Here is a 72089-nt window from a genome sequence, read left to right as displayed (position 1 = left end):
TCAAACTTGTCACTTAGATTATTCAAATCTTCAAAAGTATCCAAATCATTAAAAGTACCTTTTACACCATTATTCAAATCATCCAAATTATCGTCTTCTAAACTATTTAGATCCTCCAAACTGTCCTTATCTCTTACCACACATTCTTCATCCTTTTCATTAGGTCTTACATTTCTTTCTAGAGACAGTGTTGACTCTTCAATATAAATTGTATGCATGACATATAAATGAACATTCTCATTAATTAGTCTTATGCTCTTCATTCTATTTATTCCTACACCATCTTTCAACAAAACTAGCTCATTAATATCCATTGCACCATAATACCACAAACTCTCCATTTTTGAGTACCCTAAATCCTTTAAACCATCTAGAACCTCAAAACAACTCCAGAAATCAGGGTTTACTTCCCAAACCTCCTATAACCCCTTGTAACCTAATTTGTTAAACTCAACAAACACACGCACGTGATGGATAACACATTGAAACCTATTAGTCATGACCTAATCAGACAAAATAATGACGAAATCGGTCTTTGAAGAAGGAGAAAACAAAAAAAAGTTTTCTTTTTAATATAGTAAACAAATGATTGTAACATAGAAGAAAACTGGAAATGAACATGGTCTTCTTTGTTTCTTCGTTGCTCCAAGTATATTCTTCTTCCTCACTCTAAGTCTTCTCCTTCTTCACCGCTATAGTTTTCAGAGTATGAGAGAGTGGAAGAGTAAGTTAGGGTTCGAAATTGAAGAGTTTTAAAAAGACAAGTGTGCTTTTGTTGGTAGGTGAAGAGTTCATAAATTATATTTCTAAATTTGGAAATGATTTTCATAATTTAAACTAAAATAACTTAATTAATAATTGGAAAAACCAAACAATAAGCCATGTCATATTTTAGAAATATTGCACAATTACCATATAGGAGCCACTTAACATTTTTCCTATAAAACTTAACAAAAGGGACTTGTTAGGCTAATGGAAGGGCTTTAAGGGACTAGAGCGTAACTTTTTCTTTAAATAAGAGACTAAATCGAAACAATAAATTAAGTTAAGAAACCAAAAGATGAATTAAACCTTTTTCATTCTATTTGTTCCCACACCATCTTTCAACAAAACTAGCTCATTAATATACATTGCATCATAACACCATAAACTCTCCACTTCTGGGTACCCTAAATCCTTTAAACTATCCAGAACCTCAAAATAACTCCAGAAATTAGGGTTTACTTCTCAAACCTCATATAACCCCTTGTAACCTAATCTGTTAAACTCCACAAGTACCCCCCCCCCCCCCCCCCCCCCCATGATGGATAACACATTGAAACCTATCTGTCATGACCTAATCAGACAAAATAATAACGAAATTAGTCTTTGAAGAAGGAGAAAATGAAAAAAAATGCTTTTTAATATAGTAAATAGATGATCGTACCTTAGAAATAAACTGAAAATGAACAATGGTCTTCTTCATTTCTTTGTCGCTCCAAGGATCATCTTCTTCGTTGCTAAAGGTTTCAGAGTATGAGAGAGTAGAAGAGTGAGCTAGGGTTCAAAATTGAAGAGTTTCAGAGAGACATGTGTGCTTTTGTTGGTAGGTGAAGAGTTTAGAAATGATATTTCTAAAGTTGAAAAATATTTTCATACTTTAAATTAAAAAAACTTAATTAATAATTGGAAAAACCAAACAATAAGCCATATCACATTTTAGAAATACTGTACAATTGTTACGCATGAGCCATTTAACATGTTTCCTATGAAATTTAACAGAAGAGACTTGTTAGGCTAACAGAAGAGCTTGAAGGGACTAGAGCATAACGTTTTTTTAAATATGGGACTAAATCGAAATAATAAATTAAGTTATGGGACCAAAAGATGAGTTAAACCTTTTTCATTTTATTTGTTCCCGTATCATCTTTCAATAAAACTAGCTCATTAATATCCATTGCATTATAATACCATAAACTCTCCATTTTTGGGTATCATAAATCCTTTAAACTACCCAGAACCTCAAAATAACCTCAAAATTTTTTGAACTCATTTATTGATCATTTAACATCCATTATATTAAAAAAAACTCTTATCCAATAAATTTGTGTACGTTGATCCAGCCATATATATATATATATATATATATATATATAAATAAACAAAAAAATATATTATATTTTAATTTTTTTAAAATAAATTATTGCACTTGCGCGACCCGTGTGAACGCACGGGTCTTTTACTAGTTAATACTTGAAACAGAAGCATCGTTACCATTATTTAGAATATTTATAATATTGATAGAAAAATTAATTTAAATTAAAATGGACTGAGACTAGAATCGTGAACGAAATCACTTTTCTTACAAGTATTTCAAAAACTCTCAAATGTCTTAGAATTGGAACGGAATAATACCCAGAATAATTCAACCTATATTTGAATTTGCAGAAGATCGATGAAAACTCAAATGTATGAAAGAATATCTGGAATTTTAGTGAAGAAGATGTACGTTTTTGTTATATTTTCTAAATCTAAAATGAAATATTTATAGGTCATATTGGTGTTGTTTCACCAAGGGTCGCGACCCTTGCTGAAACAACTTCATTTTACCAAGATTAACAAGCTTTTATAAAAACTTATGTACTTTTTACTAAAAGTTGCATACTTTTGACTAGGACCGGCCCAAACATTTTGGAGATCCTGTTCTAATATTAAAAATATATTTTTTTATATAAAAATAATATATTTATTGCTTTTTAACATATTAAAAAAATTGAATAATATATAATTTATTAATAATATATTCTTCTATAAGAAAATAATATATTAATTTAGATGCACTACTATATTATATTCTATCATAAAAACATCATAACAATTGAGTTGATCAAAAAAATGTATTAAAAAAATGTTAGATTAAAATTAAAAATATATGGATGAAAGATAAACAAATATTTCTTGTCACTATCTTTATTAAAAATACACCAAAAATCATATGTAGAGTTTGACTAAGACTTTGTTTGTTATATATATATATATTAAATGATTTTATGAGATTTATTTTCAATATTAGAAGTTATACTCAATTATTTTTATAATTAAAAGAATGTTTATGACACTTAATTACTTAAATATTTATTATTAAATATTCTTTAAAATGATATATCTCAAAAATAATATTTTTATAAAATAATATTAAGTTTAAGTAATATTTTAAAGTCAAAAAACTATAACAGAATAATAAAATACTTAAAATAAAACAAAGTTAATATGTTGATGAAAACCCTTTATAAGCCACCTATGTTGATGAATAAAACAACTAAATTACAAAAATAAACAGCAAAAGGAATCAAACCAAGGACATATTTCTTCCTTCCTTTAGCAAAGCCACACACGTCCGCTGGGCTATTGGCCATATGTAAATATTGTGAAATATATATATTTAATATATAAATTATTATATTTTTACTTTAGTCTACCTAAAATTTTATATATTAATTATATTTATTTTATAAATATTTTTGTTTGGTTATAACTATTTTAGATGAGTGACATGAACAATGTGAATTTTGGGAAAACATTTTAGGATTATAAAAATTACAGAAATCATATGAATAAGGGTTATAACTTCTTCAATTGGTTAGATGGCGAAATTGTTGATGAAAGGGATTTGAAGATTCAAAGACAAAAGAAGAAAATTCACAAATTGAAGAATGAGGTTCTCCATACTAGAGGATGGTTGAAATGTCCATTGTGGTTGGTATTTTGAGCTTAGTGTTAAATGTAACAATTAGGCACAAAATCCTTTTTGTAACAATCAAGCATAAAATCATCCATTTCTAAGTGTTGATCTTTCATGCATGAAATTGCATGACAACATGGCAACCCTGTCAGCATCCACCTTCTACATGGACATTCATGTTTTGAAAGATTGACAACAAATTCTTCTCCTTTTAATGATATATGTCTAACCCCGTAGTCAAATTCACTTGCACACATGTTACATATGCACAAAACACAAAGCACAACCTATAATAAGTCATAAGTTATATATGCATAATACATAAAAAAATACAATCTACAATAAGTCATAAGTTACAGATGCAGAATACACAAAACACAAAATTATCTAACAATTCAATGGTTTGTTCTTTGTGATTCCTTTTCCATTATCTTTTTCATATTTGGTAGAATTTTACCATCAAATTTAGTAATCTTATGCCTGTTGGACTCCCACCCTTGCATAAGGTACACTCTAATTTCTTCAATCATAGTCACAATAGGTTTGGCTCTTGCAGCTATAAATACTGATAGTTATGCACTTTTAAAAAATATCTTTGCAAGCTTTGAAGCATATATAAATCCTCTAGAAATATGGATTCAAAGACCTATCAGGATTGTCATTACTTTCCTCTCCACCTTGAACTTGTTGACTTGTAATTTTCACAGTTAATCTAGGGTTTTCCCTTCATAGCTCATGACCATAATCATGGATTCTTGTATATTTCTCCCTAAATGAACCATCAACAATGTCAATAGCAAATGACTTTGCTCTGTATGCAAGTGTCCTATTGATCCCTACGTTCCACTTTTGTTTTGTTTTCTCCATTATATCAATTAACTTCAAATTAAGATTCTCTTACGTTACTCTGGATTTTTTGCCCAACCACTTGGAATTAAGTAATTAACCTTATAATCTCTACTGCATGTGTGCTTGTCCATTATTTTTCTCAACTGCCAAGTCTATTCATCTTGTAGTTTCGCACAATATGAATCTCATGGACAACCTTTCTTACATATCACTCTCATCCTCTTATTATCATTTTTCTTAAATTTAAGGTTTCTACCAAAAAGAACAATATATGTTTTAATTGCCTCTTTAAAGTCTTCCTTAGTAGCAAAAAAAGTCCCTAATTCCCACTTATAATCCTCCATTCGTTTGGAAGCTTGAATGTTTGAAAATCATCTTTTAAAACCTCTTCATGTTCACTATCATACTCTTGAGGTAACTCATCACTATCATATTCCTCAATGTCACTCAATCCTCTAAAAAAATTCTTGGAACCTCACCTTCATTCACATCATCAATTGAACCACTACTTTTAACTGATTCTTCCACCTCCATTTGTTTCCTTGGTCTCCCAACCTTGTCTTTCCCCTTACCTTTACATTTTCCTTTGCCCTTCCTCTTTCCTTTAACTTTTGCCTTTCCCTTACCTTTTCCTTTTCCTTTGCCCTTCCCATTTCTTTTTCCATCCTTATTATCAACTACAATCTCTTCACTAGTTCCTATATCATCCTCATCAGAATCTTCAAAGTTCTCATTCAAAGCATTGTCACCTTCACTACCATCACCATATTTTTGGTTACATTCTAGTCACTCATCTACTTCTTGGTTACAAATTAGTCCCTCAACTACTAAATCCTTTTGAACATGTATCGAATAAGATGTGTCATCCAATACATCAGCTTCTTAATCACATACCATATAATCAGTGGTCCCTTCCAAAGTAATATCCATTATTGCATCCTCACACTCAGTGACCCCCTCCAACGTAACACCCTCACATGAATCTTTTTTGTCAATGCCCTTAGTGGTCCCTTCTAAAGATTCTTGGTCAATTGCATATGTATCTTCTACACCAGTGGTCCCTCCTTCATCAAACTTGTCACTTAGATTATTCAAATCTTCAAAAGTATCCAAATCATTAAAAGTACCTTTTACACCATTATTCAAATCATCCAAATTATCGTCTTCTAAACTATTTAGATCCTCCAAACTGTCCTTATCTCTTACCACACATTCTTCATCCTTTTCATTAGGTCTTACATTTCTTTCTAGAGACAGTGTTGACTCTTCAATATAAATTGTATGCATGACATATAAATGAACATTCTCATTAATTAGTCTTATGCTCTTCATTCTATTTATTCCTACACCATCTTTCAACAAAACTAGCTCATTAATATCCATTGCACCATAATACCACAAACTCTCCATTTTTGAGTACCCTAAATCCTTTAAACCATCTAGAACCTCAAAACAACTCCAGAAATCAGGGTTTACTTCCCAAACCTCCTATAACCCCTTGTAACCTAATTTGTTAAACTCAACAAACACACGCACGTGATGGATAACACATTGAAACCTATTAGTCATGACCTAATCAGACAAAATAATGACGAAATCGGTCTTTGAAGAAGGAGAAAACAAAAAAAAGTTTTCTTTTTAATATAGTAAACAAATGATTGTAACATAGAAGAAAACTGGAAATGAACATGGTCTTCTTTGTTTCTTCGTTGCTCCAAGTATATTCTTCTTCCTCACTCTAAGTCTTCTCCTTCTTCACCGCTATAGTTTTCAGAGTATGAGAGAGTGGAAGAGTAAGTTAGGGTTCGAAATTGAAGAGTTTTAAAAAGACAAGTGTGCTTTTGTTGGTAGGTGAAGAGTTCATAAATTATATTTCTAAATTTGGAAATGATTTTCATAATTTAAACTAAAATAACTTAATTAATAATTGGAAAAACCAAACAATAAGCCATGTCATATTTTAGAAATATTGCACAATTACCATATAGGAGCCACTTAACATTTTTCCTATAAAACTTAACAAAAGGGACTTGTTAGGCTAATGGAAGGGCTTTAAGGGACTAGAGCGTAACTTTTTCTTTAAATAAGAGACTAAATCGAAACAATAAATTAAGTTAAGAAACCAAAAGATGAATTAAACCTTTTTCATTCTATTTGTTCCCACACCATCTTTCAACAAAACTAGCTCATTAATATACATTGCATCATAACACCATAAACTCTCCACTTCTGGGTACCCTAAATCCTTTAAACTATCCAGAACCTCAAAATAACTCCAGAAATTAGGGTTTACTTCTCAAACCTCATATAACCCCTTGTAACCTAATCTGTTAAACTCCACAAGTACCCCCCCCCCCCCCCCATGATGGATAACACATTGAAACCTATCTGTCATGACCTAATCAGACAAAATAATAACGAAATTAGTCTTTGAAGAAGGAGAAAATGAAAAAAAATGCTTTTTAATATAGTAAATAGATGATCGTACCTTAGAAATAAACTGAAAATGAACAATGGTCTTCTTCATTTCTTTGTCGCTCCAAGGATCATCTTCTTCGTTGCTAAAGGTTTCAGAGTATGAGAGAGTAGAAGAGTGAGCTAGGGTTCAAAATTGAAGAGTTTCAGAGAGACATGTGTGCTTTTGTTGGTAGGTGAAGAGTTTAGAAATGATATTTCTAAAGTTGAAAAATATTTTCATACTTTAAATTAAAAAAACTTAATTAATAATTGGAAAAACCAAACAATAAGCCATATCACATTTTAGAAATACTGTACAATTGTTACGCATGAGCCATTTAACATGTTTCCTATGAAATTTAACAGAAGAGACTTGTTAGGCTAACAGAAGAGCTTGAAGGGACTAGAGCATAACGTTTTTTTAAATATGGGACTAAATCGAAATAATAAATTAAGTTATGGGACCAAAAGATGAGTTAAACCTTTTTCATTTTATTTGTTCCCGTATCATCTTTCAATAAAACTAGCTCATTAATATCCATTGCATTATAATACCATAAACTCTCCATTTTTGGGTATCATAAATCCTTTAAACTACCCAGAACCTCAAAATAACTCCAAAAATTAGGGTCTACTTCTCAAACCTCATATAACCCATTGTAACTTAATATGTTAAACTCAACAAACACATCCCCATGATGGATAAAACACTGAAACCTATCAGTCATGACCTAATTGGAAAAAATAATGACGAAATTAGTCTTTCAAGAAAGAGAAAATAAAAAAGTTTGCTTTTTAATATAGTAAACAAATGATCGTACCTTAGAAGAAAAATGGAAATGAACAATGATCTTCTTTATTTCTTCGTTGCTCCAAGGATCGTCTTCTTCCTCGCTCCAAGTCTTCTTCTTCGCTGCTAAAGGTTTCAGAGTATGAGAGAGTAGAAGAGTGAGCTAAGGTTCGGAACTGAAGAGTTTCAGAGAGACAATTATGCTTTTGTTTGTAGGTGAAGAGTTTATAAATGATATTTTTAAAATTGAAAATGATTTTCATAATTTAAATTAAAATAACTTAATTAATAATTGGAAATACCAAACAATAAGCCATATCACATTTTAGAAATACTGCACAACTGCCACGTAGGAGTCATTTAACATTTTTCCACGAAAAAACTTGTTAGGCTAACATAAGGATTTTAAGGGACTAGAACGTAACGTTTTTTAAATAAGGGACTAAATCGATATAATAAATAAAATTAGGGGATCAAAAAATAAATTAAATCTAAAAGGTATTATTGAATTTTATATATTTTGAAAAAAAATCAAATGTCAATAAAAAGATATTGATTTTGTATAAAAATCGTTATTGATTTTAAGAGCGTTTTTATATAACACTATTGACTTGATGTTTGTGTCAATTGATTGGTTAGTTAGTTAAGTTTTTTTAATTATTTTTATATTTATAATTAATCTTTTGAGAAAATTTTTTATTTATATTTTTATTTGAATAATTTTAAATTAAATTTTATTTATTTTCTGATTAAATTTTAAATTATCATGAAGCTTTTTTCCTTGCCAGTGTGTTAAGACCAAAAGAAGTGTTGAACTAGAATATATCTAAAGGTTTATTTTTACAAATTTTATGATATTTTATAAGCATCAATTGTATTTAATATTGTAACGCTGAGTTTTATAACTACTAACGAAATTAGAGTTTAACTAGAAAAAACTAAAGAAGACAAAATTAAAGAAGAAGAAAATAAAGAAAATAAAATGTTATTCTGATTTTCCATATATTCTAAGAGGTTAAAGGTAGTATTTTATATTATCAAATCAAATAAAGAAATATTACACTGACATCAAATCAAAATATTTTATATTGCCAAATCATAACAGTATTTTAAAATTAAATGTGTGATATGACGGATTACGTGAGTCTCATTGGTTGACATCCTTTTTCTCATATTCTAAAATGACATGATACTCCTTAAAAATTAAGATTCTTTTTTACCTGTTACTTCTTAACAAATTTTATACAAACTAATACACTTAATAGATTTTGATGTTTCTAATACTATTTTTTTTTCTATAATATCTTTAACCTATCATTATTTCATTCAATATATTTATTTATTTATAATTAATAATTAAAGATAGTATAGATCAATTTATAATAAATATTGCATACTTAAAAATAACATGTATATATGATTTTTTTTTGTTAAATGTAACCTATAATAAAAAAGGACTTTTAAATAATTCTTTTAGATTTGTCTAATCTAATATTATTATATATCCTTGGACACAATGTCATATTAATCATGTTGTTAGAAAAATTAATTTTAAATAAAATGAATAGAGGTTAGAATTATGAACAAAATTATTTTTCTTATAAGTATTTCAAGCATTCTCAAATGTTTTAGAGTTAGAACGCATGAATAGCCTGGATAATTTAGCATATACTCGAGTTTGCACAAGATCGATGAAAATTCGAATGTAAGGAAGGGTATCTAAAATTTTAGTGAAGAGGATGTATGTTTTTGTTATATTTTCTGAATCCAAAATGAAGTATTTATAGGTCATATTAGTGTTGTTTCACAAGGTTGCGACCCTTGGTGAAACAACTTTCTTTTACCAATAGTTACAAATTTTTACCAAAAAGTTACTTACTTTTTACTAAAAGTTACATACTTTTGACAAAAAGTTACATTATTTTGCCCACAACAACATTCTTCAAGAGTTGCATACTTTCATTCTGCAACACTTCACGGATTGTTGCCTACTTTTGAAATCAAACTTTCTGCAACACTTCACGAGTGTTGCTTATTTTTGAATTCAAACCTACCGCAACGCTTCACAAGTGTTTCATATTTTTGAATTTAAAAATTAATCTTCACTTGAATATTTTCTGGTCATTTTGGAACACACTCAAGATTATTAATCTATATATTATTTTAAATCTGAAGCTTCGGATGATATGGCGACACATGTTAAGAATTCTATTCCATTTGTGCCACATCATCCTATAGTCTTATGTGGCACCTCCAAAATCCTATTTCCACTTTTCAAATAGACAAATACAATATTTAATCTTCATTGGAGGTCACGGGTTCGAACCTTGGAAAAGACGAAGAAAATTCTCATTTTTAACAAAAATGATCTAAGAAAAAAAATCATTATTCCAACTATATATATTCTCCTAATAAAATATACATGTAACCTTAGAGAGTATAATAACAATATTGAGAATAATGTCTAAAAAAGAACACTAATATTTGAATTGATATCACGATAAAATCAGATAAATTTTTACAATCGCATTAATAATAATTTACAATAATCTCCCACTTGTTCTAATAATGACAAGACTAATTCCAAAAAAAGAGAAACAAAGAATGTCAATACAATTAAGTATCTTTCGATTTGAGCTTAACCTTAGTAAGGATAATGCAAAGTCTAATCGAAATGTTAGGTAGCAATGCTTTGAATCGTTATCCCTTGTGATTATACCCGCGTTATCTTACACACACTTTTTAATGGTTCTTCCTCTACATCTCTCGCCTAGCACTATTTATGACCATGTGATTTTCCTGTTTTTGTGATTTTTTCATGAGAGAAACTCCAACTCTCACTTTGAGACGACACCATCTCAAAATTCATATAGGTGAAGTTCATTCTGTATCTATTTCTCAAGATACATTTCCTCAATTTAGAACTTCATTAAGAGTTTGAAAAACTCAACCCTTAATATGTAATAGTCACCATTGTCATGGAATATTGCAGAAACATCCAAATCAATGACTTGTTATTATCCATTGAATCTTAGGTTAAGGTTTGTTAACTTCAGATTGGATTGATACTGTTGTTGGAACCCTTATTCAAGGAGTTTCAATCTTATACCTCTAGAGGTAGTCTTTACTAAATCTATGGTCGGTGGTTTAGTAAATGAATCAAGAAAATTATAGCTTGATCGTATATGAATGAAATGATTACATCCTTAATCAATTTTCTCACGAAATATTATCTAAGTCCTACTTGCCTAGACTTTATGTTCTACACTGTTTTGTATGCTCTAGGTAAAGTGACTTGACTACCGCTATATATCAACACCTTTAAAACATTATTTTTAGCCAATGGAACTTCCAACAGAAGGTCCCCCAACCATTCAGCTTCTTCACCAACGGAAGCTAGAGCCTCAAACTATGATCCTATGATTAAGAGAGTAATCCACATTTGTTTCTTGCTCTACCAAGAAATCGCACCTCCGACTAGTTTAAAAATCCATCCAAATACAGATTTATGATATTCAACACTTGATATCCAACTCGCATTGGTATATACATCTAATATGGTAGGAAATATACCATAATGGAGACCAAGCTTTTTTATTTTCGTAAGATATCCAAAAATTCTAATGATGGTCTTCCAATGCTCACGATTTGGATTGCTAGTAAAATATACTCATTTTACTAATTACAAATGTTAATTTGGATATAGTACAACATGCATTTGCATATTTCAATTGAGCCACAACTCTTCCATCATTATTTTGAAGTTTGACACTAGGATCAAATGGAGTACTCACTTTCTTGAAATATAAGTGTTTGAAATTATCAAGTACTTTCTCAACATAATGTGTTTGACTAAGTTCATAACCCCTACTATTTCGCTTTACTTTAACCCCAAAATTATATCAACTAGTATAAGATCTTTCATCTTGATATGTGGAAGTTAGAAACCTCCTTGTTTCTAAAATTTTATTCATCTCATTGCTAATGATCAATCATATAATCAATATGGAGACAAATGAATATCACAATATTATCACACAACTTTGTGTACAAACACTTGTAACAAGAATTAGATGAAGAAGGTTTTTAGATAATCATGCATAATGATGCAAAAATGTTTTTAGATGAAGTGAAAGATAAAATTATGAATAATTTAAAGTAGTATTTTATAAATTACAATGAACACCTTAGTACTTGTCTCAAATCTTCGGTTGAATTTATATGCTAAATCTTCTTGATCAACTTCATCATTGATGTGTATGACACTTTTGAACATTTTTTTCTTTGATAATCTTTGTTTTCATCAAATATGAACTAGATATAAGATGTATTCCTCATAATCTATCATTTTTTATGATGACAAACTCTTTTAATTTATATTTTGATAATGATTGAAAAGTATCCCTTAAGTTGTGTGTCTCCCCTTAATTGGCGAATCTTACAATGACAGAGTCAAACTTTTGATGTCATTGTTTCAGTACTTGTTTTAATCCATACAATGATTGATCAACTTTGCACACCTTTTTCTCATTTCCACATAACCTTCTAGCCGGTCCATGTAAATCTCCTCATCAAGATCTCTATTTAGGAATGTTATTTTGACATCCATTTTAGAAACTATAAGGTTATGCAAAGAAGCTAATGCAAATGATGCTCTAATTTTCATTGTGCTTGTTACTAGTGCATATGTGTCAAATGACAAACATATTCTTTTTGTTTAAAACACCTTTGGTCATTAATCTAGACTTGTAGGTGTTTGGTGTACCATCACACTATGATACTTCCTTCTAAACAAGAGGAATCCTTTGAAGCTATTACTTCTTCTAAGTCTTAGGATCATCTTCCACTTGAAGAATAATAGGAATCTTACGAACAAAATTCTTACTATTTCCTTCCATTAGATAAAAGAAATAAATTGACTATCAATTTTGTTTGGTCCTAGATCATTAGTCTTTCGGACTCTCTTGCTTATTCTCAGTTCGAATTGTTTTTCAATAATTCATAAAGAATCTTCCTCACGAGATTCTTCATTAGTGATGAACTTTTAGTTTGTGTTTCAACAATCCATGGAGAACCTTACTCACGAGGTTCTTCGCTTGTGGGAATCTCAAATTTCTTATCCTTTGTGATAAGGATCTCAAAATTTCACATCTCGGTATTCAATAGTTACATTAGACTTCAAATCAAAGATCTATATAAGTTATAATTCATCTTTGGATGATCCTTATATGTCTTATAATAATAAATCTCTTTGAATACAAACATGCTAGTCACATAGAATATAAATCAAAATTCAATTGCATAATTTGAAATCATAAACTTTAATAAATTTGACTAGTTTAATAACCAACTAATTCATACTTTAAAATTTAAAATTTAATTTCAATTTTAATTCATCTTTGATACGAAAATGCAATTACAAATTATGACACATTGAAAATGCTACGAGCATTAAATATAACTATAATATACATATAAATGTATATTGTTATAAATTCAAAATAGGAACCATAATTAGAAAATACAAAATTAAATTGTGTTACTCTTACATAAATGTTAAAGTATATGTAGAACGATTTAATATCTTTTAACACAATACCGAATCACATTTCTTGCTTACTGCTATTACTGTATATATGCATGGATATACTCCAATATAGTGAATATATATTTTTCATATTTTAATATTACAAAGGTGCCACAACCGTATAAATAATGGACACATAATAGTACAATATCACTATTGAGCCAAATTTTATGTTCATGATACATTAAGCAGACTGGTTCATATATAAGAAGAAAAACTTCAAAAGCAAGGGCAAGAGTTTGTAATAAAAACTTTCGAAACCTTACGTAATTATCTTATATACACGTTATAGGGACGACATAGTAAATACATGTCATATTTACGCGGCTCCATTATGACAATCATGCAATTTTTTTACATTATTTCAATATTTTAATATATATTATATTTATTATTGCAATAACTTCACAAAATCATAATATTGGTAATTAATATCAACTGTTATTAAACTTCTATATTTTGATCTTGATACTATGATTTTAAAAGTTATGTGCATTTCTATTAGAAACAATAAAATATACCCGAATTCATAAAAGTGATTCTTCTTGTATTTAGAATGTATGAACTACAAATCAGGTCATTTTTAATACTTGAAATAGAAGTCTCGTTACCATTTTTTAGAATATTTATAATATTGATAGAAAAATTAATTTAAATTAAAATGGATTGAGACTAGAATCGTGAACGGAATCACGTTTCTTATAAATATTTCATAAATTCTCAAATATCTTAGAATTGGAACGGACTAATACCCAAAATAATTCCGCCTATATTTGAATTTGTAGAAGATCAATGAAAACTCAAATGTATGAAAGAATATCTGAATTTTAGTGAAGAAGATGTACATTTTTGTTATATTTTCTAAATCTAAAATGAAATATTTATAGGTCATATTGATGTAACATTTTGGAGATCCTGTTCTAATATTAAAAATATATTTTTTATATGAAAATAATATATTTATTACTTTTTAACATATTAAAAAAATTGAATAATATTTAATATATTCTTCTATGAGAAAATAATATGTTAATTTAGATGCACTACTATATTATATTTTATCATAAAAACATCATAACAATTGAGTTGATCATTTGGAATATCTTAAAATTATTTGTTAAAAGCTCATTGCTAAAAAAAATGTATTAGAAAAATGTTAGATTAAAATTAAAAATATATGGATGAAAGATAAACAAATATTTGTTGTCACTATCTTTATTAAAAATACACCAAAAATCATATGTGGAGTTTGACTAAGACTTTGTTTGTTATAAAATTAAAATATATATATATATATATATATATATATATATATATATATATATATATATATATATATATATATATATATATATATATATATATATATATATATATATATATAATGATTTTATGAGATTTATTTTTAATATTAGAAGTTATATTCAATTATTTTTTATAATTAAAAGAATGTTTATGACATTTAATTACTTAAATATTCTTTAAAATGATATATCTCAAAAATAATGTTTTTATAAAATAATATTAAGTTTAAGTGATATTTTAAAGTCTAAAAACTATAACAGAATAATAAAATACTTAAAATAAAACAAAGTTAATATGTTGATGAAAAACCCTTTATAAGCACCTATGTTGATGAAATAAAACAACTAAATTACCAAAATAAACAGCAAACGGAATCAAACCAAGGACATATTTCTTCCTTCCTTTAGCAAAGCCACACACGTCCGCTGGGCTATTGACCATATGTAAATATTGTGAAATATATATATTTAATATATAAATTATTATATTTTTACTTTAGTCTACCTAAAATTTTATATATTAATTATATTTATTTTATAAATATTTTTGTTTGGTTATAACTATTTTAGATGAGATGAATTTGAGAGTCATCAAAATCACAGCAGCATAAAATAAATTCGGGAAATAAATTTACAATCTTTTTAAAATGAGTTAGCTCTTTCCAACCCTCATTAATTTTTTATTTTATAATAATTAATAGGATATCTTATTAGGCGGGCATGACCAAAAAAATAAGATTTTAGTAAAGCACACCATATAAGAATGAATGTTTACCTAAAAAGAAAGAAAAGATAAAAGTACAGTCACTAATTCAATTATTGCGGTGAAGAAACGTAAATCAAATATTCAAGATAAAAACGTGAATCGTATAAGTGATGAGAATCAACAAAAGTGACGCTACTTCAATACTACTACAAACTCCTTCATTTCAGTCAATGATTTTTCAACTATTAAGGTTTTTGTTGTAAATATTCGTCTGCCTAGAGCCCCCAACATAAACAAGGTTCTTTGAACTCCTCCTAACGTCGGGTGGACAAAGTGTAACAGTGAAGGAGCATACAATACAACTTAGGTGCTCGTGAAATTTTTAGAAATCATAAGGGTGATTTCCTCTTTGGCATCAACCTCCCAATCTAACTTCAAAAAGGTTTAATTTTTAATAATCGAGATGTCTAATACGAGGAGGACAAGCATCAAAGAAACATAAATCTTCAGAAAGCTCAATTTCACTTTTTGCAACATTTATATATTGATTTTTTTCCCAAAAAAAGTACGATGAATATCAACCTCCAAATCTAATTTCAAAAGGCTTTAATCTTATTTATTAAAGCTATTATGATAGAATTACCAAGCTTGCTATTCTTAATACCATTTACTATGTCAACCAAATCAACATTGATCTCGATTACTCTCACACCAAGCCTTCACACAACCAATAAGCCTTCATACACCACCCAACTCTGCCAATAACACGCTACATAACCCCATTTTTTTTGGCAAAATCTCTTAACCAGTTACCATTACTTCCCTTATGATACCTCCAAACCCCGCACTTCCATCTTTCAAACAGAGTTCATACGTATTAAACTTAACCCACTCCAACGATGACAGTTTCCAACTAATCCACCTTATTTATTTGACCGGATTAACAACTATGTTAGCCATCATAATCACAATGTCATAATCCTGGATATACTTTGTAACAACCTCATACGGATCATTCGGTCGAAAATAGTTCTCATGATTCTCTTTATTTCGCCAATTCCAAAATACTATGGCACGCCACCGCCCAAAACGCTTCCCAATCCCCACCATCCTACCACCCTAAGTTATTGTTCATATTAGCATTAATCCATTGCTCTGGATCGTTAAAAAATGTATTTCTCTAGTTAATATGAACCTCATCCACAAGGTAATCACCATGGGAAAATCACGAAACTCATGAAGATAATCTTCCATAATATTCCCACATAATCCACACATCGGAGATCCAAGTCTCGTGTGTCGCGGCACAAAAAACACTCGAGCGTAAGGAACACTCAAAAATATAAATAAAATAGAGTTGTCACTGAACTTTATTTATTCCCAAAGGGGGAAAGGAAAAATATCGATAAAACCCACGAAAAACAAAAAAAAATGGTCGTCGCAACCAAATCATGTTCGAGAGTCAATTATGCAAGGGGAAGGTATTAACACCTCTCACATCCATTGTACTCAACGAGATCCATTTAGTTAGTTTTGTGTAAGAGTGTTAGCGTGATATTAGTTTGCTATCTTCTACTTATCGAACGAGAAAAGAGAAAGAAAGAGAGGAAAGATTTTTTTATTAAAGGGGTGTCTGGCAAGATTTCAAAATCCTGCTCCTACGTATCTCCAGGTGCTATGGAGAACTCAAGGCTACGTAGTTCTTGGTAACAAATAACTACTGGGTTGATTGATTTTAAGGAGTGATCCTTTATACATATTGAGTGACTAAACATTTACTTGTTGCTTGCTCTTAAAGGCAGAAGTCTTTGTTTGTTTCACGTCGATATGGATAAAGTATACTCGTTTCTGAAAATATTTTTGAAGTCGAACTAGGGCGGAAAAAAAGTTTGATTGATCGAATTACTTTTAGGTGGAGATAAACATCCAAACAGGAAGCTCTACAGTAGTACTCAAATACTCGGAAAGGAAGAGGCCTAAACCCAATCACTCATTTTTCATCCAAAATTTATTATGAAAATGTCTGGCGAATTGAGTCAAAGTTCATTAACGGAAGACAATTATTCACACAGGGAGCTCTACAGCAGTGTCCAAATAATCGGGAAGGAGAAGCTCGATACCCAATCAATCCTATTTCTTTTATAAGAGAAAAGACTTAATCCAGATAATTATCATATTTTAATATGAAAGATGAATGTTCGAACATAGAGCTTTACAATAGTATCCAAACATTCGAGAAAGAGAAAGTATAAACCTAATCAAATTCTTCCATTTTTATTGCAAAAATGTTTTTTTATACAAAAGAACGACTTGACATTGGATCAAGTGTTCTAAGTTGATTATGAGAAGATTTTGAATTAATCAGAAGAGACACTCAACATTGGATCAAGCACTAGCGTTGCATTCAATTTTGAATTTGACTTGAGAAAAGAGCTTGACGTTGGATCAAGCCTTATTTTTGTTCTTTTCTGAAAGTGATTAATTTTAATCTTGAGTTAACAATCAACTAACACAGTAAAAATAAAGGAAAGAGATAAAATTATTACACGTTACGGGGATAGGCGTACAATTTGTCGAATGGGGATATACAAAGCAATAAAAAATACAAACCCATTAAATAAGAAAATGTAAACAAAAAGGAGTTCATTGTAAGAAGACTCGAGAGAAAGCCAATGGATCAAAAATAAATTGGAGTCTAGAATAATTAATTTAGCTCTATGTTAAGATAACTTAAAGTGAATTCATGTAGGAATCACCCTATCAGAAGTCAGGCAACAAAATTTATGCGTCTAAGTGATTTCTGAAATCTAAATTGGATTTAAGCTTCAAAATCGCAACACAATGAACCGCACAACATCAATTCGATGAGTTGTGTATGACACTTACAAACGTAAAATAAATCGTATTTAAAATAGTGAATTTAGTGTTATGTTAAGCTAACTTAAAGTGAGTTCATGTAGGGATCATTCTATAAGAAGTCGGTCAACAAAATTTATGCGTCTAAGCGATTTCTGAAAGCTAAATTGGATTTAAGCTCCAAATTCGCATTGCAATGAACCGCACAGCAGCAATTCAATGAATTATGATATTTACAAAGGTAAGGAAAAAAAACAAAAATTAAAGTGATGAATTTATCATTATATTAAGATAGCTTAAAGTGAATTCATGTATGAATCACCCTATAAGAATCCTGTCAACAAAATCTATGCGTCTGAGCGATTTCAGAAAGTTAAATTGAATTTAAACTTCGAAATCACAGCGCAATAAAATCCAACAATCACTTAGTGATAAAAACAAATAATTAATTAAGATCTAATTAACTAATTAAAATTTATCAATTTAATTAAACACTAAATTAACTAATCAAGAAAAATAATAATAAATAGGAAAATAATATAACACAAGGGAGGTGTAAATGATTTGGAGTGTGCAAAAAGAAAACATGGCCCAACCAACCAAAACCCTATTTAGAATTAACCAAATATTAAATAAAAATTAAAAACAAAAAATAAATAAAACATGAGAGATTGGTGAGCAGCCGATTTCATTGGAGAAAGAGAGAGCATTTTTTTCAAAAAATTAAATCCTCTCACTCAGCTTGTGACACATGGCGAGGGATAAAAAAGAAGAAAAAAAAAGAAAATTTTATCTTCTTCTTCCTCATCAACGACTCAGCTATATCAACACCAAAAAATTTATTTAAAAAAAAATAAAATTCTCCCTCTCACGGTTTCTTCTCTCTCGTCCTCACCTTTATCTCTCTTGCATCACCATTCTTTTTACTTCAAGCCTCCGGAGACAACGACGTGTTGTTGTGTACGGTGAGGTTTCGTTGGCCATTTTCTAGTGATTCATTCGCAACTGTCGACGTCGCTGGTGGGGGTTAGCAAGGCATTTGGGTGTTTGCTGGTCGAAATTGTTATTGCGGAGGGATGTTGAAGTGGCGGAATCCGTTTGGATAGGATGGAAGGTTGTTGTCGTTTCAAGGGGGAGTGGCGATCAGAAGGATCTCATGGTGGTGAAGCTAATGAGTTGAAGGAGGTTGAAGTAAAAGTGGTTGTCCCGTGTTTGAAGGTGAATGACAGTTTGTTCGTGATGGTGATGATGGTATTTATGGGTGTTTATGAGGCTGGTTTGAAATGATGGTGAATTAGGTTTTTCTGTTGCTTCAAGTTGCGGCTTCAATGCCGATTTCGAACCAAGTAACAAATGGTTTTGTGTTATTTTGAAAGTGTTTTTATGGATGTGATAAGAGTGGTAAGTTGTTTGAATGAGATGGAGGAGGTGTTTACAAGATGGATGGTTATGTGATTTGAGTTGTGTTGAGAGAAAATAAGTTAAGGATGTTGATTATGGTTGAAGTGTTGATGTTATGGTTGATGAAGATGGTTCGGTTGTTGTTTGTTATTGATGTAGTGGGAAGGAAAGTTATATGAGAAAGAGATGAGAGGAATGAAATTTATGGTGTAGGTTATTGAATCAACAAATTTTTTACTCTTGTCTCTTTCACCCCCATGCCTGCTGAGAGTGAGGAGGTATATTTTTCTCCTCATAAACTTTGAAAATCCCCCAACCACACAAAGGATGCCAAGTGTCTTACATGGTTTGGTATCCCCATACTTTCCCCTCTTTCTTTGTCGTCTTTGGCATATGCAACCATCTTTCAGCAGTACATCTTCAGATAGATATTAGAACAATTGAGGCCCTTATATTTCTCAAATTATGGCGCTTTGAACTTAGGAGGAATCACCACATCTGACACTAGACATATTTCTAAAGCACTAAAGTTGGTGGCAATTAGGAGGATTCTTACAAACAACTTCCAAAATACTTGTTGGCTCTAAAACAATATGCTACCGGGACTATTGTCAAGTTGGAAACATTGCCCGCGTATACACCAGACGGGACGTCTGCTGTTGGAAATGGAATATTTCACCGTCTCTTCTGGGTGTATCAACTATGCATCATAGGTTTTTCTTTCTGTAAACCAATTATACAAATTGATGGTACATGGTTGTACGAAAAATACAAAGAAACATTACTGATGGTAGTGGCACAAGATGGGAACAACAACATTTTTCTAATCTCCTTTACCCTAGTTTAAGGGAGACTACTGGGGGATGGAGTTTTTTCCTAAGAAATCTCTGATTGCACGTTGCACCTCAACCTAACTTATGTTTGATCTCCGACAGACACCCTTCAATCATCAGTGCATATGATAACATTGATAATGGTTGGCATAATCCCCCTTCGACGCATGTCTTCTGCATTAGACATATTGCTCAGAATTTCATGCGGGAAATCAAAGATAAGATGTTGTGGAAGAAGATTGTTAATCCAGGTTACGCATTATCAGAACCTTCTTTCAAACACTACCACGAGGAAATAAGATTGTCAAATGAAGATGCAGTATGGTGGATCGATAGTATTCCATTGGAGAAGTGGACTAGGGACAACGATCAACAGTCAACATTGGGGCCACATGACAACAAATCTTGTGGAATCTATGAACTTTGTCTTCAAAGGCATCTGTAACCTACCTATAACCGCTTTGGTGCAGGCAACATATTTCAGGCTAGGGGCGTTGTTTGAAACCAAACGCTCAAAATGGAGTTCAGTGTTGCAATCTGGACAGTTGTTCAGTGATGCTTCAATGAAATTCATTAGACATGAAGGTGCCAAAGCAAACACACACGTGGTTACAGTCTTTAACCGTACTAAAGGTTGGTATAGTGTTGCCTGTAGCGGGGTATTCGTTACCATTAGAGATATTGACTAAATCCAAGGTAAATCATACAAGTCGAGTCGCCACCGCACTTCTATTTATCCAAAGGAATGGTTAGAAAGCGAACAAAAACCTAAAAGTTTTAACAAAAACTAGTAAAAGAAAAAGAGATCTGGGTAAGGGGGTTGGTTATGCAATGGGAAGGTGTTAGGCACCCAAAACATCCTAGGTACTCCTAGGGAGCCCTTTTCATACTTGTTGTAAAGGTTGTTGTCTTGTGAAAATTTTGTTTGTGCAAACATGATTGGAGAGATAAGGAAAGAATATACAAGTTTATTTACATTTTGTGTTTGGATGGATGAACCCATTGCCTACGTACCATCTTAAAAAAGATTAGGATCAAAACCTCGTAGTTCGGGGTAAAAATCTCAAAATGAGATGGTGAATTGATTGGTCCAAAAGCCTTAAGGTCTTTTGTTATCCAAGGGAGAAAACTCAACCTAACCACAAATCCACCATGTGAGGATAGCTTCAACATGCTAGTGAGGGGTTAACCCTATAATAAGCATGGAAGACTCATTGTCCATCACTAAGGATATAGGTGAGTATTACATCTACCACAAGGATAACTCAAACCTAATAGCTAAAGGTTATGAAAGATTTGATTAAGGAAGTGGCCATTGGAACCATAAAAGACATTTGAATGGGTTATATTTACCAATTAGAAGTATATACAAAATGGTCAAAGTTGACTTAGAGATTTAATTCAAATATAAGTGTTATGAAAAGAAAGTTTGAAAATCAAAAGCATAAGGCTTAGGTTTCTAAGGTTGAAAACAATATTTAAATGTTTGCACAAAAGTTTTGGCTTGGGTTGGAGTGGAGAGAAGAAGAAGAGGGCTAAGTCCTAAGTAAAGCAAAAAGATGAGGGAAAAAGAATCAAAACCACAATGGAGTCCCTCTCTTGAGATCATATGAATGATCCAAGTAGCTCTCATCTGTAGCGGTGTATTCGTTACCATTGGAGATATTAACTAAATCCAAGGTAAAGCATACAAAGTCGAGTCGCCACCGCACTTCTATTTATCCAAAGGAATGGTTAGAAAGCGAACAAAAACCTAAAAAGTTTTACAAACAAAACTAGTAAAAGAAACAGAGATCTGGGTAAGGGGGTTGGTTATGCAATGGGAAGGTGTTAGGCACCCAAAACATCCTAGGTACTCCTAGGGAGCCCTTTTCACACTTGTTGTAAAGGTTATTGTTTTTGTGAAATTTTATTTGTGCAAACATGATTGAAGAGATGAGAAAAGAATATACAAGTTTATTTACATTTTGTGTTTGGATGGATAAACCCATTGCCTACGTACCCTCTTATGAAAAGATTAGGATCAAAACCTCGTAGTTCGGGTAAAAAATTTCAAAACAAGTGAGTGGATTGATTGGTCCAAAAGCCTTAAGGTTTTTTGTTATCAAAGGGAGAAAACTCAACCTGAAAAACCACAAGTCCACCATGTGAGGATAGCTTCGACATGCTAGTGAGGGGTTAACCCTATAATAAGCATGGAAGACTCATTGTCCATCACTAAGGACAAAGGTGAGTATTATATCTACCACAAAGATAACTCAAACCTAATAGCTAAAGGTTATGAAAAAATTTGATTAAGAAGTGGACATTGGAACCACAAAAAGAAGTTTGAATGGGTTATATTAACCAATTAGAAGTATATACAAAATGGTCAAAGTTGACTTAAAGATTCAATTCAAAATGAGTGTTATGAAAAGAAAATTTGAAAATCAAAAGCATAAGGCTTAGGTTTCTAATGTTGAAAACAAGTCAAATGTTTGCACAAAAGTTTTTGGTTTGGGTTAAGATGGAGAGATGGAGGAAACAAAAAGGTGAGGGTTAAGCAAACGAAACCACACTAGGAGTTCCTCTCTTGAGATCATAGAGATGATCCAAGTAAGTTCCCATCCTTTGGAATAAGCACAAAGCAAAAGCAATCACACAAGCCTCAATAAGAGATCCACAAAAACAGGAAACAGAATGCCAATATATGGACTTATATCCAACTCCCAACAACAAACAAGAAACAAAATGCCAATATATGGACTTACACCCGACTCCTAACAACAAAAAAGAAACAGAATGCCAATACATGGACTTATATCCGACTCCAAACAAACAAACAAACATCAAAAGCAAACACATCAAAAGGTTCACAAGCAAACAATCATCATACACTATATACATACAAGAGGCTCAATCAAATGGGTGGGCTTTAGTCAAGAGGGGTCATATCAACCTCGACAAACAAGCCAAACTGTACAAGGGTAATTTGTAGCTCTTAACCACTAACATTGAGAGTTAGGGTGAAGCTGATTAAAATGGAAATGAGGATGAGACCCCATGCTCTTAACCCTGGCCTGGGTGAGCTCATGACAAAGAAAGCGTGGGGATCCAGAAAGTGAGATCCTATTCCACTTGACAGATACTGGACAAAGATCTTGGGTACATGTTCAGAAGCATCAGCACGTAGTGCGAGCATAAAGAACGACTCACTGAATAACGGGGGATTGATTGCTAATCCCTTTTATCCGTCAATTGCCTCTTCACTTAGGAGGACTTATCAAGTAACACATACCTCAACTTGGAGGTCTTTGGCACAATCTTTAAACAAACACAAACAGAGCCTCTTAAGGAGGACTTCCAGCAAAATGCCTGCCAAAAAGGTGACAGGACTTCCAGACTACATGAAGTAAGAGAAATAATTATCTAAGTGGTGTATAAACCACAATCCAAAGCTCAAGCAAGAGCTAAAAGCAAGCAACTAATGTACCTGTACAAAAGCTAACCAATTAATATTTCAGGCATAAAATCAGAAAACAAACAGTGAAACCATCCAACTGTACACAACTCAATGAACAATGCTCAAGCACTCAAATGAGCTCAAGCCTATCACTTAGAACCCTACAAAACAAACAAAAGTTAGAATTCAAATCATTTGCATCTCACAAAGTGAGACCAAACCAACCATCAATGCCAAATGTCCAAACCTGAAACACAAAGCACAATTAGTATATGCACAAGACACTAATATAAAGACTAAGTCCAAAACCAAACCAAATGATCAAAACAGAAGTCAATCTTTTGCATAATGCACATTCAAACATGTCACAAAATGTCTTCAAAAGGACCAGCATCAATTCAATAAGCAAATGCATCAAATGGCTCATGCTATGCAAAGACCAACAAGTAAGCACAAAGTGGACATCCAAATTAGAAAATCCAAACCAAATCAGAAATGTATGCAATGGCTATGAAATTTTTTATGCAAGTTTCTCATGTCATGAACAAACAATGTGCAAAAAAATCAAATCCAGAATGGTTCAAATGATAGGTGAACAAAAATGCACAAATGCAATGTCCAAAATGTGACACAAATTGTCACATGATATCCTCATGTGTCAAAAACAATAATAGCATATGAGAAAAATTCCAAACCAGTGCTCAAAAATCATATCATGAGTGAAGATCAAGCATACACAAAATCAGATCAATTGGATCAAAGATGAAGGTTTTACAAAGCATTGAATGCAACATATCAAAATAGCACAATGTTCCATCAAAAATTCCAAAATACAAATCCAGAAATAAACAATTCATGAAATTAACACTATAAAAAACTAGACATCAAAACAAAATTATGAAAAAAAATTGGTGTTAATTTGGAGCATTTTTCTATTTTTAATGATTTTTTAAAGATGAACAAAATAATTGACCTATTAAAAAGAAATGGAGGGAAAATACTATTTGAATTAAACTCAGAATAAATCTCATCCACATGATCTAGCGCGAAATGATGATCAAACAGATCACATTTAAACAAGCAAAACGCAGCGCATCACTAATACAGTCATCATACACATCAGATTCAACGCACACACATGGCACGGTCAATGGAATCATGGCCAATGGAACAGACATGCAAGCAACACAATCAGCAACACGCAAGCATCAATGAAACGCATCGTTTCATTAAATGATTTGGCAGCACAATCAGCAAGTCAATGGAACGCATGGCAAGTCAAAGCAGTTAGGACCAATGGAATGGACACGAAGCGCTCGCATGGCAGCCACATAAGCAAAGCCCTAAGGGATGAATAGCTCGAAATCTTGCTCAATTGCTCAAAGTAAGGGATGAATCTTGCTCAGAATTACACCAGGATCATGAATCTACAAGAATTATTGGTGTTTGTGTGAAGAAAATCAAGAATCGATTAGAGAGAAAAATGGAGGGAAACTTGAAAATTTGAGATCTGAAATCCTGTTATCTCCAATGAGATTAGGGTTTCAGCTTTTATATGGTGTGCTAATTGTCGCGGCGCGAAAAATACCTTCTCTTTCCCGATTATTTGGACACTGCTGTAGAGCTCTCTGTCTGACTAATCGTCTTCCGTTAATGAACTTTGACCTAATTTGCCACATTTTCATAAACAAACTTTTGGATGAAAAGAGAGTGATTGGGCTTAGGCCTCTTCCTTTTCGGGCATTCGAGTACTGCAGTAGAGCTCCCTGCTTGGATGCATGTCTCCGCTTAAAATCAACTTAAACTCATCAAACTTATTTTCCGCCCTTGTGCGACTCTGAAAACATTTTCAGAAAAGAGTATGCAACATCCGTTTTGATGCGAAACAAACAAAGACTTCAGCCTCCAAGAGCGAGCAGCAAGTAAAGGTTTAATCGCTCAAATATGATCCAAGCATCACTCTCTTTAAAAGCAATCCACCCAGTAGTTCTCTTTGGGTAGAACTACGTATGCCTTGAGTTCTTCATAGCACCTGGAGATACGTAGGAGCAGGATTGCGAAATCTTGTCAGGCACATTAATGTTAAAAAACCTTAAGTTTTTCCTTTCTTTCTCTCTTTTTTCTCGCTCGATAACTAGAAGTTCACAAACGATATCACGCTAACACTCTAACACGAAACTAACTAAATGGGTCCCATCGAGTACGATGGATGTGAGGGGTGCTAATACCTTCCCCTTGCATAACCGACTCCCGAACCCGATTTGGTTGTGACGACCATTTCTTTTTGTTTTTCGTGGGTTTTATCGATATTTCCCCTTTCCCTCTTTGGGAATAAATAAAGATTGGTGGCGACTCTGTTTTGTTTATATTTCGAGCGTTCCTTACGCTTGGGTATTTTTCGCGCCGCGACAGCTGGCGACTCTGCTGGGGAAATATATATTGTTCTCCTAAGCGAGTCAACCCTAATTTAGTTTGTTTTGTGTTTGAGTTCGCTTTTATCTGTTTGCTTGCTTCTTATTTATTTTATCTATATATGCCTTTATTACCTGTATTTGCAATTACTGTATTATTGATGTATGGTATCATTGGAACTTTCTGGACTATTGGCATTTGTGTGAGGAAAAGCTTTATACCCGAGCTATGAGAAAAACTTAAGTTAGGATGGTGGTTGTGTAGTATTGACCTGCGAGACATCGGACTCGTTAGGTTGATGCGAGAACCCCACTCAGATGAGATCCCTTGAAAGTATTACTGTCTTACGATTAGTCGTTTTGGCGGTGATACTTTCAACCTCGATCTATGATTCTGAGGGCCTTTTGTAGAACCCTGAACCTATGGCTTTTAGGGCCGATGGTTGTGTAGTGTTAACCTATGAGACTTAGGACTCGTTGGGTTAATACGAAGACCTCACTTAGAATAGATCATTTTTGAGGATATTGTTGTCTTACGAGTAGTCGTTCTGACGATAATATTGTCAGGTATGATCCATGACTCTGGGAACCGTGTCTAGAACCGTGGAGTCGATGGTTGTGTAGTATTGACCTACGAGACTTAGGACTCGTTGGGTTAATACAAAGACCTCACCTAGAATAGATCCTTTTTAAGATATTATTGTCTTACGATTAGTCGTTCTGACGATAATATTCTTGAATTGGGTCCATGACTCTAGGAACCTTTTAAACCCTAGAGCCTACCTGTGTTTGGTTTTCCTATTCCTGGAACCTTTTCTCCACGAAGTAATTAATCAGAATGTTCCAATGATCACCTACCCAACTTTACATACATAAACATAAAACATTTCATAATCATAACACATTTGACATGTGCATATTTTCAAGGGACCTAAAGACTCGTTTGATTGCAGGCATTCAGAAGACATGGGTAGCAATCAAAAAATTACTTATTCATTCAAGTTCAGGAATCCAAAGCTAGGATTGATTAAGGGGTTGATCTCAGATGTGAAAAAAATCAGAAGGAACAACTTTTGTGTTGAGTATGGTGACCTGTTGACTATCATGAACACCGAGGTGGATGCTTGGGCCATTTTCACTTTGGCACAATTCTATGATCCTCCCTTGCGGTGTTTCACATTCCAGGACTTCCAGTTGGCGCCAACATTGGAAGAGTTATCACATATAGAAAACATTGGTATCAAGGATGAAGTCCCTTACACCGGTCTAGGGGAATTTCCTACACATCAACAAATAGGTTCATCTATACATCTAGATAAAGCGGAAGTGAAGGCTAATCTTGGACCAAAAGGAGGCACTTCGGGATTCACTTTGAAGTTCTTAGTGGGAAAAGCTTCAGATTTCAAAAGTAAAGAAGATTGGGTCGCTTTCAATGCTGTGTTAGCCTTGATACTCTATGGGATTCTCTTGTTCCCGAACATTGATGACTTCGTGGACATGACTGCTATACGCATTTTCTTGCTCAAGAATCCCATTCCCACCTTGCTTGCAGATGTTTATCACTCTATCCATTGGAGAAATGAGAAGAAGGGGGGGATGATCCAGTGTTGCGCTCCTTTACTGTATAAATGGTTCTTATCTCACTTACCAAGCGAAGGGCCTTTTATTCAGAACAAGGATAACCTCAAGTGGTCTCAAAAAATCATGTCTCTCACTGCCAATGACATCACCTGGTACTCTCGTGTTTATGATGATGTGGACATAATCGTCAAATGTGGCAACTTCCATAATGTGCCACTCATAGGAACTCGAGGTTGCATCAATTACAATCCTGAGCTTGCTATGCGGCAACTTGGGTTTCCTATGAATGACAAACCAGAAGACAAGTTGTTAGAAGGTTTCTTGCTAGGAGAAGGAGTGAAGGACTTTGATCTGGTGAAGAGGATAGGTCGTGCCTGGACTAAAGTTCGTAGAGAAGGAAAAAGGGAGCGTGGAAAGAAGAATTGTATAGCTAGAGGGCCATATACAAGTTGGGTCCAAGCCAGAGCTTCTCAAGACAAACTACCGTACCCTTATGAGCCTCCAATGCATACAAATCCTCCAGAACCTACTCACGTCACTATGGAGGAAGCTAAAGAGCTCAAAGTTGTCATCCAAAGTTTGGAAAAAGAGAATGAAGAGCTACGGTTGAACCTTCTCCGGATTACTGAAGAAAGGGATAATCATAAGTGGGAGCTTGGGCGGAAGAAAACACAACTTCAAGCAAATGTGGAAAGGACTAATAAGGAGGAATATAAGAGAAAAAGAGTCAAACAGGGGTTAGATCAGGCTGAGAGCTGCTTGAATACCGTCAAAAGCCAACTGAAACAGGCTGAGAGGGATTGTCGTGAGAAAGAGAAATGGTGGAAGCTCGCCACAAAACAAAAAAAGGAGATAAGAGAGACGCTTGAGGCTGAGATAGCCAACCTCAATGCTTCACTCTTTGAATCAAAAGAAAGGGAAGAACGAGAACGCCGCAGTAAAGAGAGTGTTATGGCTGCTACTCAAGTTACACCTGAAATGTGGAATGGAAAGTGCCAGGAGGCTGAAAATGCTAATGAGTGGGAACGATACTGGAGAGGCCGACATGACTCTTTGCTACAAGAAGGTGAAGATTGGATGAACGCAAGGGAAAATGTGAATGCTAGCTTGGCAGCCTGCGAGGAAACCATCCAGTTTTTACATGAACAAAGAAATGAGTACCGAGACAAGTTTGCCAGTTTGATAGACTTCTGTAATGGCATGGCTACGAATGTGCCTTTGATGCTGAGATGTGCTTTGGAAGACATAGATAATGACAACATCCCTCGTTCAGTGACTGAATTTATTTATCTTTGTGAAGACATGATAAAAAGGTTCAAAGGAGAGTTGGAAGATCTCAACAAACAGAAGCCTGCAGTTTGACCTTTTCTTTTTATGTTGTACTTTCCTTTATGTTTGAAAGAATATTTTGTACTCAACCCTTGTACTCTGTTTTGAATTGAATGAATGAAGGATTTTGAGTTTCTTTTGTACAAAAAAGTTTGGTTCCATTCTTGTTTTATTCCCCGTGATCTCTTTGAATGCTTGCTAAGTTACAAGGAATCTAACACGGTTCCCTGAAAATAAAATTAAACATAAGCATAAAAAAAAACATTTTTTATAGCCACGTGCATCAAAGCATGCATCATGCATTTCATTTCTCAAAATAAAAATTCATTTCATTTTTTCCTCGTCTCCAGTAGTTCAAGCTGATTCCTCAACGTGCATACGCTACCCGCTCCAACACGAGAAGAATCATGGATGTAGTTCGAGAAGAACAAGCTGCCTTCAGAGAGGAGATGGACTCTGTCAAAAGCAAGATTGAGCAGATCTTTGAGGCTATACAAGCTCTGGCTAGAAGGGAAGAAGAGGCTCGTGTTGCCGCTGCTACAAGGAACGATGCTCTAGTTCAAGGGGCTGCTCTTCAGTCAGGACCTTCAGTTCCTATTCCAAATCCCGTTGTCTACGGTCTTCCTCCAGGTTTTGTTCCACCGTCTGAAAGAACTCATGTTCCTCCACCTGCACATACTTCTGGAATGGCTGACGGAGTCGCTGTGCAAGGACCTCCGATAGTCAATCAAGTAGTCATGCCCCGTACTGATGAAGAGCTCCAGGACGAGTTTGAAATGCAGAATTACAATGGAGCTACTCCAGTGGTCATCCCTACTGCTGCCCAAGATTCTGAGGCTATCTTGATGTGTCGTGCTCTGGCCGAAAAGCTAAGAATCTTGGAAGGACATAACTCAACCCGGTTGAGTGCCTTGGAGATGTGTCTGGTCCCAGACGTGGTGATTCCTCCAAAATTCAAAGCACCTGAATTTGAAAAATACAAAGGACTCACATGTCCTAACATACATTTGAAAATGTATTGCAGAAAAATGGCTGCCTATGTCAGAGATGATAAGCTCATGATCCATTGCTTTCAGGACAGTCTAACTGGGGCATCTTTGGACTGGTACATGCAGTTGGAATGTAGCAACATCCACACTTGGGATGAGTTGGCTGAAGCATTCGCAAAGCAATACAAATATAATACTGACATGGCACCAAACCGTACTCAGCTTCAGAGTATGGCCCAGAAAGACAATGAATCTTTTAAAGAATACGCACAACGCTGGAGAGAATTGGCTGCAAGGGTGCACCCGCCGCTGGTTGATCGTGAATTGATTGACATTTTTATGGGAACCTTGCAGGGCCAATATTATGAAAGATTGATCAGTAGTGTGTCCACAGGATTTTCTGACATGGTGATCGTGGGAGAAAGAGTAGAAGAAGGACTGAAGAGTGGTAAAATCCAGGGAGGTTCCAGCAGTCAACCAATCTTGAAGAAGCCTTTCAACGGATTCAAGAGGAAGGAGGGTGAGACTAGTGCCATTTCCTCTCAGAGGAGGGTACCACCCAGGGCTCCTGCTCCCCTGCCTTATTATCAGTACCCTTACGTAGCGGCTGCTCAATATCCAACCATGCCTTACCGTCCAATTTCTCCTGTTCCTATTCCAGCTCCGGTACCTCACTATCAAGCTCCACAACCTCAATTCCAGGCTCCTCCACCTCAACATCAACAGAATAATCAACCACGTCCAGTTCAGCAGCAACGACCAAATCAACAGAGGCCATATCAACAGTACAATAATGTGAATACCACTCCTATCCCAATGACTTACACTCAATTGCTACCGTATCTGATTCAGAATGGGACTGTCGTGCCAATGGCATTACCTCCAATGCCGAAGCCGCATAAGCCTTGGTATGATGAGAATGCTAGATGTGCCTTTCATGCTAATTCAGAGGGTCATACAACAGAGAATTGCAAGGTGTTCAAACTCCGGGTTCAAGAGTTGATAGATCAGAAAATATTGTCTTTTGCTGATGTTCCAAATGTGGGGAACAATCCTTTGCCTAAACATGATAGTTCAGGTGTCAATGCTATAGAAAGTTCAACTGAAGATGTATTGATAAAGGATGTTGTCGCATTACACGAAAAACCGGCGGGAAAAGAAAGAAACAACAGAGCCGCCACCGTGCGTTATTTATCCCAAAAGAGGGAAAGGAAACGCTCGAAGTAAACCTAGGAAAGAACATGGTCTCGCGACCAAAGAGGATGGGTTCGGGAGTCGGTTATGCGAAGGGAAGGTATTAGCACCCCTACGCATCCGTAGTACTCTACGGGATCCACGCACAAAAGGAAGGAAAATGGTTGCTAAAACACTGCTCAAACACACACACACTGGCTGAAAGAGACAAAAGAAACAGACTGAAACTGACTCGGCAGGATACCGCATCCTGGGCCTACTTAGTCTATCAGGCATAGACATCAGAGTCGAAGTAGTTCGGACTGGGGAAACGACACATGCTCGCTAGGATATCGCATCCTATGCATACGTATCTTCTCGGACGAGAGAAGAATCAGAGCATTCGTAGCTCGGCTGACACGCACACAAACAAACACAGGCAAAGGCAAACATGGAGCCTGAATGCCAATCGATGGACTTACATCAGCATCCGAACCAAAACACACACACACTGGAACCCAAATGCCACTCGATGGACTTACATCGGCTTCCAAGCACACAACAACACAACAGGTTAATAGGGAGTCAGGGACTCGAGCCTATAACTGTCAAACACTCACTCAAACAAACAGACAACAAATTGCTAAGGAGTCAGGCACTCAAGCCTAGCAACTGTCAAACAACACATACAAAAAGAAAAAAAAGGGCGCCCGGAGAGATCAGCTCAATCTCCTGCCTACATACTTCATCTGGTATGAAGATCAGGGCGATGTAGTTCCCCTACGCAGGGAAAAAGGACTAGCCTAACCAGATAACAGAGGGAGACACAACTCTAGGGAGACTACGACTCGAGCCTAGATGTTGTCATGCAAAGTCGTCCCTAAGTTAAGGTTTCTAGCTAACTTGCACAGGAAGCAAGCCTATCCTAAACGTGACTTGCACAGGAAGCAAGCCACACACACACCAAACTTGCACAGGAAGCAAGGGTCTCGATTTCAACTAGGGCAAGAGAAAGGGGAGGTCTCAATCGCAACGAGGGCGAGAGAAGAGAATTAGTGTTAGTGGTTAGTCAAAACTCGATAAGACATCGCATCTCGTGCCTACGTATCTCATCTGGACATGAGAATCAGAGTTGCCGTAGTTCGGCTACGGAGGGACAAAGGTCTCGATTGCAACGAGGGCAAGAGAAAGGGAAAGTCTCGATCGCAACGAGGGCGAGAGAAAGGAAAAGGCTCGATCGCAACGAGGGCGAGAGAAAGGATCGCAACGAGGGCGAAAGCAAACAAGGATTAGTCTAAACTAAACCTAACTTGCACAGGAAGCAAGTCAAACAAACATACAGGCACAGGTAGCACACACTATATACACACAAGGGGCTCACACAAGGGTTAGGTTTTAGTCGAGGGGTCATATCAACCTCAACAAACAAACCTCTGGAAATGGGTGATGGTGCTCTTAACCTTGCCATTGAGGGGCTAAGGTGAAGCAGATGAAAGGAGATGAGGGGTGTGCCTCATTGCTTCTATCCCTGGCCAGGGAGAGCATTTGACAAGAATGTGTGGGTTCAGAAAGTGGGAACCCTTCTACACATTTGATACTGACTCAACTGTACAATTGTACAAGATCTTGGGTTTGTATCTGTAATGCATCAACACAGTGGTGTGAGCAAAACAGAAGACACACTGAATAGCAGGGGATAGGTTGCTTATCCCTTGGTTCTGCCAATTGCCTCTTCACTTAGGAGGACTTTGCATATGTACAAGGACAAATTAAACATACACAAACATTGCCTCTTAAGGAGGACTTCAGACAGTTGCCTGGCCAAGTAACAGGCCAGGTCTTCCAGACTACATGAAGAAAAAGGAATTATACCTCAAGCAAGTTGCTAAATAGCAAAGCAAAGCAAGTTCAAAGAACTTAAGCAACTAATGGTACCTGAAATAGTCAAACCAATCAGTTCACAGTTCACAAACAAAACAAAAAGAAACAGACATCAATAGGTAATCAGAAGCAAAGGAATGTGCAAGGCACAAGACTTAGGCATGTGAGCCAAGTCACCTACAAAACAAACAAAGTTAAACAATGCTATTCAAGTAAGCTCAATCAAAAGAAATTGATCTCATTGGTCATTTGGTGTTCATCCTGAAAACATAAGCTCAACAGTGAGTAACAGGACCACTAGGACAAGCCTAGGGTCAAAAGAGAATGAAAAAGTCAAAACAGCAAATGAAAGTCAACCAAAATCAAGTTCAAACACTTAAGAAGCAAGCTCAATTGGTCACAAATCCAAATCATGCATCATCATCAATTCACAAGCAAAAGAAGTCAAAGCATGGCAAGAGATAGCTCAAAGAAGTCAACAGAATGACTTGCATCAAAAGTCAACTCAAACATTTTCAAAAATCACCAGATAAATCATGATCCATCCTAACACCTAGCATGGTAAGCATGTAAAATTTCATCACATTTGGACAAGTGGAAGGCAGTCAATGAAAATCATAAAGTCAAAGCAAATTTGAACATGCTCAATGAAGTCAACAGCAAGACTTAGCTCAAAACCGAACATAAGCATTTCCAAAAATCATCAAATAATTCATGCTCAATCATAATCCATAACATGACATGCATATAAAATTTCAGCTCAATTGGATCATGGGAAGATGGTCAATTAAAATAAGAAAGTCACAATCAATTCAAGCAAGCACAAAGAAGTCAAACAAACATGTATCAACTTCAAAAAATCATAACTAAATGAAAACAGATGAGAAATGAATGGGATTAACACCAATGCAAAGCTCAAGATGTCTAGTATGCACATGTAAAATTTCATGATCATCCAACAAAGTATGAGAATTTCCCAAATGGAATGGCAAGATGTGTCACACAAAGTCAACATTTGACTAGGCAGGGAAGAGAAATCTCAAACAAATAGGAAATGGCATAATTAATTCCAGGAAAATTCACACATCAACTAGTCATATAAGAGATGGCTCATGCAAAATTTCACATTAATTGAAGGTCAGGAAGCATGTCAACAAAAATCATGAAATTGCATATCATTGGTGTGACACAAATTGTCACACCCTACTTCAAAAATTCATATCTCACAAACCACATATGATAAATTCAAGAACTCTACATCAAAACAATCATGAATGAGTGTAGATTAACCACAAAAAATTTCAGATCAAATGGATGCATCCTCATCATTTCACAAAAGAATTGGCAAAAGGTACAAATTAAGCATACATGTTAAGAAACCTAAAGCCATTAAAAATCCAACCAATCAAAAAAATCATTAAAAATCATGACAAAATAATAGACATTCATGTGAGCATGATGCAAAAATTTTCAGGAATTTTGAAATTGAAACGAGTGAAATATGATTTTTATAAACTTGTGTCACAAAATGAAATAATATTACAAAAAATGAAATGATTTAAATAGCTAGTTAATCCGGCGATGGCAATATTGTAATTCTGCTGCTATTTAAATGAAACGGTGAGTTTCGATAGTGATGTGGCACGCAGCAATTCAGCATGGGCAATGCAACAGTAAATTTCTCATGTGAATATTATCCAGCAACGACCAACACGGTTTAAAGAAAAAACTGGAAACAGGGGTTTAGGGTTTTACTGCTACAGTGCTTAGGGCTTGCGCATACAGTGTTCATCATCAACAATCACTCATGACCAAACTTTCCAGAAAATAAAATCGAGCATATCAATATGATCAGCAAACAACAAGCATCAAGAACATGGCATTCATTTTCATGGAAACACATTAAATAACATGAATCAAACAAGAACAAGTTCATACATCAAACTTACAAACAGCATATCTTCCTAAATAGCCAACCATTTGACATGATTCAAAGCTTAAAACAACCAGCTAAGTAAGACCTACATGATGTATAGCAAGATTTGGAAAAATAAAGAAGTCGAAAAACTCACTTGATTTGAAGAACTCAATGAAACAGTGTTGTTTGGAGTGCTTTAGCTTGAAACAGATGAAGATTAGGGTCGGAAATGATGAATGCTCGATGAAGCTTGGTTCATTGATGCTTGGAAACACTCCAATCTCGATTTGCCATTGTTGTGCTTTGGAGAAAACAGAGCTCGAAATGAGCTTCCAGCTGGTGCTTTATGCTGCAAAAGGCTCTCAAATGTTGGCCAGATGATGGAACAAACAAGGTTACTCGTGGTTCTTTGGAGATTTTTTGCCAGAAAATGCAATATGTGAAAATGCAAAATGAGAGAGAATGAGAGTTTCTGATCGTGTAAAGGCTGCAGCTAGGGTTGAGTTTTGCAGAAAATGTGACTTTATACTCCTGTTTAACATTAGCTAATGGAGTCTTAAACATGATTATCACAAATGAAGTGAAATTGCCATTTTGCTAATTTTGAACATGTGCCCATGGAGGTGTGAAGTCTGGCCGAGTTTGGGCCTCAAACATGTTTCAAATAACCTCTTAAATGAATCCCAATTGGCCAAAGTGAGCAAAAATGCCTAATTCAAAAAGTCAACTTTGGTCCACACTTGAATTTAAATAAGACAAGTCCAAAAATGCCATTTTGATCCATAGATTTTTGGTACATGAAATTTATATTTTTGGAAAGAGGAGATGAAATGTGGTTTGTAGGAAAAAACCCCACCAAAATTGGCCAAATGGTTTGAGAGATATGGCCTTTTGAAGTTCAAGGTTTTGTGAAAATGATTTGATCATATCTTGACAACCATGCATGGGAATTGAGAGTTCTTGGACTTTTTGGAAATGGGAGAACAAGATCTTCAACTTTCATGTTGGGCAAAAATTCATTTGAAGCTTGTATCATGATGTAAGTTTGGGATCAAGAAGTTTCCATTTTTGGCAGTTAAAATTACAGGTCCAGTTTCTATTTTTGGAAATTTTCTGATTGGCTTCAATTTCTTCAATGATGTTGATTGCCATGATAAATGAGGCCTATTGGGACATGAATAAGCTCTCTCAAACCAAATCCATCCACCAAAACCATAAAAATCAACCACAGTTGACCAACTTTGACTTTCTAGGGTTTCTGACTGACTGTGCATGAACTGATGGCTTCTGAACATCCAATCCTTGACTTAAACACTTCAAATGGACCCCCAAGTCATGTGAACTTATTGGACAAACCCTAGGGCCTTGGCTCCTTGAGAAACACCCTTGCTTGCTTGGTTGACTGACCTCCTGATCAGTTTGACCTAATTCTCTTGATTGGCTTGCACTTGAGGCAAAAGGGACAATGCAATGCTATGCAATGGACCATGATATGCTATGACCTAATATGAGATGGTATGTATAATGATAGGTGCAAATTTGAGGTGCTACAGCTGCCCCTATTCAATCAGCTGGGAACCCGAACGGATGATAGCAATGGTTGTCAGACTTTCAGGGTAAACAGGGATTGAATACCAAAGAACCGTAGAAATTTGCACCGACTGGATATATAACACAAAAGAACCACGTCATTTACCGATGACAACTGCATGACAACCTCAGAGAAAACAGAACCATTTACCGATGGTTAAGAACTGGACCTTGATATTTACCGATATCAACTTCAGCAAGACCATTTACCGATAGCTGCTGGGAAAACAAACTTCTGAAAAACAAAACCATTTACCGATGGTTAGAAACTGGAAACTTGATATTTACCGATATCAACTTCAGCAAGACCATTTACCGATGGCTGCTGGAAAACAGATTGATGAAAAACAAAACCATTTACCGATGGTTAAAACTTGATATTTACCGATATCAACTTCAGCCAGACCATTTACCGATGGCTGCTGGGAAACAGATTGATGAAAAACAAAACCATTTACCGATGGTTAAAACTTGATATTTACCAATATCAACTTCAGCCAGACCATTTACCGATGGCTGCTGGGAAACAGATTGATGAAAAACAAAACCATTTACCGATGGTTAAAACATGATATTTACCGATATCAACTTCAGCCAGACCATTTACCGATGGCTGCTGGGAAACAGATTGATGAAAAACAAAACCATTTACCGATGGTTAAAACTTGATATTTACCGATATCAACTTCAGCCAGACCATTTACCGATGGCTGCTGGGAAACAGATTGATGAAAAACAAAACCATTTACCGATGGTTAAAACTGGAGACTTGATATTTACCGATATCAACTTCAGCAAAACCATTTACCGATGGCTGCTGCAACTGGGAATTCGATATTTACCGATATCGAAGAAAACTGGGCCATTTACCGATGGCATCTCCGCTTGGGGAAGAACAAAATCTTTGTTGTGATACCAGACAAGACGTTTACCGACGACTTCTGGGGATACTGATTTTATTAACAAGAGAAACAAAGAATGACCAGACATTTACCGATGACTGGGATGAGACTCGATGTTTACCGACATCGAAAGATGATGTTTACCGACATCAAAAAGAATGACCAGACATTTACCGATGACTGGGGGAGACTCGATGTTTACCGACACCGAAGCAATGGCGTTTACCGACACCAAAAAATGACCAGACATTTACCGATGACTGGGTGAGACTCGATGTTTACCGACACCGAAACAATGGTGTTTACCGACACCAAAAATGACCAGACATTTACCGATGACTGGGTGAGACTCGATGTTTACCGACACCGAAACAATGGTGTTTACCGACACCAAAATGACCAGACATTTACCGATGACTGGGTGAGACTCGATGTTTACCGACACCGAAGCAATGGTGTTTACCGACACCAAAAATGAAGAGACACACGCGGGTGTTGACATGACACTTACTGGTATCACAAGATCAAAACGGGGATATGTTGAGGCAAGGCTGATCACTTGCTAGGGGGTCTCACTGGGGAGAAACAATCTTTCACCATCGGGTGAGGAAATAAACCTCTGTGGGGATAATCAATTCTGAATGCTGTCGAAGCAACTGTAGCTGACGTGGTGCTGATGTTGAAGAAAATGATCCGCCTCTGCCGGGGATACGGTCTGATGTGGTTTCGAACACATGAATGCATATGTTTGAATTTTTCTATGGCGTAATGCTCCATATGGGATGGAAATGCTACGCAGTTTGAGGATGCAATGATTACTATATACAATGCAATATGATGAAAACTCTGCGGGGAAAATACACAGGACGACTGTGCTGAGGAAACTTCAAGACAAATCCACTGGGGGAAGCAATACAACTGCTGGGGAACCAATAATACGAATCCGCTAGGGGAAGACAAGGCAACTTGCTGGGGAGTAAGCACACCACTTGCTAAAGACAAGAGTAAATTGCTGAGGATATCCCAATCAATTCACAAGAACTCCGCTTGGGGAAATAACTGCTCCGCTGGGGAAGACAAAACCAGGCAACTCTCTGGGGATAAGGCTCAAACAAACCTCAAATACGATAAGCTCTGCTTTGGGATATAACTGTTACTCTGCTGAGGACGACCCGCATAATTCACAAGTAGAAACAACTCAGCTGGGGAAATAATTAACAACGCCTACCAGGATCGGCAAAGAAACAGTCTTGAAAAAAGAATCCGTCTGGAACGAAAAAAAAGAAATCGGCCTGAATATATCAGACTCCGGGTTCAAGAGTTGATAGATCAGAAAATATTGTCTTTTGCTGATGTTCCAAATGTGGGGAACAATCCTTTGCCTAAACATGATAGTTCAGGTGTCAATGCTATAGAAAGTTCAACTGAAGATGTATTGATAAAGGATGTGTTTAAGTTGAAGACTCTTTTAACAGTGGTCCGTGCTAGATTGATGGAAGCAGAATTGATGAATGGAGTACATGATAATTGTGTGGTATGTTCATCCAACCCTGATCAGTGTGTTGAATTCAAAATTTGTCTTCAACGTTTGATGGATCAGAGGGTTATTCAGTTCACCAGAGCAAAGATTGATGAGGATGTTGCTGTGATTGTGCCTATATTTGATCAAGAGAGGCTTCCCAAGCCTTTTGTGGTCCCTTATCAGAGAAATGTTGACCTAGAGCCAGTGAAGAAGATTGAGCCCATGGTTATCCATGTTCCCGCTCCATTCTCATTTGACAGTACCAAAGTCGTGCCTTGGAACTATGAGCCTGTAGTTTATGTGGGTAACAAACCAGTAATCTTAAAAGAGCCAGATGTGACTAACATCGCTGGAGCTAGTGGTGTGACTCGAAGTGGAAGGGTTTTCGCTCCTGAAGTGATCCCAAACAAAGAAAGTGTACCAACAGTTGAACCAACAAAAGGGAAAGAGGTGAGTCCTCCAGAAGTAGGAGAAGGCTCATCTAAGAAAGCAGTGACTACTGAAGAGGATAGAGAATTCTTGAAGATCATCAAGAAGAGTGATTACAAGGTCATAGATCAGCTCAACCAAACTCCTTCAAAAATATCCATTCTTTCTCTACTTATGAGTTCTGAGGCTCATAGGACTGCTCTATTGAAGTTCTTGAACGAAGCTTATGTGGCAGAAGATATCAGTGTTATTCAGTTTGATAATGTGGTTGCTAATCTCAATGCTAGTAGTTGTTTGATGTTCACTGATGATGATTTACCCCCTAATGGGCGAGAACATAATATGGCGCTTCATATCTCCATTCAGTGTACAGATGTTACTTTGGCTCGAGTACTAGTGGATACAGGTTCATCCTTGAACGTGTTACCTAAGACTACCCTAGCACAATTGAATATTGAAGGGGTGCAGATGAGACCCAGTGCTTTGATAGTTAAAGCTTTTGATGGGTCTAAGCGAATAGTTATTGGGGAGATTGACCTCCCAATCCTTATTGGCCCTCAAACTTTCCGTATTACCTTTCAGGTAATGGATATTAGGCCTGCCTATAGTTGTCTATTAGGTAGACCTTGGATTCATGCTGCTGGAGCTGTCACCTCGACACTTCACCAGAAGCTGAAGTTTGTTACTTCCGGTAAGCTGATATCAGTATCCGGAGAGGAAGATATTTTCGTCAGCCATTTGACTTCTTTCAGATACATTGAAGTAGGTGAAGACATTGTTGAAACTCCTCTCCAAGCCCTTGAAGTGGTCAATGTGGTCCAGACTAAGCCGAAACTTGTTGAAGAACCCAAGGGGGTCATGACCTCGTGGAAGAGTGTGAAAGCTGCAATTGAATCTGGTTGCCCTGGAAGTTGGGGCACAGTGATTGAACTACCAGAGAAGAAAGACAAGTGTGGATTAGGATATCAGCCGTCTATTGAACTTTTCAAAGATCAGAAGATACATCAGGGGAAGGTTCCTAGCATCCAGGAAATATTCTCCAAAGCTGGTTTCCGAAGTGATGATCAAGTGAATGTTCTTGAAGATGAAGATCTAGATTTGTCCAAGATGGTGTTTTGTGGACCTCCGGATGCTGCTCTCACTAACTGGAAGGCAACAGATGTTCCGGATATAGTTTCTTGTTCAAAGTAATTTACTGTTTTCTAAAACATCCAATGTCATTCCCAAGGCATATGGATAGCTTTGTAGGGCCCATTTTGTGTTAATATTTAAGCCTTATCATCAATACAAAGCACATTTTTTGAGATCCCTGTCTGTCATCTTTTTAATTAATTTATTTTTTTACAAACAAATAAACAAAAAAAAATGGCATTTTTTATTTCACATCACTTTCATTTTTCAAAATCTTCCTCTAAAAAGAAAAATCATTTCCATGCAGATCATTAATAACTGGATCCATTGAACACGACAATGCTACAATTCCCTATGACTTCGACCTCCCGATTAACCAAGCTGAAGAGGATGGTAAGGAAGACTGCGAACTCCCAGAAGAGTTGACCAGACTTTTGAAACAAGAGGAAAAGATGATTCAGCCTCATCAGGAACCAGTGGATGTGATCAATCTGGGGACTGAGGAGGATTGAAAGGAAGTCAAGGTCGGAACTGCTTTGAAAGAAAATGTGAAGGAGGAACTAGTCAAGCTACTACATGAATATGTGGATGTGTTTGCTTGGTCATATCAGGATATGCCAGGACTCGACACCGACATAGTTGTGCACAAGTTGCCGTTGAAGCCGGAATGCCCGCCCATCAAGCAGAAGTTGAGAAGAACTCGACCAGACATGGCTGTCAAGATTAGAGAAGAGGTCAAGAAGCAGTTTGATGCAGGTTTTCTAGCTGTTGCAACTTACCCGCAGTGGATTGCTAATATTGTGCCAGTTCCGAAGAAAGATGGAAAGGTTCGAATGTGTGTAGACTACAGAGACCTGAATAGAGCTAGTCCCAAAGATGATTTTCCGTTACCTCACATTGATGTATTGGTAGATAACACAACTCAGTTCTCTGTATTCTCCTTCATGGACGGATTCTCAGGATATAATCAGATCAAAATGTCTCCCGAAGATATGGAGAAAACAACTTTCATTACACCATGGGGCACTTTCTGTTATAAGGTAATGCCTTTCGGCCTAAAAAATGCTGGGGCAACCTATCAAAGGGCCATGGTGACTCTTTTCCATGATATGATGCACAAGGAGATTGAAGTCTACGTGGATGACATGATTGCTAAGTCTCAGACAGAAGAGGAGCATGTTATTCATCTAAAGAAGTTGTTTGTAAGATTGAGGAAATACAGATTGCGCTTAAACCCTGCTAAATGCACTTTTGGAGTCAGATCTGGAAAGCTTCTAGGATTCATTGTGAGCCAGAGAGGCATAGAAGTTGATCCTGACAAAGTCAAAGCTATTCAAGAGATGCCAGCACCTCGGACAGAGAAGCAAGTCCGTGGTTTCTTGGGCAGATTGAACTATATTTCCAGATTTATCTCACATCTGACATCCACTTGCGAGCCGATATTCAAGTTGTTAAGAAAAGATCAAGCCGTTAGGTGGAACGATGATTGCCAGAGTGCATTCGATAAAATCAAACAGTATCTACAAGAACCACCAATCTTAGTGCCACCAGTTCCAGGAAGGCCTCTCATTATGTATTTGACAGTACTAGATGAATCCATGGGATGTGTACTGGGGCAACATGATGAGACGGGTAGAAAAGAGCATGCTATCTACTACCTGAGCAAGAAGTTTACAGAATGTGAAATCAGGTACTCCATGCTAGAAAAGACTTGTTGTGCATTAGCATGGGCTGCTCGTCGTCTGATACAGTATATGATTTGTCATACAACAATGCTAATATCCAAGATGGATCCCATCAAGTACATCTTCGAGAAACCTGGATTAACTGGCAGAATCGCTCGTTGGCAAATGTTGTTATCAGAATATGACATTCAGTATGTAACTCAGAAGGCCATTAAAGGTAGTGTGTTATCAGAGTACCTTGCGCACCAGCCAGTGGAGGACTATCAATCGATGAGACTCGACTTCCCAGATGAAGACGTCATGTACATAAGAGACTATGAGATTCCAGGCCCGGAAGAAGGCCCCAAACCAGGATCGCGGTGGACGCTCGTGTTTGATGGTGCCTCAAATGCATTGGGTAACGGAATTGGGGCTGTTATAACTTCTCCAAAGGATTTTCATCTTCCCTTCACGGCAAGGTTATGTTTCCAATGCACCAATAACATGGCGGAGTATGAAGCATGTATCTTGGGAATTGAAGCAGCTATTGATCTACGAATCAAGATTCTTGAAGTGTATGGGGACTCAACACTTGTCATCTATCAAATCAAAGGAGATTGGGAGACCCGGCATCCCAATTTGATCCCATACCGAGAGCATGTCATGAAGCTAATCCCCTACTTTGATGAGATTAATTTCCATCATATTCCTAGGGAGGAGAATCAGCTAGTCGATGCCTTGGCTACTCTGTCATCTATGTTCAAGGTCAAGTGGGCTAACGAATCACCTATTATTACAATTCAACGTCTAGACGAGCCAGCACATTGCTTGGCAGTTGAAGCAGAAACAGATGGCAAGCCGTGGTTTTATGACATCAAACGATATCTTGAGAAGCACGAGTATCCAAATGATGTATCCATCACAGACAAAAAGACCTTAAGAAAGTTATCAGCCAATTTCTTCCTAAGTGGTGGTGTTTTATACAAAAGAAACTTTGATTTAGTTCTGCTCAGATGCGTGGATAGACACGAGGCTGACCTACTCATCAAAGAAATCCATGAAGGTTCTTTCGGCATTCATGCAAACGGACATGCAATGGCGAAGAAAATCCTTAGAGCTGGTTACTATTGGTTGACAATGGAAACAGATTGTTACCACTATGCTAGGAAATGCCACAAGTGCCAAATTTATGCTGACAAGGTGCACGTGCCACCTACTCCTCTGAATGTTTTATCAGCTCCATGGCCATTCTCAATGTAGGGCATAGACATGATTGGTATGATTGAGCCTAAAGCTGCAAATGGACATCGGTTCATTCTGGTTGCCATTGACTACTTTACTAAGTGGGTAGAAGCAACTTCTTATGCCAATGTGACAAAGCAAGTCGTCACTCGGTTTATCAAGAAAGAGATAATTTGTCGCTACGGAACTCCTAGCAAGATTATCACTGATAATGGATCAAATCTGAATAATAAGATGATGAAGGAGTTGTGCGAGAATTTCAAGATTGAACATCATAACTCGTCACCTTATAGGCCAAAGATGAACGGAGCTGTAGAGGCAGCTAACAAGAATATCAAGAAGATCATTCAGAAGATGGTGAAAACTTATAAAGATTGGCATGAGATGCTACCTTTTGCTTTGCACGGATATCGAACAGCTGTTCGCACTTCAACAGGGGCAACCCCTTTCTCACTAGTCTATGGCATGGAGGCTGTGCTACCGATAGAAGTGGAGATCCCCTCGTTGAGAGTCTTGATGGAGACGGAATTAGAAGAAGCGGAATGGATTCAAACCAGATTTGACCAGCTCAATCTAATCGAAGAAAAGAGGATGACAGCGTTGTGTCATGGTCAGTTATATCAGAGGAGGCTCAAGCGGGCATTTGACAAGAAGGTTCGACCTCGAGAGTTTAATGTAGGTGAACTAGTTTTGAAAAAGATAATCTCCCTCCATAAGGATTCACGTGGCAAGTGGATTCCAAACTATGAAGGACCATTTGTGGTGAAGAAAGCTTTCTCTGGTGGAGCTTTAGTTCTCACGAACATGGACGGAGAAGAGTTGACACACCCCGTCAATTCTGATGCAGTCAGAAAGTATTATGCCTAAGAAAAAGAGATGGATAATAAAAGCTCGCTAAGTTGAAAACCCGAAAGGGCGACTTAGGCAAAAAATGAGCATCCCGGTGAGTTGAAAACCCGAAAGGGCGGCTCAGGCAAAAATTAGGGATAAACAAAAAAATTAAGCCCGGTAAGTCGAAAACCCGAAAGGGCGACTTAAGCAAAAAAGGGTAAAATCTCCCGGTGAACTGAAACTCTTAAGGAGCAGTTCGCGCAAAAGTTAGGGAATATCCAAAAGCATAATATTGGAGTGACATAAGTCAACACTGCAACAAAGCTCAGATGGAAGAGAAAAGTCCAATTACCATATCTAGAAGCAAAGTAATGAGGACTAGAGGACATAGGGGAAAGTAGCAAAGTTGCATTTCGTTGGAAAATCAGTTAAATTTTTGTTGCCATTTACTTGCTTTCTTTCTCTGTAATCTCCTCTTATAGGGGTTTACATCTTCATGAACCCCATGTATGAGTTACTCTTCTCATCAAATAAAATTGTTCAGTTGAACATTGCTTTACCAATTATTTCTATTTTTCTGCTTAATGTCGCTTTTATTTTTGATAAGATAAAAACATTAAAATAGTGGAAACTACAAAGCTTTTGAAAACTTTAATTTGTTTTGATTTTGAAAGTATAAAAGGAATTTTTGTTGGTTTACAATAATGCATCTGGTTCACAAGACGTGGGACTTTTCCTGGATCATTGTAATCTAAGGCAAGTTTGAAATGGATTTTCTTCCAGAAGCAAGAAGTCCTCATTGAAGCCCGCTTGGCGGAAAAGCTGAAATCAGAGTTTTTTTACAACAAAAAAATTATTTCATGGTGTCAGTGCTATTCAAGACAAGGCGTTGGGGAATCCGAGCTTGATACCCACAAAATACATAAACTAATATATTCATGCATTCACATTCATTTTGCATATCATGTACAAAAACAGATCATGCATAAACCTCAACCGAATTCAGCAACCTCTCAAGAAAGTTCAGTGTAATCCTCAGCAAACCAAGATGCAAGAGTTTTTTTTCTTAAAAGTAGAACAATTCTTTTCTTCAGTAAACACTTACATAAGTCAATCATTTTTAAGTGATTATTCTCAAGGCAAGTTTATTCCCCAACAAGGTGATTGATGTTCTCCCATTGGAAATCTGGTGTCAACGGAATTTCTGCTTGGTTTCCCCAATAGATATCTCCATACAGAGTTTCTCCAACATTGTATTTTCTCCAGCAAAATTTCATGAACTCCCCAACAAGTCTCTGGGATCTTCTCATTCCCCAAAAGAGTCTTCCGTTAGCCAAGAGCAGCTGAATACTATTTTATTTTCCAGCAGTTTACTTCAACCAAGAGCAGTTGAATGCATTAGTTTCAACCAAGAGCAGTTGGACACCCTTTTATTTTGTGCAGTAGTTTCAGCCAAGAGCAGTTGAACACTATTTTATTTTACAGTTTTTGCTTCAACCAAGAGCAGTTGAATGCATTAGTTTCAGCCAAGAGCAGTTGGACACCATTTTATTTTGTGCAGTAGTTTCAGCCAAGAGCAGTTGAACACTATTTTATTTTACAGTTTTTGCTTCAACCAAGAGTCATTGAATGCATCAGTTTCAGCCAAGAGTTGTTGAATATGACATCTTTAGCCAAAAGCAGCTGAATATGATCATTTATTCCCCCAGGAGTGTCTGCCTTCAACGAATAATGTCTGAAGACCAGTCGAGCATGTTACCTTATAACAGATCCATCCTAGAAATCTAATGTCAGTCAAGAGCAACTGAACATGATTCTCTCATCGCCAGTCATTTGCATATCATCCGAGAAATCAAGAGCATTTCCCATTTACATTCATGATTAAGGAATCAAGAGTATTTCTTAATTCATCTGCATTTTCATGATTAAGAAATCAAGAGTATTTCTTAACTTATACATATTTCATTCACATTCATGATTACGAAATCAAGAGTATTTCTTAACTCATCTTCATATCATATGATGAATCAAGAGCATTTCCCATTTACATTCATGATTAAGGAATCAAGAGTATTTCTTAATTCATCTGCATTTTCATGATTAAGAAATCAAGAGTATTTCTTAACTTATACATATTTCATTCACATTCATGATTAAGAAATCAAGAGTATTTCTTAACTCATCTTCATATCATATGATGAATCAAGAGCATTTCCCATTTACATTCATGATTAAGGAATCAAGAGTATTTCTTAATTCATCTGCATTTTCATGATTAAGAAATCAAGAGTATTTCTTAACTTATACATATTTCATTCACATTCATGATTAAGAAATCAAGAGTATTTCTTAACTCATCTTCATATCATATGATGAATCAAGAGCATTTCTCAATTCATTTACATTCATGATTAAGGAATCAAGAGCATTTCTTAACTCATACATAGTTCATTTACATTCATGATAAGAAATCAAGAGTATTTCTTAACTTAACCTGCATATCATCTAAGAAATCAAGAGTATTTCTTAGTTCACTTGCATTCATAATTAAGAAATCAAGAGTATTTCTTAACTCATACCTTTCATATTTAAGAAGTCAAGAGTACTTCTTAACCTACATATCATTAAGAAATCAAGAGCATTTCTTAATTCATTTGCATTTCATTCAATCATATGATGATTAAGAGATCAAGAGTATTTCTTAATTCATTCATCTCTAAGGAGGCGAGAGTACTTCTTAGCATCCATATCATTTGTCATTCATACGGTTGAGAAATCAAGAGTATTTCTCAATTCATTCGCATTCATGCTTAAGGAGTCAAGAGTACTTCTTAAGCTTCATTTACATGCATATCGCCCGACAATTAGGAAATCAAGAGTATTTCCTAAATATCATTGCATTCATTAGCATTACCATTGGTTAATTAAGAAATCGAGAGTATTTCTTAAAACCCAGTGCATTCATCTGTAATCGCAAACATATCTTTCTTTCCCATAAAAGGGCAAAATTTGGGTCCGTTTTGGTATTTAAACTATCTTTCACCATGATGATTTAAAGACAAGAGTTCTTCATATCCTCTAGTTAAAGATGTTTAAATAGGGGCAGCTGTCATACCCTAAATTTTACCCTAAGTTTTTCACTCGAATCAGCATATCATAAATCGATCCATTTTTCCGTGCATTTCTTCAGTTAAAAGGGTCTATCAGGGTTTAGATGAAAAGTCAGGAGTTCTGGAATTTTATATGATCTTGATGATGTTCATTCAGTCATCTATTGATTAAGAAGTCGAAAGATTTGATTTCTCAATCTCGGTGCATCATTTGTTTCCATTTCATCATGATTTCAGAGGATCAGAGGGTGACAATTAAGAGTATTTTCGTCATCTGAATCTTTGCATAATTTTATTTGTGTTACAAAATCAGAAGCAAATGGTCTAAGGGAGATTCATTTACGTCTGATTGTCTGTTCACATTTATTCAAACAGCAATTTATTTCATTTACAAGACGTTTGCGTTTTATACTTGTCACAACATGCATTTTTGTTCCGTATAGTTTAGAATATCATTCAGAATAATTTTTCAGATCTACGGACATACCGGTGAAATCATTTCTCAACTATGCATCAAATAAGTGGTCGAAAAATTTCAAAATTGAGCTTGCGGACGTCAGTTTTTTTTTCTAACGATTCACATAGTTTAACCTGGTGTGTTCGTTAAAATTTTTTGACTACTTTTTGGTTGTGTTTTAATCAGCCTGGGCCTTTTAACAGGTCATGTTTTTTATTATTTAAAAATTTGATCAAAACATGTATGCTTCCGAGAAGTTTATTTTGCGTTGATCAGTGTTACGCATTCAGTTTATTATTTTATTTTATTTAGGCATTTTTTTTGTGTGCCCGATTTTATTCATTTTTTTCGCCTAATATTTTGTTTTTAAACATTCTTAAATGAGTAGAATTATTAAAATGAATTGTGTTTTTAAATACGATTTTATTTGTTTTTAAAGATTTGGTTTTTAACATTTTTCTTTATGATTTTTATTTATTTAAACTTTTAAAATTCAGTCTTTTAATTAATAAAAAAATCTAAAAAATGTATCCTCTCACGTGGCCTGTTTTTCATCCACTTATTTTTTTACCAACTCAAGATGAATGGGCCGGAGAAAAGAGGACACGTCGTGGAAAGAGAAGAGAAATGCAGAGATGAAAAATTGGGTTTGCACGTAGGATATTTTCCTTCTCCTCTTCATAAACCTCTCAAAGACTCATACATAGACTACTTCACTTCTTATTATTTTTTTCCTCTCACCATAACAGCCATCACCTTGTTACAAAGTCATCACACACATGAACCATCTCCCTTCATAAACACATTTAAATACATGTTTCTCACCTGTGTTTTGTTTTTTTTTGGTTTTAAGTTTTATCTTCAAACTAAGAACACAGTAAGAAAATCCAAACTACAAACGAACATCCACCATCACCACTCAACAACCGTGCCATCACCACTTCCGTTTCCTCGTCGCTTCGACGTCAACCGAAACAACAACTTCCGCTCACCACCGTGACGACAAACCTCCATCACCATTTCCGTTCGTTTCTCTTCCCTTCTCTGTTATGTTTTTACTCTTTTCATCTCATTGACCATGTTGATTAGATTTGATTGCACTTTTTTCTGTTTAGTTTTGTTTCATTAAAAGAAAACTCATGATGGAAGTCAAGGGAAGAGAGAGAGAGATAACTCTCTGTGTGTTTGTTTTTCTAAACATCACGTATCTGCTTTTTTTTTTATTTGTTTAGTTTATGTTGTCTTTTATTATGTTATTAATAGTATTAATGATTTTAAATGATTAATATTGGTGAGTTTTGTTTGTTACTGGATTTCATATCCATATCAGGAAGTTAATAAACAAAAAAACAAAAAAAAGAAGAAAGAGAGAAAAATGGGTCAGATGGTAAAAAGGGGCGATTCCCCTCTAGTTACTTTTTGTTTCCTTCTTCTTTCTTTAATTAATTAATGTTTTTATTTTGGTTTATATTATTATTATTATTATTACTAACAACATTGTTATATTATTTGTATTTATGATTATGTTTATTATATATTATTATTATTATTGTTGGTAACTATTATTATTTATTATTATTATTATTATTATTTTACTATCATTAATTAATTTTAATTATTATTATTATTACTAACTTCCTGTTATTACTATTATTATCATTTTTTATTTATTATTATAATTAGTTTTTATTATCATTTATTAATTATCATTTATTTACTAATTATTATTATTATTATTATTATTATTATTATTATTATCATTTTTTATTTTTGTTCATTGTTATTTATTATTATTATTATTGTTATTATTGATTATTATTGTTGATTAATTATTATTGTCATTATTATTTATTTATTGATTTTATTGATTTTTATTATCATTATTATTAGTTATAACTGATATTTGTTTTTAATTATTATTATCTTATTTATCATTATTTATTATTATTAATTTATTTTTGCTTAATTATTATTATTATTATTTATTTATTTATTGATTTCTTTTATTTTTATTTATTTTTATTATTTTTTATTATTTTTATTTTTCTTATCAATTATCGTTATTATTGTTTATTTATTTATTAATTTTATTTATTAATTTTATTTATTAATTTTATTTATCAATATTTATTATTATTTGTTTAATTGTATTGATAATTATTATTATTAATTTTGTTATTAATGTCATATTTATTTATTGATTAATTAGTTATTCATTTTTAATTATTAAATATAAAAATATAAAAAAAAATCATGTAATTGTCTGATCGGTTTTTTCACGGTTGCGTAGCAATTTTATAGTTAAAAATTCAATTTAACTTTAGAAATTGTTTACACACATTGAGTTTTGTTGACCGACCTCGGATAGGGTGATTCTTACATCGCTTTACAATTGCTTAATATTGTGCTAAATTTCTTTTTAAGTTTAATTTCTGAGTTTTACTTCGAGTCCCTTGGCTTTCTCTTGGGCCTTCTTACAACGAGATTCTTTTATTTTTTAACTGTCTTTTAAAACTTATATCATTTAATTATCGTATTGTATCCCCATTCGACAAATTGTACCCCCGGTCCCAAAAATGTGTAATAAATTTACCGCTTTCATTTACTTTACTGTACCAGTTGATTATTAATAAAAGATTAAAATCAACCATTTCAGAAAAGAACAGAAAACAAACACTCGATCCAACGTCGAGTCTTTTTTTCCTAAATCAAATTCAAATTGATTGCAAAGTCGAGCACCACCCCCGCCACGTCCAAATTATTTTTCATAAGTCAACTTCTGACACTTGATCCAACGTCAAGTCGTCCCCCTGTTTTTAAAAGCTTTTCACAATAAAAATGGAAGAAACTGATTAAGTTTAGACTTTCTCTGTTTCGAATGTTAGGATACTGCTGTAGAGCTCAATGTTCAAACATTCGTCTTCCATATTAACATACAGTAATTACCAGAATTAGGTCATTTCTCTTATAGAAGAAAAAGATTGATTGGGTATCGACCTTCTCTTTCCCGATTATTTGGACACTGCTGTAGAGCTCTCTGTCTGACTAATCGTCTTCCGTTAATGAACTTTGACCTAATTTGCCACATTTTCATAAACAAACTTTTGGATGAAAAGAGAGTGATTGGGCTTAGGCCTCTTCCTTTTCGGGCATTCGAGTACTGCAGTAGAGGTCCCTGCTTGGATGCCTGTCTCCGCTTAAAATCAACTCAAACTCATCAAACTTATTTTCCGCCCTTGTGCGACTCTGAAAACATTTTCAGAAAAGAGTATGCAACATCCGTTTTGATGCGAAACAAACAAAGACTTCAGCCTCCAAGAGCGAGCAGCAAGTAAAGGTTTAATCGCTCAAATATGATCCAAGCATCACTCTCTTTAAAAGCAATCCACCCAGTAGTTCTCTTTGGGTAGAACTACGTATGCCTTGAGTTCTTCATAGCACCTGGAGATACGTAGGAGCAGGATTGCGAAATCTTGTCAGGCACATTAATGTTAAAAAACCTTAAGTTTTTCCTTTCTTTCTCTCTTTTTTCTCGCTCGATAACTAGAAGTTCACAAACGATATCACGCTAACACTTTAACACGAAACTAACTAAATGGGTCCCATCGAGTACGATGGATGTGAGGGGTGCTAATACCTTCCCCTTGCATAACCGACTCCCGAACCCGATTTGGTTGTGACGACCATTTCTTTTTGTTTTTCGTGGGTTTTATCGATATTTCCCCTTTCCCTCTTTGGGAATAAATAAAGATTGGTGGCGACTCTGTTTTGTTTATATTTCGAGCGTTCCTTACGCTTGGGTATTTTTCGCGCCGCGACACTAATGACACTGAAAACCAAATTAGCCTTGTACTAATCATGATTAAGGAGTTATAAGGCAATTGTAAAAAATGCACATTAAGCTCATGTAGCTAGGGGTGTTCAAAACCAAACCAACCCAATAGAAAACCATAAACCAAACCAAACCAAACAGAAACCGCAAAAAACCGCATTTGTTTGGGTCATTTTTTAATAAAACCGCACGGTTTGGTTTGGTTTGCGGTTTGTATTTTGCAAACCGAACTAAACCAAACCAAACCGCATTATGTTACAACCCAAATTTTACTTATCCCACATCCAACCAAAACATCAAACCTAGTATGCCTTAACCTTACAATTACAAACAACATCAAACCTAGTATGCCTTAACCTTACAATTACAAACGATTTTCTCTTACTCACGCTTAGGGTTTCAATTTCAACCTTCTTAAATCTCTCATAGTAGTATCACACATTCTTCTCGTCTTCTTTTCCATGTAGGTTTCGCCTATTCTACTATAATAAGTCATCTCTTATGTTCTTTCTTTTTCATCTTTTATGTTACTATTTTCTCTTTTAATTATATTTTTATCGCACCTTTCTTCTCAATCTCGCATCTCTTATGTTCTTTTTTTCATCTTCTCTAATCTCTCATCTCATATGTTTTTTATGTTTTATTATAATGTCTTCGATATTATTTTATGCTACTATTTATATATGTTTTTTATTCCACTTTTGTCTAATCTAATTTTTTGTATATTGAATGAAACATTTTTGTCTAAATATGATGAGTTTTGATGTTATTTAGTCATGTATGAATGACTAAATACAAAGTTATGTTGTTCTCTATAGGTGTATGTATGGCACAATAAAAATATTATAAAAAACCGAACCAACCGAACCAACCCAAACCGCATTGGTTTGGTTTGGTTTGGTTTGGTTTTATTTCTAAAAGCCAACCGAACCAAACCAAACCGCATGCTTTTTTCTCTTGCGGTTCGGATGATTTTTATCGCCCAAACCGCACCGCGAACACCCCTACATGTAGCCATGTTCCACGTGTACAGTACCATGCAAGGGTTTGATTTCACTCCCAATTATCCCATGGTCATGATGGGATGATTAATTTGCTTGTACCATAAGCCAATTTTGAATTGTAGAAATTCCCTCCAAAATGAACATGAATGGAATAGTGAGCATACAAGCCTCTCTCATGCATGTCAATGGTTCATTTGAAATGTCTTGGTCATGAGGAGCATTTTTCAAAAAGAATGGACCAAATTGGAGCTTTGTATCAAAAGTTAGGGCATTTTGAATTTCCATGTATACTTTGTGATCATTTGGCCATAACTTCTCAACCAATCATCATATGATCATGAAATAGGACTTTTTGAAAAGGGGAGACAAAGACATTCAACTTTCATGTTCACCAAAAATCCATTTGAAACTTATTTGATGTTGAAAAGTCAAGTTGAATGTGGACCAAAACTTGCCAAATTTGGAAACTTTGAATTACAGGTCACTTTCCATTTTTAGTAACTTTTTCCATGACTTTTGAATCTTCAAGATGGATGATTAAAATGATGAATAGGTCTCTTTTGAACATGATTGAGGTGTCTCAACTCATTTCCCCAACTCAAAGCCCTCAGTTGACTGCACATTTGACTTTTTTGGTCCTCCGAAGACCTTGACATGCTTTGATTGATTTGAGCCTCTACCACTTGGGGAAATTGCTTCAAAATGAAACCCTAGCTCATGTAATCTCCATACAATCATATGGTCCTCATCTCAAGAAAATACCTCATCTCTTGCACAAAGAAAATCCTTGAAGCTCTTGACCTGGTGATTGCTTGATCTACAAAACAAATGTTAGTGACATATTTTTGTGCTTTTGGTTAGTGATTAAAACAAGAAAAGCAATGATATACAATTCAAGCATGCCTGGTGATCTCAAACCACTCACAAGAGATCCCAACCCAAAGGGAAAGGGAGCCAATATGCTCAAATGATCCTTGAGGCTATGCAATGCAATGCTATGATGCCATGAGGGATCTTAGGGACAAAATTGGGGTCTTACAGATGCCTCTATTTAAGGTCATTCTAGCCGGAGAAGTGAAGGTTAAAATCTTCGTCTCGACGAGATAGAATGGGCTTAAATAATAACAAAGAGACAAATTTTGGTCCCTAAGAGACCTCATGATGCAGATGTATGTATGCAAAACAAATAAACTCTGTGGGGATATGTGTCCACAAAGAAGAAAAGACAACCGGAGAAATCGACAACCCATAGGAGTAATACACTCACTAGGGAAACCGAGACTCCAACGGGGACTCTCATGGGGGTAGAAAAGAAATGCGTGAGCAGGGCACGACTTGAAACTTGGGAGTAGAGGACTGAGACCGCGTGAGCAGGTCACGACTCAAAACTAGGGAAAAGAATTCCAAAGGGAAATAAATCCAATGGAAAGACTCAAGCTGACTCAAAGATGCATGTGTTGGGGGAATACGCCAACACAACACAACTATCCACAATGGATACTTCGGATAAAAATCCGGACTCAGGCTGGGGAAAGATTTGAACAAATCATCCCTACCGGGGAAAATGCATGTATTGGGGAATACGCCAATACAGCAAAACTATCCGTAATGGATACTTCGGATAAAAATCCGGACAAAACAATCCACTAAGGGACTTCGTTGACGACTTCGCTGGGGAAGTCTAAAAAGACTTTCCAAGGGAAGCAGCGGGATGAGGTGTTACCGGTTACTAGGTAACAAGCTCAGGAAGAATGAATATCTAAGACCGGTATAAGGGTGAGAGATATCAATCAACCAAATCATCTGAGGAAAACCTAAAAAAGGTATATTTTAACTCAGGGAAATCTGACTCCACAGGGGACCAAGGTCATAATAGGGAGCAGAAAGGAAGGAACACCAGGGATACCGGTTACTGGGTATATAATAGGTGACCCACCAAAGCGTGAATCGGGGAATAAACCCAAAACATTCATCATCCGAAAGGAGGGCTGAAAAAGCAAACTCGACTTACAGGATGGACATTCGATTCTGAAACAGGAATACGAATCTTACTCGATTGGAGAAGAACCAAAAGGCTTCGACCAAAGAGCGCATGAGATATATTATCTATTACCGTCAAAACGTAGATAATATACTCGCATGGAAGGAACACCAGGGATACCGGTTACTGGGCATATAATAGGTGACCAACCGAGGCGTGAATTGGGGAATATTCCCAAAACACTCATCATCCGAAAGGAGGGCTGAAAAAAAAAAGCAAACTCAACTTACAGGATGGACATTTGATTCCACAAGGAAATACGAATCTTACTCGACTGGGGAAGGACAAAAGACCTCGACCAAAGAGCGCATGAGATATATTATCTATTACCGTCAGAACGTAGATAATATACTCGCATGGAATATTATCCATAACCGGTTACCGGGTTAATAAAGGATAAATCGACCGAAAAGAAAGGACATCGGGATACCGGTTACTGGGTATATAATGATGACCAATCCAGGGGAGAAACAATCATTATCAACAAAGGATAAATGAGAAATGACTCATTGGGGATACATTGACAAAGGCAACGATCAAAGAGACATATCACCGGTTACTGGGAGATATGCTCAAAAAGGGAGGAATAACAAACATCACCGGTAAACGGTAAATGAAAGAGGACCCGCTGGGGATAAAAATTGCTTACTCAGAGCAATTATCCACAAGAAGGAGGGAAAATCAATACCGAATACTGGATAATGATAACCGTCAAAGAGGGGATTACATCTACCGAATACTGGGTAGAAAACCACGGAAGAGTAACCGTCATCACCTAGGATGAACAACAAAGGATTAACTCTGCGAAGGGGGAAAAACATTCGATTCCGCAAAGGGACACGAATCTTACTCAACTGGGGAAGAACAGAAGCTTTGACCGAAGAGTGCATGAGATATACTATCTATTACCGTCAGAACGTAGATAGTAAACTCGCATGGAAGATTATCCACAACCGGTTACTGGGTTAATAAAGGATAAATCAACCGAACAAGAGAAACAATCGTTACCAACAACAACAGGGTAGACGAAAGATGACTCGCCGGGGATAAATTACGAGCATAAGGCAATTATCCAGGAAACAGAGGGAATATCAACATCGAATACTGGATGAAGATAACCGTCAAGGAGGGGATTACATCTACCGAATACTGGGTAGAAAACCATAAACTCAGCCGGGGATAAGATGAATGATTGCCGATTACTGAGCAAATATTCATTTATACCACGGGGAAGCACAAACTCCGTTGGGGAGGGCAAAATATATGATTTACAACTACCAGATACTGGGTAGAAAACCACAACAATAGGACTTATAACTACCGGATACTAGGTAGAAGCCACAAAAATCCGCCATCAACCAGGATGAACCACAATGGTCAACTCTGCTAGGGGATGAAAGTAGGATTTACAACTATCGGATACTGGGTAGAAGACCACAAAAATAGGACTTACAACTATCGGTTACTGGGTAGAGAGCCACAAACTCCACTGAGGATAAGGTGAATAATTTCTGATTACTGAACAATTATTCAATTATCTCAGGGAAACACCAAAGGCAGTCACAACCAGGCCAATTTAGGATTAAACCAAAAAGGCAAACTGAATCAAGACTCATCCTAATGAGGATATAACTCAATAGGGAAACCCATCCCAATATATGTGTTGGGAGGAAACGAAAACAACCGTCGTCCACGAGGATATAACTCAGTGGAGAAATGGCAAGAAAGATAAACACTTTCTGCTTATGGGCTGACTCTACATTGAGGGATCAGACACCGACATCTGCTTAGGGAAATATATCACCAGATAGCAGGAGACAAAAAACAAATAGATATATGGCAAAGATGCAACATGAATATCTGAATGTTATGATTATGTATGAATATGTGTGGTTTATGTATGATGAATGCTGACAAACAGACATATCTAACACAAACAGGTCCAGGAATCAACCATCCAGTACTACAACTCAAGAGAGAAAGCCAGGATCACCGGAGAATATCCAATCTGCTGGAGATCCGAGATGCTAGGAAGCAAAGACCTTACCGGGGAATCAGAGATATCAGGAAATCACAAAATCTCTGAGGAATGAATCATCAATCAACCCGGCTGGAAAAAAGTTCATTGCACAGGCAGAAACTACCACAAAAGCAACTCTACTGGTGAATCCATCTGAGGGAGATAAGGGGAATCTGGTGATCCAACACCAAGTACCAAACTCACCAAGGAGATCACACCTACTGAGGAGAAAAGATCGTTCTCCCGTTGAAGGGGAGAATGATGAACAAGCATAACAAGCACTCTACCCAGGGATGAACCACAAGTCTCAGCTGGGGATAAGAGCTTAATGCACAAGTAGAATCTGCCACCAAAAGCAACTCTGGTTGGGGAAATTGTCAATCACAGATAAGATCCACCACACCAACAACTCTACTGGGGATCAGAGATACCAGGGAACAACAATCTCTGCAGGGGATAACATCATCACAGATAAGATCCAACACGCCAACAACTCCGCTGGGGATCTATCTGAGGAAAATAACATCATCATGGATAAGATCTAACACACCAACAACTCCGCTGGGGATGAACTATCCGAGGAAGTGAAGGAATTCTGGGGATCAGCCACCAAATACCGAACCTTCCAAAGAGGATACATCTGCTGAGGAGGGAGAACCACTGCTCTGCTGATGGGAAAAAGGATGAATAAATCCTCCCAATACTCTGCTTAGGGGAAGAAGCCAAGAAAGGCACTCTGCTCGGGAGAAAAACCACAAAAGGCTCCAGAGGAAGAGGATACAGTCAATGCTAGGGATATGAACAAATGTCTTACCCTGTTGGAAATCATACCACCCTTGGGAGAGCACTGAGGATCTCCTAAGTATCCTTTCATCATTGTGAATATTCACTTTGTTCAAAAACAGTTTGTGAAAAATTTGTTTATTTAAAACAATGATATTTTTTCAATTAAAACATGCAAAACATTTGTTGAATAGAAACAAATAAGAGTGCAAATAATGGGATAAAAGCTCAAATTCATTTGATGGAATGGTAGCCTGCAAATGGCAAGACTCCATAGATCTTTAAAATTTTGAAATTGGTGATATATATTGGAAAAGGGCTACATTGAACATAATGACCATTTCTCCACCAATTCTGAATTCAATGTCTTCGAAGCTTCAGTTGACGACGAATGAACAGGAATCTCTGATGGATGACAGATGTAGAACACAGTCTTGTCAGGATGCAGTTACTTGCCAAATCCCTAATTTTTGCCTAGATTGCCCCAGGATGAGGTACTCAATCTAGCGGGATGCATATATTCAATTTTTTTCATGTCTCTAACTTTTGCCTGGATCGCCCTTTCGGGTTTTCAATCCACCGAGACGCTCATTTTTGCCTAAGCTGCCCTTTCGGCTTTTCAACTTAGCGAGCTATTCTGTTTTTATTCTAGGCGAAGTATTTCTTGACTGCATCTGAATTCACAGGACGAGTGAAATCCTCCCCATCCATAGTTATAAGCATCAAAGCACCGCCTGAAAAGGCTCTCTTAACAACATATGGACCTTCATAGTTTGGATTCCACTTGCCCCTGGAATCGGGCGCGAAAGACAAGACTTTCTTGAGCACAAGGTCACCTTCTCAGAACACACGAGGCTTGACCTTCTTATCAAAGGCTTTCTTCATTCTCTGCTGATATAACTGACCATGGCACATGGCAGTCAATCTCTTCTCTTCAATCAAATTCAGTTGGTCATAGCGACTCTGAACCCATTCAGCATCAGTTAACTTGGCCTCCATCAAGACTCTCATTGATGGGATCTCCACCTCTACTGGGAGTACAGCCTCCATGCCATAGACAAGAGAGAAAGGGGTTGCCCATGTTGAAGTGCGGACAGATGTACGATATCCATGCAAAGCAAATGGCAGCATCTCATGCCAATCTTTGTACGTAACAACCATCTTCTGGATAATCTTCTTGATATTCTTATTAGCAGCTTCAACAACCCCATTCATCTTGGGTCTGTAAGGAGAAGAATTATGGTGTGCAATCTTGAATTCGCTACACAGCTCTTTCATCATCTTGTTATTCAGATTAGATCCATTATCAGTAATGATCTTATCTGGCACACCATAACGGCATATGAGTTGATACTTGATAAACTTCACAACTACCTGCCTGGTCACATTTGCATATGACGCTGCTTCAACCCACTTAGTGAAGTAATCAATTGCTACGAGGATAAACCTGTGTCCATTGGACGCCTTCGGCTCAATCATGCCAATCATGTCAATTCCCCACATAGAGAAAGGCCATGGTGATGAAATCACATTCAGAAGTGTCGGAGGAATATGAATCTTATCCGCATAAATCTGACACTTATGGCATTTCTTCACATATTTGCAGCAGTCAGACTCCATTGTCAGCCAATAGTAGCCTGCTCTCAACATCTTTCTAGCCATGGCATGTCCATTTGAATGAGTACCAAATGAACCTTCATGGACCTCAGTCATCAATAGGTCTGCTTCGTGTCTATCCACGCATCTGAGCAGAACCATGTCAAAATTTCTCTTATAAAGCACTTCGCCATTGAGGTAGAAACTGCCTGACAATCTCCTCAAAGTTTTCCTATCTTTCACAGATGCCCCAGGCGGATAAACCTGGTTCTGAAGGAAACACTTGATGTCATAATACCATGGCTTAGAATCAAGGTAGTCATAGCTCGTTGATACGTGGCTCCGGCGTTCTTCAAACCGAAGGGCATCACTCGATAACAGAATGTTCCCCAAGGTGTGATGAATGTTGTCTTCTCCATATCCTCGGGTGCCATCTTAATCTGATTGTATCCGGAAAATTCGTCCATAAATGAGAAGACATTTAATTTAGCTATATTATCTACCAACATATCAATATGTGGTAAAGGGAAATCATCTTTCGGATTAGTTTTATTCAAATCTCTATAGTCCACACACATTCGGACTTTTCCATCTTTCTTAGGCACAAGCACAATATTGGCCACCCATTGAGGATATGTAGAAGTCACCAGAAACCCCGCATCAATTTGCTTCTGAACTTCCTCTTTGATCTTCACTGCCATATCAGGATGAGTTCTTCTGAGCTTCTGCTTCACAGGCACGCACTCAGGCTTCAGGGTAGGAAATGTTGCACAATGTCTGTATCTAGACCCGGCATGTCTTCATATGACCAAGCAAAGATATCAGCATATTCTCGTAGCAATTCAATCAACCCCTTCTTAACAGATTCTTCTAGGAGTGCCCCAATCTTCACTTCACGAGCACAATCCTCAGACCCCAAGTTGACTGTTTCCAGATTCTCAAGATGCGGCTGAATGAATTTCTCTTCATGCTCAAGTAGACGGGTAATCTCATCGGGAATCTCTTCAACATCATCTTCCTCTGCCTCAAATACAGGGAATTCAAAATTGGGAGATGGCGTTGGATCATTATGTTCAATGGGTTTGATCAACCTGCATAATGATTTTGGATATGAAAAGCTTTAGAATCAAACAAGGCAAATCATTATGCAGATGAAAAGATTGATTTTATTATTTTTTAGGGTTTTATATGATCACCAATTTCATGCAAAAAGCAAAAATGGAAAATAAATTGGGAAAACAGACATTTAACATGAATTTATTGAATGAAAATATCATTGCATTTATGCTGCCAACAATGTCATCACTCCTCCTTTTGGCATGGGAGAAGGGTTTTTCAAACAAAGTGATCATTACGCTAACTTATGGAAAACTGTAGGAACATCCACAGCGACCCAATTGTTGCAGACCCCTCCAGGGATGACAAAATTGTCAGAATCCTCTGCGTCCTCTTCCAAGACAGCAACAGCAGCTTCCTCTTGACCAGTGTGGATAAAACCTCCACTCTTGAATAAACCTTTCTCATTGAAGACCCCAGAAGAAAAGCCAATGCCAGCCCGGGACTTATTGTCTTCCAGCTCGATCATTTTTCCTAGACCAGCAACTGCACCACATTCAATGGCCAATTTTGCATCTCTATAGGAAGCAAATGAAGGAGTTCTCTTCTCAACAGGCTCAACTATAGATAAATCTTGGAAAGGAGTTCCAACTTCATCCTCAACATCTATGTATGAGAAGGAAGACAAGTGGCTAACTAGGAGAGCCTTTTCTCCTGAGTTCACGGTTCTCTTGCTCTAGATGATCCATCAATCTGGAAGAGTTGGCTCTGGTGTAGTACCGGTGAGTCAGCTTGTCTTCAAAATAAATGAAGAGCACAGAGTTAGACCACAAGACCAGAAGCTGAGAACAACACCTGCTTATGCATATGATGCATACAATGCTTGTGCATATGATTTGTTTTTATTTCGAAGGAACTTTAGGGTTTTATTTGCAAATTTGGAACTATTAAGCATTTTATCGCATATGGAAATATCTCATTCAAATATATTAGGGAAAAGAAGTACAACATTGTCAATCATTTACAAGAGAAAAGGAAAGTAATCATCCTATGGATCCCTAGAAGCTCGGGACACAGGAAGATAAGTTGCGCGAAGCTTCTTCACCTCTCTCTCGTAGGCTGCTTCCATATCTGCCTTCTCTTTGGCGAGTCGGTCATACCTCCTTTTCCAGAACATGGAAGACTGAGAAAGTAGAGAAGTCCATGCATCATCAGGATCATCAATGACCTGATGCTCGAGGAACTCTATCATAGCATCTTTCTCCTTAATCTGCTGAAGCAACTCTTCCCTTTCACGGATCCAGGAACGTGAATGGTCTTCGTCTCTCAACTCCTCTACTCCTTGGTTAGGGAGGATTGAAGGCCCAGCCACAACCAAAGGTGTAGGTCTCGGATAATCGTAAGGCATGAGATACTCAGATGCTCTCTTCCTTACCCAAGCAGTGTAAGGCTCCATAGCAATGCAATTCTTAGGACCCAACTCCTTCCTTCCTTTCTTGTGAACCTTGCACCAAGCGTGAACCATTCTTCCCTTCAAGCCTTGGGGATCTTTACCCTCCTGAAAGAACACACCCTCTAACAGAATATTATTAGGTTTATCCTTTAGGGGGAACCCAAGCTGACGACGTGCCAAAACAGGGTTGTAGTTAATCCCACCACATGTGCCAAGAAGAGGCACATTGGAGAATTCACCACAAGAGTCAATAGTCTGGACACCATCATATACACGGTTATACCAAGAGATATCATCATTAGTGAGAGACATAAGTCTCGTGGACCAACGTAGACATCCCTTGTTCTCCTTGAAGGCGAGCGTTTGAGGTAAGTGCGAAATAAACCACTTATACAACAAAGGAAAACAGCACACAATAGCACCACCACCCTTTGCATTCCTCATATGCAAAGAGAAATAGGTATCACCCAACAGAGTTGGAACGGAATTAAGAGCAGAGAAGACCCTAATAGCGTTCACATCCACAAACTTGTCGATGTTGGGGAACAATACCAACCCATAGATGAGAAGTACAAATATGGGTTCAAAGGCATCCTCACTCCTGGCCTTCCCATAAACAGTAGCTTGAGCAATGAGGAACTCAGAAGGGAGACCATAAATTTCACCTTTGGTAGTCATATGAGCACCAATCAGAGATCCATCTATGTGCAACAGGTCAGCTATCTCTTGAGAAGTAGGAATACTCTCCAAGCCACTGAACGGCAAATGATCAAGGATAGGTATACCCACAAGATAAGCATACTCCTCAAGGGCAGGCAACAGCTGAAAGTCCGGAAAAATGAAGCAACGGTACAGAGGATCATAAAACTGCACCAACACGCTCATCAACCCTTCATCCACCTGGGTAGTCAGAAGAGAAAGAAGCTTCCCAAAACGAGCCTTGAACCCCAAGGGATCTAATACATAGGATGTCAGATTCCTTAACTCTTTCAAATCGGGTTATCTGAAGCTGTACTTCTTTGTATTCCTTCTTTGTCTTTCCATGTCTAAAATTTTTGCAAATAAACCCCTTAAGTTCCTTGAAAATTTCCTTTTTTTTTGATGATATGGATGCAAATGAATGCATGAATGCATGAATGTAACAATCACACTCAAGGATCAAGCAAAGCAAACCAAACAAAGGTCATGGGATGGATCATATTATCCTTAATATCAATCATCCATTTTGGTGGATTATGGTTTACACCTTATCAACACCCAAGTTCCATTGATATTAAGGATACATGAACGGATCAACCATGAATCAAGGGTTTGTTGCACGTCACGAGCATGGAGTCTCGGTTAAGAACCACCCAAAGGGAGTGTACTAGGGTTTAAACCTGCCGAACATGTTCTACAAGAGGTTCCCATGGTCATCATCCCATCTTTTGGATATTATCGGAGAAACGACTACTCGTATTCCAAAAATATCCTTAAGAGAGACTCTTATGAGTGTAGTATCGCGTAACAATCGTATCAAATCTTACATCTGAACGACTTCCGCACTACGTCCTAAAAATAGGCCAAGATGGGTTTGGTAAACTAAGGTCCTTGGCTTCTAAGGTCTATATTGGAAAGAGTAATGTCTAACCACAACTTACTTGTGTGACATTATTGATCCCAACATGACCTCCACCAAGTGAATGGACTCGCAAGTCAACTTGCTAAGGAATAACTCCACACAAGTCGACAAGACTATGCCATTCTCCTATCCTAAGTGCACTCGAGTTCGGGTACAGAACTCATCTCACAAAGATCACCAAGCACACAAGCAATTGATATATTAAGCAAATCAAACATTACATACAATACAGTAATCCCAAATTGCACAAAAATATGTCATAAACAATATAATACAACAAAGGTGAAAAGTTGGCAAAACCCACCAGGGAGATCTCTTCCCCAGCAGAGTCGCCACTTTTCTGTAGAGGTGTATTCGTTACCATTTGAGATATTAACTAAATCCAAGGTAAAGCATACAAAGTCGAGTCGCCACCTCACTTCTATTTATCCAAAAGAATGGTTAGAAAGCGAACAAAAACCTAAAAAGTTTTACAAACAAAACTAGTAAAAGAAACAGAGATCTGGGTAAGGGGGTTGGTTATGCAATAGGAAGGTGTTAGGCACCCAAAACATCCTAGGTACTCCTAGGGAGCCCTTTTCACACTTGTTGTAAAGGTTATTGTTTTTGTGAAATTTTATTTGTGAAAACATGATTGAAGAGATGAGAAAAGAATATACAAGTTTATTTATATTTTGTGTTTGGATGGATAAACCCATTGCCTACGTACCCTCTTATGAAAAGATTAGGATCAAAACCTCGTAGTTCGGGTAAAAAATTTCAAAACAAGTGAGTGGATTGATTGGTCCAAAATCCTTAAGGTTTTTTGTTATCAAAGGGAGAAAACTCAACCTGAAAAACCACAAGTCCACCATGTGAGGATAGCTTCGACATGCTAGTGAGGGGTTAACCCTATAATAAGCATGGAAGACTCATTGTCCATCACTAAGGACAAAGGTGAGTATTATATCTACCACAAAGATAACTCAAACCTAATAGCTAAAGGTTATGAATTTTTTTGATTAAGAAGTGGACATTGGAACCACAAAAAGAAGTTTGAATGGGTTATATTAACCAATTAGAAGTATATACAAAATGGTCAAAGTTGACTTAAAGATTCAATTCAAAATGAGTGTTATGAAAAGAAAGTTTGAAAATCAAAAGCATAAGGCTTAGGTTTCTAATGTTGAAAACAAGTCAAATGTTTGCACAAAAGTTTTTGGTTTGGGTTAAGATAGAGAGATGGAGGAAACAAAAAGGTGAGGGTTAAGCAAACAAAACCACACTAGGAGTTCCTCTCTTGAGATCATAGAGATGATCCAAGTAAGTTCCCATCCTTTGGAATAAGCACAAAGCAAAAGCAATCACACAAGCCTCAATAAGAGATCCACAAAAACAGGAAACAGAATGCCAATATATGGACTTATATCCAACTCCCAACAACAAACAGGAAACAGAATGCCAATATATGGACTTACACCTGACTCCTAACAACAAAAAAGAAACAGAATGCCAATACATGGACTTATATCCGACTCTAAACAAACAAACAAACATCAAAAGCAAACACATCAAAAGGTTCACAAGCAAACAATCATCACACACTATATTCATACAAGAGGCTCAATCAAATGGGTGGGCTTTAGTCAAGAGGGGTCATATCAACCTCGACAAACAAGCCAAAGTGTACAAGGGTAATTCGTAGCTCTTAACCACTAACATTGAGAGTTAGGGTGAAGCTGATTAAAATGGAAATGAGGATGAGACTGTTGGTGTAAGCCCTAGAGGCCAATACTTTTTGGTACTTGTATCGAATTATTTATTAATAATAAAAGGCATTTTCTTTATTATGGTTGATTAATAAAGTCCCTGGAATAGATAGTCCGTTTAATGTATTAAGTGTGACTTAATCATGAGAACACATTAAACATAAGGACACTATTCTTAAAGTATCCGTAGTCGAGCTTTAGTGTGAAGTGGGATAACATTAAAGCATTAAGACTATTATGTTTGTAGACTGATGATCACATCTCATGGATCATGGATAAAGAATTATCAAGTCTTAAACATAGGTATGAATATTAGGAGTAATATTTATACCGGATTGACCCGCTATGAGAATACTATATAGAAAGTTATGCAAAGTGTCATAAGTTATTCTCATGGTGATAATAGTGTATTCCACTCTTCGACCTGAAACCACTATGGATCCTAGATGTAGAGTCGAGTGCTTTATTGCTGATCCAACGTTGTCCGTAACTAGATAACCATAAAGACAGTTGATGGGTACTCCACGAAGCATGCTGAGGGACATGAGTGACCTAGATGGAATTTGCCCATCCTGCATAACAGGATAAATGTCTATAGGCCCAATATTGAACTGGACAAGGATGACACGGTCTATGCCTTGTGTTCAATATAGACATAAGGGCAAAAGGGTAATTATACACATAAGTATTATCACAGAAGGTTTTGTCAGATCACATGACATTTTCGTGTCTTGGGTAGCAGTGATGTGTTGCTAGATACCGCTCACTGTTTATTATGTTAAATGCGTGATTTAATATAATTGCCAACGTCACGAAAACCTACAGGGTCACACACAAAGGACGGATTGATGAGAGATAGAGTAACTAAGGAATACCGTAAGGTACGATGCCCTTAAGTGAATTATAGAACATCGTAAGGTACGGTGTACTTGAGTAGAATACGAAATATGGTAAGGTACCATGGGCTTAAGTGATTTTGGGCATATTATAAGATATGGGCCAAAATACACTTAAGTGGGCTTTTTAGCTTGAAGCCCACACAAGTGGTTCTATAAATAGAACCCTTGTGCAGAAGCATTAATAGCGGTTGCATTATTTTCATTTTCTCTCACTCTCTCTCTCTCTCACTCAAAGCCTTCATTCGTACCAGCTAGCACTGAGATTGAAGGAACCCGTTCGTGTGGACTGAGTAGAGACGTTGTCATCGTTCAACGTTCGTGATCGCTTCGTGGATTTGCATCAAAGGTTTTGATCGTCACAAGAGATCTGCACCAAAGGTTTCAATCGTAATAAGAGGTAAATATTCTATCACTGATCATGACCATTCGTAAGGATCTCTAAAGGAGAAAATTTTAATTTCCGCTGCGTTTTGGACCGCAATTATCCTTCAGAGACCCCATGCTCTTAACTCTGGCCTGGGTGAGCTCATGACAAAGAAAGCGTGGGGATCCAGAAAGTGAGATCCTATTCCACTTGACAGACACTGGACAAAGATCTTGGGTACATGTTCAGAAGCATAATCCCTTTTATCCGTCAATTGCCTCTTCACTTAGGAGGACTTACAAGTAACATATGCCTCAACTTGGAGGTCTTTGGCACAATCTGTAAACAAACACAAACAGAGCCTCTTAAGGAGGACTTCCAGCAAAATTCCTGCCAAAAAGGTGACAGGACTTCCAGACTACATGAAGTAAGAGAAATAACTACCTAAGTGGTGTATCAACCACAATCCAAAGCTCAAGCAAGAGCTAAAAGCAAGCAACTAATGTACCTGTACAAAAGCTAACCAGTTAATATTTCAGACATAAAATCAGAAAACAAACAGTGAAACCATCCAACTGTACACAACTCAAATGCTCAAGCACTCAAATGAGCTCAAGCCTATCACTTAGAACCCTACAAAACAAACAAAAGTTAGAATTCAAATCATTTGCATCTCACAAAGTGAGACCAAACCAACCATCAATGCCAAATGTCCAAACCTGAAACACAAAGCACAGTTACTATATGCACAAGACACTAGTATAAAGACTAAGTCCAAAACCAAACCAAATGATCAAAACAGAAGTCAATCTTTTACATAATGCATATTCAAACATGTCACAAAATGTCTTCAAAAGGACCAGCATCAATTCAATAAGCAAATGCATCAAATGGCTCATGCTATGCAAGGACCAACAAGTAAGAACAAAGTGGACATCCAAATTAGAAAATCCAAACCAAATCAGAAATGTATGCAATGGCTATGAAATTTTTTATGCAAGTTTCTCATGTCATGAACAAACAATGTGCAAAAAAATCAAATCCAGAAAGGTTCAAATGATAGGTGAACATTAATGCACAAATGCAATGTCCAAAATGTGACACAAATTGTCACATGATATCCTCATGTGTCAAAAAAATGATAGCATATGAGAAAAATTTCAAACCAATGCTCAAAAATCATATCATGAGTGAAGATCAAGCATACAAAAAATCAGATCAATTGGATCAAAGATGAAGGTTTTACAAAGCATTGAATGCAACATATCAAAATAGCACAATGTTCCATCAAAAATTCCAAAATACAAATCCACAAACAAACAATTCATGAAATTAACACTATAAAAAACTAGACATCAAAACAAAATTATGAAAAAAAATTGGTGTTAATTTGGAGCATTTTTCTATTTTTAATGATTTTTTAAAGATGAACAAAATAATTGACCTATTAAAAAGAAATGGAGGGAAAATAATATTTGAATTAAACTCAGAATAAATCTCATCCACATGATCTAGCGCGAAATGATGATCAAACGGATCACATTTAAACAAGCAAAACGCAGCGCATCACTAATACAGTCATCATACACATCAGATTCAACGCACACACATGGCACGGTCAATGGAATCATGGCCAATGGAACAGACATGCAAGCAACACAATCAGCAACACGCAAGCATCAATGAAACGCATCGTTTCATTAAATGATTTGGCAGCACAATCAGCAAGTCAATGGAACGCATGGCAAGTTAAAGCAGTTAGGACCAATGGAATGGACACGAAGCGCTCGCATGGCAGCCACATAAGCAAAGCCCTAGCAAATAACCAGACGCCGGAGCTGTAGCTCCGGTCGTCTTCTCCGACCAACTCCACGGCGGAGCTCCAACAAAATTTTCCAGAATTCTACAAACTATACATCATTCGAACCGTTCTCTCATGCACAATCCAAATCCATAATCAATTCTACCTAAATCATGCTAGGTTTTCCAGATCGAGCAAAAACATTTTTGACATCAAAACTTTAAGTTCATCATACAAGCACAATATTCATCCATTTTAAATTCTAATCATATCAGCATGCTCAGCTAAGTGGGATCTACAGTTCTATAACAAGAAAACAGCAAAAAGATATGATCGATTTCAACTCACTTGGAAATGCAGTTCTCTGAATTCGTGCCCTCAGGCTCTCAAAATCTCCAGATCTTCTTCCTTAACCTTGCCTTGAAGCTTTGTGTAAGAATCAACAGCTGAAACCACCTGGATCTAGCTCAATTTCAAACTTCCATTTCCATGAAGATGCACTTGAATAGCTCGAAATCTTGCTCAATTGCTCAAAGTAAGGGATGAATCTTGCTCAGAATTACACCAGGATCATGAATCTACAAGAATTATTGGTGTTTGTGTGAAGAAAATCAAGAATCGAAGAGAGAGAAAAATGGAGGGAAACTTGAAAATTTGAGATTTGAAATTCTGTTATCTCCAATGAGATTAGGGTTTCAGCTTTTATATGGTGTGCTAATGACACTGAAAACCAAATTAGCCTTGTACTAATCATGATTAAGGAGTTATAAGGAAATTGTAAAAAAATGCACATTAAGCTCATGTAGCCATGTTCCACGTGTACAGTATCATGCAAGGGTTTGATTTCACTCCCAATTATTCCATGGTCATGATGGGATGATTAATTTGCTTGTACCATAAGCCAATTTTGAATTGTAGAAATTCCCTCCAAAATGAACATGAATGGAATAGTGAGCATACAAGCCTCTCTCATGCATGGCAATGGTTCATTTGAAATATCTTGGTCATGAGGAGCATTTTGCAAAAAGAATGGACCAAATTGGAGCTTTGCATCAAAAGTCAGGCCAATTTGAATTTCCATGTATACTTTGTGATCATTTGGCCATAACTTCTCAACTAATCATCATATGATCATGAATTAGGACTTTTTGAAAAGGGGAGACAAAGATGTTAAACTTTCATGTTCACCAAAAATCCATTTGAAACTTCTTTGATGTTGAAAAGTCAAGTTGAATGTGGACCAAAACTTGCCAAATTTGGAAACTTTGAATTACAGGTCACTTTCCATTTTTAGTAACTTTTGCCATGACTTTTGAATCTTCAAGATGGATGATTTAAATGATGAATAGGCCTCTTTTGAACATGATTGAGGTGTCTCAACTCCTTTCCCCAACTCAAAGCCCTCAGTTGACTGCATAGTTGACTTTTTTGGTCCTCCGAAGACCTTGACATGCTTTGATTGATTTGAGCCTCTACCACTTGGGGAAATTGCTTCAAAATGAACCCTAGCTCATGTAAGCTCCATACAATAATCATATGGTCCTCATCTCAAGAAAATACCTCATCTCTTGCACAAAGGAAATCCTTGAAGCTCTTGACCTGGTGATTGCTTGATCTACAAAACAAATGTTAGTGACATATTTTTGTGCTTTTGGTTAGTGATTAAAACAAGAAAAGCAATGATATACAATTCAAGCATGCCTGGTGATCTCAAACCACTCACAAGAGATCCCAACCCAAAGGGAAAGGGAGCCAAGATGCACAAATGATCCTTGAGGCTATGCAATGCAATGTTATGATGCCATGAGGGATCTTAGGGACAAAATTGGGGTCTTACACCATCCTTTGGAATAAGCAATCACAAAGCATAAGCAATCAAACAAGTCTCTTAAGAGATCCTCAATGTATCTTGTCTTTCACTTTGGATGAACATGGCAATGGTCCTTCAATTGAGCTCATAGAATCCCTAGCACAAAAGCACACACATCAAAAGTTCCATGAAGTAAAACAAGAATGGACAAGAGTGAGTTTAGAGATTTGGTCCTTCTAATCCATCTTCATCATTAAGATCCTTTTAATCCAATTTTGCATAAGGAAAGTCCTAGAATCTAAGTCCATTTCTCCATTCTTTGCATAGGGAATGTCCTAGAAACTAAGTCCATTTCTTTGCATTTGGTTCACAACAATTAAAACAAAACACAAACATAATAATATATACATAATTATGTGCTCAAGTGAGCAAAAGGCAAATGGCATTTACATAAACATGTGCTCAAGTGAGCAAAGAGAAAAGCAAATGGATAATATGTACAAGAATAGTAAATTGCATAAAAGTAAAGAACAAAAAGTAAATGTTAGTTGTTAATGGTTAGTGTTAGTGGTTAGTGTGCCATAAGGCAAATTTAGCGCTATGTTAAGCAATCGTAATTGGACTTATGTAGAAGTCACAACTATCTGAGGCCGGTCAATAATAATGTAAGCAACAATACAAGTTAGAAGTCTTGATTAGTGAACCAAATTCCAACAACTTGCCTTGCCAAAAAAAGAAAAAGAGAATTGATCTTGTATTGGTTTAAGCCTTTTGCATGATTTAGAAAATAACCTATCCTTAATGCAAAACCATTCACTTGATCAATTGATCAAGATGAATTAGATTTGAATCAAGGAAGATTAAGTCTCCCTAATCAATGCTAATTTATCAACCTTCAACTCATTGATCAAAAAGAAAGAAGAAGAAGAAGAAGGAGATGAAGGAGATGAATAAATGGAGACAAAAAAGGCAAAATGATACAAATGCATTAAATGAAATACCATGTACCAATCATCATATGTTGACCAATAACATTGAAAGTCAAAGTCAAACAATCAAAAACATAAGTGAGATGAAGATTGGAAGTCAAGAAATGAATAAAATATTTTTTGGCATTTTTTAATATTAAAAATAAACTTGAATTAAAAATAATGGAAAGGTCAAACTTCAAAATCACTTCAAATCAACCTTGAAAGGTCCAAGTAATTTATCCCAAGTTCAACAAGGTCAAACAAAGTTTGACAAAAAATTTCAGCATTTTTAAAAGTCAGAAACTATTTTTAATCAATTAAAAATGAATAAAAATAACCTAATTGAACTAAAATCTCAAATAACTCTCAAATCAATTTAAAAATTAATGAGAATATTTTTCATAGATCCATCATCATTCAAACAGGTTAGGAAAATATTTTTGTATTTTTTTGAATATCAAAAACTATTTAAAATGAATTAAAAACAACCAGAAAAGAGAAAATTCACCAAAAATATCAAATGATCAAATAAAAAATATTAAAAATTAGAAATAGAAACTAGAATTTATTTGGAGACTAATGCAATTGGTCCCATAATTTTTGGATTAAAAATGAGAGAGATATTGATTTTTTAAATAAAAGGGAATTAAAGAAAATAAGAACAGAAATTAAAAATGGCAAAAAACGAGAGCCCTTTGGATCTGAGCTCATTAATTGAGCTGGCAGATCCAATCATCCAGAGGCGCGCGCCCAACGTGTTCCACGGTCAATGCAACCACAAGGAGACTAAACAAAAGTCATAACAATAAATGGCATGGATTGAATCTGGGAAAGCAATCACACGGCCCAGATTGGATCTGGCAGTGAAGCAGCCACCGGAGCCCCCGTCTTCTCCGGTGAGCTTGCAGTTTCCGGCCACCATAGCAGACAAACAAAGCTTAACCAAATCACGCGATCTATACATCATTGGAAAGCTGGGATGAT

At 36.1% G+C, this 72089-nt stretch overlaps 1 protein-coding gene across 1 annotated transcript; it reads left to right on the top strand.

The window, feature by feature from the left end:
* The first annotated feature begins 19377 nt into the window (after window positions 1–19377).
* Window positions 19378–29300, top strand: LOC127081871 (uncharacterized). Its single transcript, XM_051022099.1, has 3 exons — window positions 19378–19521; window positions 27543–28502; window positions 28728–29300. The coding sequence occupies exons 1-3, from the start codon at window positions 19378–19380 to the stop codon at window positions 29298–29300; spliced, it is 1677 nt and encodes a 558-aa protein (XP_050878056.1).
* Window positions 29301–72089: the final 42789 nt, after the last annotated feature.

The sequence above is a fragment of the Lathyrus oleraceus genome, chromosome 5 (genome assembly GCF_024323335.1).
Source record: "Lathyrus oleraceus cultivar Zhongwan6 chromosome 5, CAAS_Psat_ZW6_1.0, whole genome shotgun sequence".
NCBI lineage: Eukaryota > Viridiplantae > Streptophyta > Magnoliopsida > Fabales > Fabaceae > Lathyrus > Lathyrus oleraceus.
This window is presented reverse-complemented; position numbering and strand designations above follow the sequence as displayed.

What these genes read in the sequence shown, in the direction of transcription:
- LOC127081871 (XM_051022099.1), top strand. Translation starts at nt 19,378, where the DNA reads ATGGAAGGTTGTTGTCGTTTCAAGGGGGAGTGGCGATCAGAAGGATCT. An exon ending in TGTTCGTGATGGTGATGATG is followed by an intron (nt 19,522 to 27,542) that starts GTATTTATGGGT and finishes TTCACATTCCAG; the next exon opens with GACTTCCAGTTGGCGCCAAC. An exon ending in AGGAAGCTAAAGAGCTCAAA is followed by an intron (nt 28,503 to 28,727) that starts GTTGTCATCCAA and finishes CAACTGAAACAG; the next exon opens with GCTGAGAGGGATTGTCGTGA.